Raw genomic sequence first — 72,089 nt, 5'->3', positions numbered from 1 at the left:
TAGATTATATTAACATATACAAATGCATCATTGATGTACCATATATTATTGTCACACTTATACAAACCACACATTTATTCAATGAATATTATTTAGAGAGACAAAGAAAAATATCTTATATTCATCAAGAAAAATACATTCAATATTTGATGATGATGATAAATACAAAGAGCCAATAGCCAACAAGAACTCTCATCCGTTCCTTGGTTTTTTCATTGGCAGAGAGGAGGAGCCAGCTTTTGATAAAAATAGAAATTCCTTCTTTGCTTCAAAAATGATATATTTCCTCTTTTGCTCTTCCTCCAGGAGAAGTAAATTTAACACTTTTCTGAGCTTGCCTAATATAACAAGCACATGTATTGCTCCACCACACACACTGAGTCAAACAAGTAAGAAGCTTTGATCACTTCACTAGCACCACCTTCTCCAAGCTAGATGTCAGAGGTATCGCTAAAAAAGGTCCAACTTGGGCCTGAATTTTCATGATTGCTTCCTCTCCTCATAGTGAGCACTTCTTGTGGAAGACCGCCAAGTTGATACCAAGACTGCCAATGTACTCCTTTTTAGAGATGAATCCATCCATCCATCCACATGTCAAGATCCTCCTTGCCTTAATGAAAACTCATCTATATAAAGTATATCCTGAATGACACTATCAAATCAAATAACATGATTAGAAATTGATCTAGAGTTATTGAAACACAACAAAACTTGACCATAGGGTGCATCAGGTCCCCAGAAGTCCATCAGTGCGATCTTGGTTAAAAATGATGCATGTAGCTACCTTTCTAAAGTTTCGCATCTAGGGCCACTTTCCTTGTCAGGAAAGTGGCTGTAGATGTAAACTTTTGATCAGACAACTGTAGAATCATTTTTTACTAAGATTTCATCGATGGACTAGGGGGGACCCAATATACCCTATGGTCAAGTTTTGTCACGTAAAAATGTATGATGGTTAGAAATCTCACTTTTTTAAGATCATATTGTATCTTCATTTCTTCATGTATCAATGAGACACCTCTATGGGAAAAGGAATCCACAAACCCTTTAGTGAAAAATTGGAGCCTTGGTTCGAACAGATCAAGTTATAGCACTTTAAACTCAACATTTGCACAAGGTAATCTTCCTCAACCAATGCAATCTACTCCTATGCTACTATGATGGCACTCATTATATCTAAGCTTGTGCTATCATACCATCCTCGACCATCATTGAATGCACATCCACATAATCATAATCGATGAGGTATTCCATCAAATCCCTAACTAGAATGGAGAACAACTCTTCTTTCTTAATTTCCAAGTATTGTAGCACATCCAATAGAAGCAAGCATTGCACACTATCTACTTCAATGGGTGTTAAGGAGGAGAGGTTGGGTTTGTCAACTTGTGGCCCTTCTTAAGAGGATAGTACCATGAGAGCATACCCTTGCTGCATCGCCACCTAACATTCCCCTTGAACATTTATTAGCTCTTCAATGTGCTTTTTTCTCCTGTATGTGATAGCAACAACTAGCGAAGTTCTATCTTCATTTCTCTCCTCTTGTACGGGTGTATCCAGTATAAGTAGGTAAATCACCAGTGCACAATCATGCTCCACGAGCTTCAAAGATGTTGTGCTTGGTGCAATGCCTATGGGAATAGTGTGGTGATCTCAAAGAGACCCGACCTATGTGGCGCCAACTTCCTTTCGATACTAACTGTTGTTTGGGGTATGGACTTAGTTGAAGCTAGCCAAGAGAACTCTCTGATCGATAAAATTCTCACTGAGGAGGAGCTATATGTTGTTGATGAGGAGGTTGCCACGAGTACTAGATGCACGTGCCACACTCCAATACAATCATGAGTTCTACAATTGGTTTTTATCCTCACAAAGTGACATGGATTCATAAATGTGTACATAAATAAACAATGAGTTTTGTGATTGTGTATAGATAATACCAAAAAAAAAAAGTCAGCACACACACAAGCAATGATAATCAAGCACAAGTGATATGCATTGAAGTCAACACCATGGGATTCAGATAAGTGATGTCACTTTGAGCTGCACCTGTTCATTATAGTTGAAGCATATGACTTGCATGTACTCTCACAAGTTGTCAAGTGGATACAGGACGACACATGTCTCTATACGAAAGCATTCAATGTCCAAGTTACCATAGGACCACCGACCCCACAAAGAGCCATTACAGAAAAAGAAAAAGAAATACCAAGAACAAAGAGCCATGACGGAAGCTCCACTGCTAGAAGAGAAAATCAGCCTTGCAAAAACCCACACTGCATTTGAGCATGGCCACAAGCATAGTCATTGGCTACTCTCTCTTTCTTAGCCAAACTCTACATTTGGCTCACTACAGTTACTACCTCAATTATACCAATATCTCACATGTTACAAAGAGGTTTGCAAAATCTTAAGTGTATCTCTCTATCTCAAGAATTGTTCCTCTAACATCAAGGCTAGTAACATAATCATCCTTGTAATATCCATTTTTCATAGCCTTTGGATCTCGACATTTCTCAGTCCAAATGAAAGGCTGATAGCCTCAATGTATTGCATTGGTTGTATTCATTTTATCCAAAAAATAAGAGGGAAAAAAAGAAGAGAAAACAAAAAGAAAAGAAAAGAAAAAACCCACAATCACAGCACAGCACCTAGGGGTCTTCAAATTAGCTATGTCCAGTGACCTTGGTCGACTGGTTCCATCCCTAATCCCCTAGCCCTTTTACACATCCCCCACAATTGTTCAAGGAACATCAAGGGTAGGACATACCTAGGGAGCTCTTCTCGCCTATGGTTTGACCTATCACCTTGAACCATTTGCACAATTCTTTTTCGCACTCCATCTCAGTGCCATTGCAATCAATAGTGGTAAGCAAGGCCCATACCATGGAAAGTACATTCTACTCCTCAACCACTACACATAGCCATCAGCTACCAAAGCTAAGGCATCAATGAGATCAATTATGCTACATCGTATTGTCAAAATCACGAATGATGTCTCAAGAAGCCTACAAGTGTACTTCTCCTCAATATCGACAATTTTTCCTACCCCATCCAACCCTTGCTTCATCCACCCATTGCTATGAGAAACCAGACCAGCAGTCTTCTCACTACATAATATCTAAGTATACACGTGTACTCATATAATATCTGCACCAAAATATATACACAGTTTGGGTCCTCAAGTGTAGGACAATACTCTCAGCTTGCTTAGAGTTCGCTTAGAGTTCGACCTGTCTCCCAAGCTAATCAAACTACGTCTTGTTCATAATAAGAAGACTAGCACTACCTCGGGGAGAGACTACATATGAGAGGTTTTCAATTGCAAGTATTGCAGAATCCAACGAAAGTACTGTCAGCTCTTCATCAACACTCAACTCTAAATTATTATCCTTTATCATCCTATAAGCCCACCAAATAATCGTTGCCCGCTGCAAAATCCCCAGAACATCAACACAACCTGTGCCAACCCATGAGTGCAACTCCCAACAAAAACCAGCTCTATCACCAACTTCAATAACCCTATCACCAACCAATCAGGCCAAAAAAGTGCCACCAACCACCTTCATCCACACCACCAAAACTCCAAGGCAAATCACAGCAGTCCCTTTCACCCCCATCTTCTGTGCTTGCTACCTATGACAGTGAGTGCCATGGGACTGGCACTCATCTAAGAGGGGGATAATGTTAACCCTCAGACGAACAAGGTGGAAAATCTAGAAAATCTAAAGCGGAAGACGAGGCCAAGGCAAAGTGAAACGAAAGATGAAGGCAACCAAGAAAAATATGGAAACACAAGAAGTGCTAAAAAGTCCTAAATCAAGGAGAAAGGCGCAGAAGAAAAAGTGCAATTCAATACTTTTATAAAAGAGCACAAGGTGCACCATGATTTATTTCGGGCTCTCACCTGTGCAAATTGTAAAAGTAGATGGGCGGTAGGAAGGAAGGTAGGAAGATAGGAGGACAATGGGAAAATGTGCCTAGGCCACGGCCATGTAAAAAAGGGGATAAGGGGATGACCACCCAAATGGGATTTAGGGCTTTGAATATAAAGTTGAAAAGGGAATGAGAAGCTCATTCTTATGTGTGGCCAAAAGTAGCTCTCCTCCTCCTCCTCCTCCTCTTCTTCTTCTTCTTCTTGCTTGCTTGCTTGAGCTTATGCTTGAAAGAGGGAGTGTGAGAGTGTGAGAGAGTGAGTGTGTGAGGGTGAGGGACAGTGGTGGAGAAGCTCTCCATCTTCTCGTCTCTTCTTCTCTTCTCTTCTCTTGCTTGCGGTAATGGATCTTGGAGTGTGGAGCTTGAGGGTGGAGCTCACTTGAAGCTTGCACTTGGATCGTGGAGTTACCCAAGTGCTCAAGAGAGGAGGCAACTCGATCAAGCATGGAGGTAAGCTCACTACGCTCGGCGATAGATAGCACGTTGGCTATATGAGAGGTAGCCATTAGTGCTCGGTTTGGAACGCATGAAACAATAAATGGTCCATGGATCTTGGCGGTTGAGCTTGAGCTTGCGTCTACACACCCGCTTTTGCTTAGAAAACTCCAATGACACTTCATTTTTGCTGTAAATGCTTCATTTTATGCTTCAATTTCGATGCCTAGTCACACTCTCACTAGGTTATCCTAACCTACCTATGAGTGATGCAAGAAGGTCTAGATATGCAAGCTAAGGATGACCTAAGATTACCTAGGGACCCCCAACTGGATGGCACAAAAATAGGGTTCCCTAAATGAAAGTGCTCATGCATACTAGAGTGCAAAAGGCTTACACTGAGAGGGGGTGCTAAGATGCTATCCTAGAATTAATGCAGGTCTACCTAAGGTTGAGTCCCTATGAGGTGAAACTAAGGGGTCTAGGGATGGTGTGTGGACTTAGAAAAGCTAAACTCGTAGCCCAAGTGCCTGTGGGGGGAGAGGGGAGGGGACTATAGAAAGCGAGGTGAGTGATTACTTGGAATTTCAAAAGCTCCCACTAAGGTTATTAGTTGAAGTGTCCTAGACTATGTTGTGAAGATCCTAAGATCTATAACTATAGAGAATATAAGGGACTATAAATACCTAAGGGTATGCCTTGTGACCATCCTAACAATATGCCCACCTAAGACTAGGGGATAAGCCTTATGACTAGGGCCACTTAAGGTTAAGGGTTGACATCCTAAATGAAAGGATTTCCTTATGGGCATGGATAAGACATTATCCCACAAGTGTGATCTATGAGCGAAGTACATGGGAGGTAAAGAATAATGTGCCTAGGGTATGAAGTTCTTAAGAGATGTGCAAGTAAGTGGTGCCCAATCTTAAAGTTATAGTTATGAATCTAATGGCCTAGAGTAGTGCTTATGTAGTCTACCAAAGTGCCTAGGAGGATGTATGAATGTGCCTAAAAATTATGTGTTTAAGCAATAGGGTACCTTCATGGAACATGTCTTATGATGGGGTATCAAAATGATCATGCAAGTTATGTGCTTAGTGTGAGGTACCTAGGTAAATTAAATGGCAAAAATGTGCTTAGTGTGAGGTACCTAGGTAAATTAAATGGCAAAAGCCAGGTACCTATATGAGTGTCATGGCTTTTGCTAGTACCTATGTATGGGATGTCTATGGTAAGGTACTTATGGGCATGTAGGCCCCCTAAGAAGGATTGTGGCTACAAGTGAGTGTAGGATAGTGGTGGTTCGCATGCTCGAGGTGGATGGTGTAGGCAAGCTCATGGTGAGTAAGATTAAACCAATTTAACTTACTAGAGAATGATTCAAACTTGCAAGCAACAATTTAAATGTTACTCCTATTTTTACCACATGCATGACAATAAAGGAAACACTAAGAATGCGGCAAGGGCATAGCCTTAGTTGAGGCAAAGGGTCCTTCCAAGTTATAGTAGGGAAGTTTAGTCTAAGCTAAGTGGTACTCAAAGTGAACACAACTTGTAAAGCACTTGACACAATTTACCATCAACAAATCAACACATGAAAAAACCCCAAAATTTAATACACCATAATGATGTAGCTATGACACATACCTTAAACTTCTAGTGTGCTAGTAGGTGAGGCACTTAAACTTGGTGGAACCTTGGACAGGGGTGCCCTAGTCACCATTGACTTGGAGACTTTCATCCTTAGGATCCTTTGTTTTGGTTATTAACTTGTGCACATATGTTTGCAAGTGTGTGTGGGTGTGAGTGTGTATGTGAGACATTACGTAATTGTGGTGTGTGCTTTTTGTGTTACGGTGGGAAGGCACAATCGAGCAAAAATCAAGGTGTTTTTCTAGAACTATTCATGTTGAGATTTGAGATGGAAAGTGCAATCACATAATGTTGAAAACAAAACATGTGAAAAAACCATTTGTATGAGTTGATTATCAACTCAAGGTGACTTGATGTTGAGCCTAATGTGGTGTGAGAGTGAGGTGGGTGTTAGTTAGTAGCACTCAGGATGGCAATTGTGTAATAGTGGGCCTTGAAGTGAGCTAGGAACCTAGTGTGCTCAAAGTGATTGACATGTAGCCTCAGGATGGCACATGTGGCTTGAGATGGTCGTGAGTCTTGGCCCTTTAACACATTTGACATTGGGTTACATATCTGAGCACGTCAATCTTCATGCTTAGTTAAAAATAGCTTCTTGTTATAGCATAAGAGCCTTGGCATATCTTAGGTTTCTAATGATAGGGCTATGATGCACTTCCTATAGGATCCTTTTCTTGAGATCCCAACTCTTAGGAATACATAACCTTTGGTAATATAGGTACTCTCCCTCAAAAAAATGGTATTAGCTTTTAATACGTCATTGGGAATTTTTGTCCATAATCAAGAAAATGAAAACTAAATAAAATTATTTCCACCCAAGCATACCAAATCTACTCGTCTCAACTATGATCGAGAGAAGAGGTTTTGGTTTGGAGCATAGCCACCACTTGAACCTTACTTCCCCTTAGTTTTTTCTCTCAACCTATGGTTGACCATGCCTTTTCCTTGTAAAATGGAATACATACCACTTATATCAATGTAGCTTGTTTGTAAAAATGGTGGAGCCTTATGACTCAACTTAGCAATGCTCATCTATATGGGTGGTTGCCTCAACCTTCAAATAACTTGTAACACGTCTCTCTTTTGTATTTCTATTATTTCTTTATGCTTTTCATGCATTTTTGGATTTTCGCTAACAATACCACCCCAAAAGCACCTAAGAACACTCATACTACATTCACCTCAAGAGCATTTTGAAGCATTAAAAACTGCATAAGCACTTAAAGAACATCCAAATAGCACCTCCAAAGGGTGCCTAAGAAAGCACTAGAAACCCACCTCAATTAGCGCTTAAACAACAATGCATAAATCCTAATCCACCCCCTAGAGGTTCATCCTCTTGCAACCCAAAAAAATCACTAAAGTACCTTATAAACTACAAATCACTTTATTGCTAACAAAACATGCTAAATGCACCAAAGAACCTCCAAAAATGCTCTTATTTTATATGTAAGCAAAAGCCACTACAAGTTTGCCACAAAAGCACCCAAAAGTGCCTAAAAACACTTAAAAGCACCTAAAAATCTCATCAGTCAACCCCCAAACATCGAGAAAGCAACCCTTTTACATTAATGACCTCTCTTCTAGATAGTGTTAAAACTAAAGTTGGATTGCAAGAAGCTTATTTGGGGATTTGGATTGTCCTTTAAAGGATTCTCTATAATTCCAATTTATAAGAGGGTTGGAATTTGGATTTATAGAAACCATACAATTAAAGGCTCAACTTTGGTGGTTGGGATATAATATAGGGATGATAGAAAATCTTGTCCAAGTGTTCTTGGAGAGGTTATTAGACTCTTTCATTTTGGTAGTCTAATGTGGATGCAACCCACCATCATTTTGGCAATTTCATTCTATATATAGACCATTGTTAAAAAAGCTTCAAGAAGGTCGCAACACAATTCTCATTAACTTTCATGCATATGCAAGATAGAAAGATGGATGTATTGATACATCCACAGAATAAACAAGTATGCAATAATGGCCTTTCTATTGTAGCTTTCTACATGCACATAACTTATTCTTGTTGCTAGTCCACAATATTTCCTCCATGTCGAAATAGTCTACTTTCTTTATCCCTTTCCAATACTTTACCAATGTATTCCTTCTATGATAAATAGAGTATCTTTTTGTCTCAATCTCTCATAATGCACATACCAAGAATGTGATGATAATTTTCCAAGTCCTTCATGTCAAAGATTTCATGCAACCTTTTCTTTAAAGTATCCACATCAATGAATGACTTCCTAGCAACAATCAGCATGTTTGTCACATAGAGTATCAAGATCATGAGGCTACCATCCTAAGCCTTCCTAGTGTATAGGTAGTAATTAGTCTCACTTTTTGTGTACCCCTCAGACCATATGAAGGCATCAAACTTACGATACCATTCCATGGGAGCGTCTTTAAAACCATATAAGCTCTTATATAGCTTATACACCAATTTCTCCTTGCCTTTCACAACAAACCCTTTAGGCTACTACAAGTAAATTATCCTCATGCAAGAAAGTGATCTTTAGATCCATCTGTACCAACTCCACAAAAGCAAGAACCATATGGACGGTGGCCATCTTGACTAGTGGTGAGAATATCTCATCAAAGTTAACCCCCTTCAATGTTTGCCCTTATTTAAAAGAACTAACTCCTAGGTAGCATTCTTTGCCAAAGAATCCATCTCTAATTACATAGCCTCGTTCCACTTATGTCTATCATCCCTAGTCATAGCATCTACATAATAAAGAAGACTCACCACAATCAATGAATATGAGATAGTCTAGAGATGGAGTATAAGTATATAGCAATCTAGAAAACTCGATAGACCTACATAAAACTAGCTCAAGAGGAGCCTCTAGTTGTCCCACATATCTATCCTGCAAGCTATCCACCATCCAATGGCCCTCCCACATTAGGATTAGCAAGTCGTCCAAGCCTATTCCACAAATCTGCTCATGTGCTAGCTTCCCATCCTCTTGAGACACTACTTTATGGATCTCAACCATTTTAATGGGCTACTTATGAATTTTATTCTAATTGAAAATGACATCATGGCTACATACTACCTTCTTTGATTCACGATCCCACAAGTGATAGTCCATTTCACCTAACTCTCCATTGCCAAGAAAGTTGCATTTCTTTGACTTAAGATCAAGCTTACTTTGTTCATCCCTAGGTATATGTATAAATGCCTCATAGCAAAAAATACACAAGTAATCATAACTAGGTCTCCTACCAAATCATAACTCCTATGGTGACTTTCCATCCAATGGCTTGCTAGGAGACCTATTGTCTTTACAACTTCAATCCAAAATCCATCGGTGAGACTAGCATTAGAGAGCATACTATGGACCTTGGCATGAATGGCCCTATTCATCTTCTCAACCACACCATTTTGAGCAGGACTCTCACAAGCTATCGATTCTCTCTTGATACCGTGGTTTGCAAAAAAGTTCATAAAGGTATGGGAGGTGTACTCTCCACCATTATGAGTCCTCAAGCACTTAGTGCCTAATTGATTCTTGTGAAGAGAATAAGCCTAAACCTTCCTTTTGGCATCATGTATGAAAGTAATAAATTACGATGCTCCACCTAATAAAACCATGCATATTGGTCCACACAAATACTATGAACCAAATCAAGACATGTTGATCTTTTACTCCCACTACTTCTCTTATACAACATTTCAATTTGCTTTTCAAATAGATAATGCTCACATAAACCAAGATCTAAAAAATTTAGACAAGTAAAATAGTTTAAACTGCACATTCTTTCATTCTAATGATTGACACGTGTCCCAAAAATGATAATGCCATTAAAAATAGATGGTTATTCAATGAAAATAATAACATGATCTTTAACACCATAAACTTGCAAAGAAAAGTACCAGATTTTAGCCCTTCAGCCACACTAGAGATTCATTACAAATCTTCCACACATGATCACCAAAAGATCACTCTATAACCACCATCATCAAGCTATCTTGTATTGATCAACCTTTTTGTTACATTTCCCAATACAAAAAAAGAATCATTTGGCAATGACAAATGTATATCCCCAATGCCAACAATGCTACATGCATAGTTATTTTTAAGACGAACATATCCTCTCTTTCCACCATCATAGGTAGTAACCACTTTCTACGTGAAGTGACATGAAATTATGCTTTAGAATCCAAAAGCCAGTTTGAAACATGCCACTATCCATGGCAACCAAGAATACATCACCCAAGGAAGATCCATACAAACCATTACCATCATCACTATTGCATGCATTTATCTCTTCTATCTTTGTCTTGCTTTTCTCTTCCTTTTTGCCATCATCCAACTCGACTAGCTTTATTTTTTCCATCAATTGAATACGAGTTAGGTTGATATCCAAATACACCAGCCTACTAGCATCAATAAATCAATATACCATGGTCTTGCTCCATCACCAATCAACAAAGTTAGATGGTGATTTAAAAATCCTTTCAAGAATTCTCATGAACATGCCACTCCAATCATAGTCCCATGACTAGAAGGTGGACATATACATGAATCAAAAGACAAAGAACTAGGACCAAGAACCATTGTGATTCTAAAGACGAATTCTTGTCACTTAGATCATGATTTCTATAAGTAAGAATTTCATTTATTCAACTTAAATACAAGAGAAGACAATTTGCACATTGGAATCAATAACAAGTACTATCAAGATAATCGATATGGCTTGGATGTTATAGCATCTTGTCAACAAAACTTGTAACCCAAGCCCAATTACCCTTTGGGTTGAGGCAAGACTAGCTACTCATCTATCCCATAGATTGAGAACACACCCTCACAATCTACACACTAGGATCCAATGTCAATTAGGTCCATAGTTCTAAGTGCATTGGGCAGAAGTGCATCCACCTTACAGCATAGAGGGTCATAGGTTTGGATTACACCTAGGAGCCCACATGTGTAAGAGAAGCTTAAAACAAACAAAAGAAGGTATAACTAACCCAAAGATCACTTTGCATTGATTGAAAAACTTTCTTAAATAGCACATATTGTTTTGAAAGGAGAAAGGCTAATTGTCCACAACCACACTTCCAAGTATTATGTTCGCTTCTTTGAGCACATGGATCACTTGTGTTGTTAAGGAAGCAGCTAACTGATCATAACAACTAAAGTAAGAACTAGCCATACGCTAAGGGAGAAATTAGAAGGAAAAAAAGACATCAACCAAGCCTATCCAAGTAAAACAAAGCCTAACCTAAAGTAATGAATAAACCTTGAGAATTGAACATATCACAAATTATTTAGCTTGCTAGGAGCCTAGAGACATACACGTGTATGCATTTGAGGAGTGAATTTGAGATCCCATCTCCCACTAAAAGCAAAAACGCTAGCCCTAGTCAAATGATAGATATACCTGATATAGGGAACACCACAATTTTGGAGCTCATTAACCAATTCATTGAACTAGTCAACCTAAAAGCCATGAGTACCTCACAAAGCAACATGGCTGAAGCTAGATCTCTGAGGGAGGCCTTAGATGGCTTCCAAGTGACCATAGATACCTTCCAAAATGTCATAGAGTTTGATACTTCCATCATGAAACTTGAGGCTATGGTACAAAAACTCCTAGATTTGAAGAACCAAGGAGTAGCCCTCTTAACAAACTATGACACATGGTAGTAGCTTGTAAATATGCATGCAAAAATTCATGGCAGTAGATTGATGCTACTAAATGCGAGAGATATAGGGTCCTCTCAAGATTTGCTATCAAACCTAGTACATGGACAACTCTCTGACCTTGTGGATATTCTCCAAGTCAGAACATGCGTACCTTAAACCCTATCAATAGGAATGGGGACCACATCACGAACAAGGGACCAATCAAAGATTCACCTTATGGCCAAGCATCTAGACAAATATAGAGCCATGAATGACCCACATGGCTTTGTTAAGCAATTCAAATAGGTTTGTGAAGCAAACAAGTTGACGATGATGCAATGCAAGTTCAAGCATCTAGACTATGCTTAGGAGAGAGGGGTAGAACTTGGTTCATGTCGTGTAATGCCACAAAGAAATCCTCTTTTGCATTGCTCAAAGTCCTCTTCATAAAGCAATTCACTAAAGCTAAATATGGATACAATCTCATCATTTGGATGATGGACATAGAATAACAAAAAGAGGAAATAGGCAAGAGTACATTTCCAAAGTCAAGAGCTTGTTTAAAATAATTCTCACTATAAAAAAGATCCACTACCATGGGGCTACCAAGGCTATCACAAAAGCTTTCATGAGGGAATCTGCAATGAAAAGATCTACAAAGCCATGGCACAAAACTCGTGTTTAAGTTGATCCAACATTAATGACGTGCTAGATGAAGCTATTAGAATTGCTAATCTCCTTAGGGAAAGAAGTACAGATAAGAAGAACATAGGAACCTAGTAGGATTTTCAACTAAGTTGAAAGTAGGTTGAGACCAACACAACATAATATCTCATGACCAATGTCAAGAGGCAGTAGTAGGAGCTTCTAAGACTGGTAGAAGCCTTGAAGCATTCTCTGTCATATCACTCAAATGTGCAATGCATCCACTATGGCAGAGATCATCTCTCTTCTAAATGCTCTAGGCTAGCACCAATTGTGGACACTTTAGGTATGACATTGCAAACTGTAGAGCACTACACAAAGTCCCAAGCCCTAACCCAAATTTTAATTATCAATAGCTCAATCATGGTATCCCATACCCAAGACAACTACAACAACCATTTCAACTTCCCCAAATTAAGAAATGCCTCAACCAATGAAGTCCTAAAAAGAAAAAACAAAACTTTGTGTCCATCTATGGAGAAAACATACCAAAAATATCCAAGGTGACCAAGAGTATGAGGCCAAGAGTCCAAAAAAACGTCAAGATCTTCCAAAGAGATTTGTGAAATTTAAGAAGGGAGATTAGATTATTGTTATGCTTGGTGCTACAAGAGAAGAGTGATACTTTACTGAGCTAGGGGAATCTCCAAAACAGGTTCATATCAGAAAGGACCTCATTGTTGAGAACAAAGAGCGCCTTATCAACCTATTGAAGGAATATAGTGAAGTGTTTGCTTGGAACTACACAAACCTTAAGGGCATACATCCTCAAGTATTGATGAATATAATATCTTTAAATCTTGATACCAAGCTGATCAGACATAAATCATACCCCATGAATCCTCACTACATCCATCATGTATGAGAGGAATTGGACAAAAGATAAGATTCATCTACAAATCGAGCATACGTATTCCATCATCGTGATTCTGAATAAGAACTCAAAAATAAGAGTATGCATTAATTATCAATAGATGTTGATGCATGTTATTTTTGATGCATCTAAAATCACAATAAGAGTAGTGCTATGCCAACTCAAAGAGCATAATATGGATTTCATTATGAGTTTGCTAGGAAACAACTTGCTGATGCAAAAATTAGTTATTGAATAATAGAGAGAGAAGGATTGCAGATGGTGTATACTATTTAAATATTCCAATGTTACTTACTTACACTACCATTCACTTTCTTTGTATGCCATTGAGCACTTTTGTATATGGTGAATAAACCTTGTTCCATAGGAAGGATATCTTGATGGCTCTATTTTTGTTGGAATTCAACTTCTTTATGGTTGTGCACAAGGGAAAGCAACACTTTATGGCCAATCACATGTCACACGTGACAAGTGGTAAAAATGCAACTGGAGTTGATGACAACCTTCCTAATACTACCCACTCATTCAAAAAATAGTAATAGGCTCAACTTTGTAAAGTTGGCCTTATTGGGCAGATGACATAGTACACATCCTAGAGAATGGGTTTCCCAAACAACATATTGAAAAAGCAAGGCTCACTTATCTCTCAATTTTGACTCAACCCTATCAAATGCTTATTGAGTAAGTATGTTAGTTGAGGCAAGTTGGTCTTCCTCAAAGATGTATATGTGAGCATGAGATTGAGGACCTGCTCTATAAGAGGCAATTGGAGGAATTGCAAGGGCTCCTTGTTGTGACACAAATGCTACTACAAGAAAAATATTACACTATTAGGTCTTGTGGCCAATGCTATTTAAATACATAGCAAGTTTTATCAAATATTATAATAAGAGCCAACGAAAAAAATTACAATCTAGAAGAACAAAATGGAACTCTCTCCAGTGATTATCCATCAACCCTTCAAAAAGTGGATAATAGATTTTGTAGGACCCTTAGCTATGTTTCTCAATACATTCAACAAGCATGCTACATCATTGTAGTATGGACTACATATGACAAAGTGGGTGTAGGCTAGGGCTACTCACAACAACAACAACAACAACACCCAACTGATGCCAGAGTTCTTATGGGAGCAATTCGTTTTTGAATTTGACCACCCCATCAATATTATCAATGAACAAGGAACTCATTTCGTAAGTACAATCATTGACCAACTCCTATCCACATTCTTGATCCTACATAGGAAATTTAGTCCTTAATATCCCAAGCCAATGTCCAAGTGGAATCAACTAAAACAAAGTCCTCATCAATGTACTAACCAAAAAAAAAAAGCGTTAAGATCATAATGGGACCATAATCCCTCATCCCACCAAATCTTCCCTTAGATAGTCTAATTGGCAAAAGCAAAATTGAGGAATGCTCGTGCAATGCTCTAATGGGTATCCAAAGTCCTTCTCAAGGTGCAAGGGTCCCATTAGGGTTGTTGCTACCTTTGGCTTTCAAAACAATCCACACCTAACCAACCAATCCCCCATGGCATCCAAAAATGGGAACCACAATAGCAACAATCCCATGCCATTGTTCAAACTATGAAATAACAAAGGAAGGTGCAAATGAAAAAGCAATGATCACCAAAGTCCACTGACCCAATAAAGCTAATCCAAAGGATCCCTCGAGCAAACCTCAAGACAGAAATCAAATCCCCAAGTCTATGATGATGTAGAAGCCAAAGAACCTCAATTTTTCCTCACCATATGTCCTTATTCAAGGTATTACCGCAATCCATAATGTGACACTATGTGTAATACTTTAATAAAGCCTAGTAGAACAAACTACCTAGTCTAACAAACCTATCACCACCTCAACTCCATTAACACCTAATTGGCAAACAAATCAAGTTGAGAGCAAAACTTTAACCCAAAATCCAAACACCTTGAATGTGCAAGAAGTCCCATCTACACCTCTCTTCCTAGTTAGCAAAACTAAACCCTTGTTAGCCTTAAAAGGAGGAAAATGAGTATCTATACAAAAAAAGAGAGGGTATAAGACCAACTTTCATGATAGTTTCCAAAGAAGAAATTGCAAACATGTCCTTACTCGCACACCCACCCCCAAGCTTAGGGATCAATCAAAGATCCAAGAACACATACAAAGATGCAACTCATCGATCCGCTTCTTTAAAAGATGATACCTTAGGGTTGAGATCACAAGTATAGGTAGTTACCTCATGACGATTGCTAAACAACATCATGCCATAACAATATGACCCTATAAACTATGAGATCATGTCTCTTAGGTCCATCATTTAATCATAGAAGCTTGACTCACCCCCCAATTCAAACATTCCCCATTGTTAAAACAAAATCCCAATCGAGGAAGAATTGCACGTCAAGATGGAGACAAAAATCTTGAAGTGGGGCCCACCAAATTTTGACTATTTTCAAATATTGAAAACCTCATCAACAAATACCAATCAACCAAGGAGTTGATACCAAGTTGTGCACCGATAGACTATGCTAGAGCTATAGGAATGCAATTACACCTCGTAACATGTTTAGATTTCATTAGCAACTACGACCTCAACACTAGAACTAGCATCCTAGTCTACATGTTGGGGGATGCCTAGCAGTTTGAGGAGAGATTAGAAAAATTGACGTCTTAGAAATGAGAGGATGGACCAGAGCTAACCAACAACAAAATATTGCCAAAATATATACCAAAGGAGGAGCTGAGAGTCTTAGTTCATGTCTTCCACCACCTATTCACATATGACTCAAGAAGGGTCCAAGATAGCATAAGTAGGGGAATAAGCAATGTAAGAGAAAGAGAAAGGCAAAGAGAAGGAATAGAATGCCCATCCCCAAGTGGATAACAAAATAGCACACATAAGAAACAAATAAAGAAAAAAGAGACACGATCATCTTCAAAAACCTTGAGTGAAGGGGAGACCAAATAGTGAGCAATTATCTATGCTACCAAGAAAAGGTCTAAAAGGAACTTGAAAAAACTAGAATCCAAAATCATGTAGAAAAAGGAGAACCTCAAAAGAGCTCCTTAGGAATCCTACAAAGAAGACATGCAAAAAAGGGATCAATCTCTTCCACAACAAATAAAGAAAATAATGGCCAATAGAGGGAAGGGTAGCTTTAGCAAAGGAAAAGAGAAGGTAGTTGAGAGCCCACCATCTATTAACCTAGCAACCTGGTTGCCATCACTTCCCAAGGAGAAAAACAACGTCATGTGGAGTCCACCAAGGGTCCATATAAGCACAACTTAGTGCTAGAAAACAAGGGGAGGGAATTAGAGGAGAGAAATAAGGAGATAGAGGAAAGAAATAAGGAGATAAAGGAGGTGAAGGCTCACTTGAATAATTTAAAGAGAGAGAAATAGAAAGAATAAGACACCTGAATTTAGTTAGCTATACTCAAGGCATGAGTAGAGCGATTTGTAGCATTGGATATTACATCTTGTAGCCCATCAACAAGCAAGGATAACATCCCTCCAATAAGAGCTAATAGAAAGCCAACAAGACAAAGCTCATCTTAACTTGGCATGGGCTACAAGCTACGAGTCTAATCTTAAAGAAGCTACAATTAGAATACAGAGTGTGGTGAAGAGAGTCCATACTAACATGGGCTTGGGCTCTTGACGTGGCTAATACACTTTTCAGAGAGAGTGGTTATGACACACATATTTATATGTAATCATGTCATCAATGGAAAGTTTCATAGACCTTACAGAAAGCATGAAAAATGAAAAATACTAGACATGGGACTAGGAAAATGGTAGGATGCCCAAGAAGGATGGAAACCCTATTATATAAAAAGGACGAAAAAGAATAGAGTAAGCTATTTATGTGCGTGCAAACTTTGAGTCTCTTGCTTTTTTGCTATCTTTTTGCATGCTTTTTGAGAGAGAAATAGAGAGAAAGAGAGTAAAAGTAAGAGGGAGTGAGAGACTTGGCAAGTGAAACCCCTTTTCTTTCTTCTTCCACCCATCCCATCATGTTGAGAGGTGAAGGAGAGTGTGTGAGTTGTGTGAGTGAGGCTCAAGTATGAAGCTTTCCTTGCCATCCACATTCCTTTTCTCTTCTTGTCTCTACATGCACAAGAGGAGGTAGCAAGATTGTGCTAAATGCTAGGAGCATCTCATGGCTCATGGAGCAAGCAATAAGCCTTGGTAAGTGACAATAACAAATGTAAGCTCTTATTCACTACAACTCAAGTCTTAGTTGCATCTATTATTTCATGCAAGGAAATGGTAGATAGTAGATTGATGTTGAGTAGAGCGCTTACCATGGTCATGTGAAAGATAGCCATATGATGGTAGTGAGTCGTAGCTCTTGAAATAATAAGAGTACATTCAAAGTCCCAAATGTTGCATGCATGAGGCACAACACCTATACACTAACTTAATTTTGGTTTGGATTCACACATTAGTTATGGCCAATGAGCTTGGGACTTTAGGGAGTTTTTATGACTTTAAGATTTTTAGTTGATCTACTAAACTAATATACCTAATCGAATTTGGGATTTCTTCTAGCTTTTTGGAATGGATTCACACATTAGCTATGGCCAATGAGCTTGGGACTTTACGGAGTTTTTATGATTTTAAGATTTTTAGTTTATCTACTAAACTAAAATACCTAATCAAATTTGGGATTTCTTCTAACTTTTTATCTCAAACTATTTCTTTAATTTGGTGTGGATATTCTCATCATATAGTTAGTCAAACCTCTAATTTCATTGGGTATGTTCTTTAGCACCTTAGATTGGGTTAATCTAGGTTTGCTAGTCTGGCCAATTCATATGATTATTGGGTTAACTTAATTAAAAGCTAAATCTAAGCTCAATCCCATGTGTTTCTTTCATATCTTATTAGCTCATTCTAATGTTGATTCATAACTCTGTATCTCCACATCATACTTAAAATGATTCTAGCTTAAGATTAAGGGAATGTTACTCTAATCACTCTTCATCTCTTCTAAGCATTCTAACAATCAAAATTGATAAACTGAGAATTAATGATGTGCCTAATTTTCCTCATCAGTAATTTGATGATTTGAGGGTGTACATTGGGTATTGAACTTGAAATAGCAATGCTGAGACGTCTCCTTAGAGCCATCATAGATGTAAGAGCTTTGTCAAGCATCCTTTTTGTGTTTTTGGGTGGACTTGAGCTTCAACCCTCAATCATGCACTCGTGAGTATAGAATCCAACCTTGTTTTGGAGAGCGTATGGATGAATGAGGATGGAGATAGCCTTGATAGTCTAGCTTGATTATGAATCTCTTAATGCTTTCTCTCCCTCACATCACACACACACACACACACACACTCTCTCTCTCTCTCTCTCTCTCTCTCTCTCTCTCATGTAAATTGGTGTGGTAATGATGTTATGGTGACCTTGAGGGTATCACCTCATGATAGGCATGCACCCCTCCAACTTGTTTTGTTGATCCTATGGTGAAAAGAATGGTTTAGATCAATTCATGGCATTGATTTTGGTACATTGGAGATGTGCATCTTAATTCAAAGGATCCCAAGGTAAAAGGAGACCTAATTTTGAAGGCCTCTTGATTTTGGGAATCACAAGAGGGATGGAATGTGTGGCTTTGGAGGCCTTGAGTCACATATGCGAGGTACAAAAGAGACCTAAAGTGGTTGCTTTTATAAAAGAGAGGGACTCTTTCCTAGAACATGAAGATTCTAGCTCAAAGTTAGCTTGCGTGATGGGGTATTTCTAAGGTGGAGAGAGAGAGAGAAAGATAGATTTTGCATGCATTTTGAGATCCTACATGCTAAGAAATGTAGGATGGCTTGTTAATGGACTGAAACTACATTTTGATCAAATTGTTTAGGCAGTTTGCTTTCTGGAAGAATTAGATGGGTGGAAGAGCTATGTGAATATCACAAGAAGATGTTTGGTAAAGTAGGGAGTCAAGTTGGATAATGAAGCTGAAGATGATAACAATAGTGACAATAAGAAGTTTAGTAAAAGTAGGGAGACAAAATTAAGTTGGATAATGAACCGGAAGATGATAACAATAGTGACGATGAGGAGCATGAGGAGGAAGTTGTAAGGAATCCTCAAAAGTCCCAAAAAAAGAGCAAGGTTCATTGTCCCTTGGAGGATGCTCAAAAATCACCTACAACAATTTCTTGGTGCTCTAAGATGGCAACTCATAAGGGTCTTCATGGCCATCAAGGTGACATTCGAATCATTGAATCAAGCATGGTGGCCTCTTATGATTCCCTTTTTGGTTCGAAACTTTGTGCCTTAGCTAGTTGAGTTAATCAATATTTCACAAGGGGATATTTCGGAGATGTCAACTGCAAACTTTTGAGTCAATGCTTTGAATTTTGAAAATTAGTTACATTATATAGGGTCAAGTACATTACACCTTTATAATGTGAACATGTGGCTGAGATGATGAATGATCATATGAGTTTACCAAATTATGAGTAATATTTATGAAGATCAAGGTATATTTTTAAATGAATTGTAAAATTTTGGAAAGAATTGTTACATGATGAAGAAGAGAGTTCTAAACTTCAAAAGCTACATACCTAATAATATTAGTTATAAAAATGATAAACGAATGGAATTTGGCTTAAGAATCCCTCCTAAGTTTAAGGTATTTGTATTTGTTATGAAAAATGCTTTTGATGAACACTCCGAAATACCAACACTCAAAGCGGTAGTGAGATGGTGTGTTCAACCCAAGGTCAAGGGTTCCATTCTTAAGGGCGTTGGTGAAGGCACATTGTACATTGTAAAAGATAATTATGACTCCACTTGGCTCGTCACAAGGATAGATGTTGTGAAGGGATTGCATGTTGAGTTTGTAGTTAAGGATTTGGGCATCCTTTGATTACAAGTATAGATGTAAGCCATGATATTCAATTGATAAACCTTCCACATCTAAAAATATTAAGGTTAGGTCCTTAGTATTTAACAAAAGGTCTCAACAAGATTTTGTCCAATAATATTTTAAATTTATCCACTAATATTTTAACGATAGGTTTTGAGGTGCCAAGGCAAAACTCAACTGGAGACCAGAAGGGAAGCCTATTATTTAATTTTGTGTTAAAACAAACATGAAATAAAATTCAATAATAGGCTTCCCTTCGAGTTTTTGAAGCTGGGTGACTCGACGCGGCTATGGAAGCGTCGTGTGGATACCAATCAAGTGTACCGCACATCAGACATTTGAATTCCTTTCAAGTAATACAGGTCTGACTGTGCTTCTCCCATCTTCTGTTGACAATTTCCACCGTTCCTGATAAAACTCGAATGGTACATTTGATATGGCATGGCTCCTTGTTTCTTGCTCTCATTTTTGTTCAATGGACAGTGTCAGATACAAATCTTCTGAAACATCTGAATCATTTAACAGTATCTTTCCTTAGAAAGACTCATCCTTCCAGAGGCAGCTTCCACTTGTATAAGTTCTTCAAGCTCTACTGGCTCTTATCCGTATCCTACACGAGGCCCATGGCCAACAAGCCATGATGGGGGGAATTGGAATTGAACATTCTGTACATACCTCTGGTGGGTGACCCCTTCATATTTAATGTGTGGCGGGAAGGCAATTAACTAACAAGTGCCTAGGCATCTTCAAACAATCAAAAGCAAGCCTTTGGAAGAAAGGAGAACTCCTAAGAATCCTAGGTTGCCTTTTTGCTATGAGCATGTGACCTGAGTTCCTCTCAGAGCCTCCATACAAATCATGTGCATATCAATGCAATCCAATGTTTATGGTGTTGATGGAAATCAAATATCAAAATTTCCAAAAGTTTCAAGGTTCTAAACTATAGAAGTCTTAGCACCTGCACAACGCTTGCTTTACTAAACATTTTTCCTTGCTTGATGCCCCATGAAAATATCAAAACACATGAGTTCCAAACGTATGCCTATATGTTACAATCGGTTGAGATCTTCCTTGCATTGTTTGCCATAGAAAACTCAGCAAAGAGGAAGAAGAGAAAAAATTACTATATCTCAACTCAATATAGCCAGATGTGGCGAGGATTAGCAAAGTAGTGAGTCAATCCTTCAAGGGTAGTGTAAGGGGCTGGCTGAGGGGCTTGTGCCACACAACCTACCAGGTTGTGTTGACCACCAGAAGAAGTAGGTTTATAATTCCCTCAAGTCCTCTAGGGAGGGGTAGCATTACCACAAGGGTTGAGGTTTGAGGAGTAGATACATGGGATTGGGAACTTAGAGATTGTCTAGCCTTGCATTCATTATCAATATGGCTAGGATTCTTACAAAACCTAAAACATCCACACACAACTATAGCTAGAGTGCTCCTATGCTACACATGATACTTGTTGGCCTTGAAGCTTGGCGTCCCTTTCAATATTTTTTTAGATTACTGATATATACTTGAAGTTAGTTATACATGGCTGTATTTTTAGCAATTTCTTGCAGTAGAATTGATCCATGTGTGCACAATGACCTTGTCACCTTCAATGTTAGCCCCCAAATAGTTACAGAGTGTCCAAATTTGCATACAAATACTTCAGTTTTCCAAACCCTAAAATGACAGCCAGCATTTGAACCCAATTTCATGAAGCATTTACCTTGACAATTGTCTTGCATAGTTTCCATGCAATCTCATGTTGTTTCACTCATAAATAGAGGAATTTCTCGCGATGAAATTGTGAAGACGTTACTTTCTTTGCAACAAAGTCATCAAGAAAGTACACAATGCTTAAGATCTCAGAGGAGAAGAGAGGATTCAGCCTGTTGTGCTATAACGAGCAGTTTTGATAAAATTTAGATAAAAAGAACAACAAACCTTACTGTAATGGAGTCATAGAATTGCCCAACGGATTCCTCATGCCAAGAGGATTAGAGTGGCTGCCTTATCCATAGCTTGTCCACTTGCAACTTTTCTTTTGCCTTGCCCTTGTACCACATAGCTTATACACTTGTCCACTATTTGCTCATTGTCAAATCCTTCAATGTTGGTGCAATGATCACCATGCAAGAGCTAGGGATAGATAAAATTAAAGGTTATTTTAATTAAAAATCTTGGGGATGTTTAATTAAATCATTAAGTTCATTTCTCATTTTGGTGGCATATCCCCCTCTTGAAATATCACAAGTGACCTTGATTGTGTGAAGTTAAGATCCAATACAGCATGTGAACTTAGCAATATATGTTTTTGAATAACCAAGTATACTATCATTACTACATGCATTGTTAACATGTACAGTTTTTCTTGTTGGATTTAGGGTTGTAGAAATACACACACACACAGCTTGAGTAAGCGTATTGAGTGGTATCAATAGAGAAGATTTACAAGAGTAAGTATGCCCTAGAGTGAAAATAGACATATATAAAATTGGGGGAAAAAAACCTCCTAGAGAGAGAAAAGAGTGCGATAATGATTTGAAGTGTGTTCACACACATCAGTACTGAAATATGGTAAGTTGTAACATATCCCCCCAGGGAGTGATGTGTGGTGAACAAATTTGACGCTCATGTATAGGGAAGTGTCAAGCTTAGTGGATTATGATCAATCCACAAAGGGGAGTAAGCCTAAAGCTTTGCAAAAATTTTTTAACTTCTCACAAGCCTAAGCCTTTGCAAAAAGATTTGCAAGTTGTCCTATATTGGCACATAGGCCAAGCTGATCTCTCCTATAGAGAGTCTCTTCCTGACATACTGATAATGCATATCAATGTGCTTACTATGAGCATGGAACATTGGGTTCTGTGTATAGCAAGAAATAAATTCAAAGAAAATGAAATAAACACTTTATCACTTAATAATGGACAAACGACACCCAATTGGCCCCAAAACTGGTGCCTCTTGTGGTATTTCTTTAGATTGTATCCCTCAAATCTTGTACTACATTGAAATTGTGCTTCACTGCTTGAGAAAAGTCAAGCCTTGCCTTATATTTGAGAGGGATTGCTCTCCAACAATCCCCTCTTTCCCAACTGAATAGTCAATTTGAAACCAGCCTTCCTTCTCAGACAGGATGGTAAATAACTTGATTTAACATTAATTACAGCAAGCATACAATTCACATAAACAGAAAATGTAAATGTTACCACTTAATCTTGGACAATGGATAGCCTATTGGCCCCAAAGTTGGTGTCCCTTGTGGTATTTCTTTATCTTCAATTGCAATCAGAATGGAATATAATGATATTCCTTGAATCTCCTTTGCTCTCCAATTGTCTCTTGTTGTCATGAATGACCGGCAAGCCTTCAAATCAATTTGTCCCTTGTTTTGCTTGGGGATTGGCCTTTAGTTTGCTCCTTGGATGACAAATTCTGCCCCGAACAAATGTTAGCTGGTTGGTTTGGTCTCTTGAATCTCCCGAAAATTCTTCAATATCAGTTACTAGAATTCAAGTCTTAGGCCTTCAATTCTTAGTACGCATCTTGAGGTGACTGTCAAAACCCTAATTTCTGCTGTAAATTAGGGGTTACAGTAGACATTGATTGAAATCAAGGTAGAAAGAGACCAAAACTTGTAGACTCCATTCTCCTCATAACAAGAATTCGGAAAGAGTATGTATCAAACTCAACCAACAGGCCAAGGGCACAAATCTTGTGCACGGAAAGCAAATGATAACCCAAACCTGACACATAAAGCACCTTGGAAGTATGAGTACCACCTCGTCCATTTGGAATCTACTGCATATCACCCCTACCTTGTATGGAAACATAAGAGCTATCTCCTATGAGAATTTGCGTATGCGAAGGCCATAAATGGGCAACACTTGTAGAAGAAGGGGTCATGTGCCAAGAGGCACCATTGTCAACAATCCATTCACAGGGTTGTGGGGCAGTCAATGCAGGATCAAAAGCCTTCAGGGTCTGCTTGAACCACCTCCAAATGGAGGAAAGCAGCTGATGAGGGAGCAACCATTGCCCCAGAATCCTTTGAAACCTTCTCCTTCTTGGTATCCTTCTTATCCTTGTCGGGGCAATTCTTCTTCCAATGACCTATCTTGCCACAAATGTGACAAGTAGAGTTCTTCTCTTTGTCCTTAGGTTGGTTGTCCTTTTTCTTCTTGTTGTCCTTCCCCTTCTTTTGAGAGGATTGACTTGTCAATGCCTCCGACTCAGAAGCATTTTGTCTTTTATTTCCTCTCAGTCCAAGACCATAGGAATCAACTCTTGCCACCGAAGAGTCGACTCCCGCCTTGAAGCAATCAAGGCAGAGTAAAAAAGTACCAAACCTAGGTGGTAACTATGACAGTAGAGTTATTGCCATGTCTTTGGATGTGATTCCCTGTATTACGAACTTGCATTTGAAGTTGCTGTAGCTTGTTCACATGCTCTTGCATAGAAGATGACTTGTTAGGATTCAATGTCTGCATCTGCACCTCCAAAGACACCCATTTCATAACTGTCATTCGGTTGTATAACTGATCGAGCTCTAGCCATATGTCCCTAGCTACCATCAAGTGTTCAATATGGACAGTCATGGATGGACTACAAGAAAGAAAGAGAAAAGAGTGGATGCATGCATTTAGTTTGTTCCAATGTGCCTGAATCTTTGCCAACTCTGCACGATCACTCGTAGAAAGTTTGGACTTGTCTCTTGATGTAGGATAGTCAATGGCCTCCATAACAAGCTCCACCAAACCATAGGACTCCAAGATGGCAAGCATCATAACATGCCAGATGCGGTAGTTCTCACCATCGATCTTCTGATCTGATGGAAGAATCGGTAGGATGGGCAACTTTTGAGATCCATAATCACTTGAAACTCCATATCAGCCTCAGAAGACATCTTCACTTGAAATGCTTGCAAAAACACAAAAGCAGCCCCTTCTAATTGTGAAAACGCAGCCGGTTAGGGCTCTTCTTTGCTCATCTCGCACCTTCTTCACCCACACCGGAGGTGATGAAAAGGTAAAATCTGCAATTGAAGGCTCAAAACATAGCCTTCCTCCTTCCTGCATAGCAAAAAATCATAGTAGAATCAACAACTTTGCTCCTTTCTTGCACGCCCACGCTTGCCTCAGCCTTGTTTTGATGAGTAGCTCTCCCGCTCGCCCTCGAATGCTGAAAATGCAGCATTGCATTGCGCTGAAAACTCCTCATCAAGTCTACCCACGGTCAATCAGTCTTTGCGTTGCTTTGATACCATGTTAGAGTGTAGCGGTGCAGAAGCGTATGACCAAGAATACTGAATAAGGAATACAGATATGTACATGGGCGCAGTTCGTATGTTTGTGTATCTCCACCTCGATGATGTCACCCTGTTGTACACCTCGAAGTTTGCAGCAGGCAGCACGATCTCTGCCCCAAACTGAGCCTGGAATCTGCGATCACAATGTGTCAAAGTGTGCTGGAAATCTGCTTTATAGAGCAGAAAATAGAGACCAGCAAAAATAGCAGTTGGCTTGCTAAATCTGGCTGACCTGCACATGCTTGTCCAAGGGATGACCAGATGACCATATCTCTAACACTGATGTCCCAAACTGCGGGAAAATGCTAAGGGGAGCTGACAAGTGGTTGGAGAATGAGAGAGAATGCTGTAGAGAGAGAAACTTCTGATTTTCTTCGTAAAAACCACCTCCAATTCGCTGCTGCCCTGGTCAATAGAGCCCAACTTGTAGCTGCCTTCAGTTTGGGAGCCAAAAATGGCTGTTGCCAGCCTCCAACTGCTATCGCTTTGTTTGTTTTGGCCGTTCTGGGGCTGTTGCCTGTTGCTGTAGGTCTTCAAACAGCTGTTTCCAGCTTTTGGGCAGGTCTCCATGCGAAGAAATGCTCTAAATACAAAAAATACAAAACCAATCTTACGACAAAGCACAGACTGATAAACATAGAACACAGTTAGGGTTAGGGTTAGGGTAACTCAGAGATAGTGAATACAATGAATAATAAAGTGAATGAATAATGAATATACAGTGCTTATGCAACAAACACACTATGTACTGATTACTGAACCTCTCATATCTTTGGGATCAAGGCAAATGTGATGAGTTGTAGAGTGTATCCTACTCCATCTGGAATCACAACAAAGGTAGCTTTCAAGTGTCAAACGCCAGCAAACGCAGCCATGGAAGGTTGGATTTGATACAAACAGCAGTGTAGGAGAGAGAAAGACTAAAAACGTAGGTATTTGAGGAGAGAGAAAAACTGGCAACAATTGTTGGATGCAAATGCAGCCTGTGGAGGAGAAGGAAGATCAGGGCGATAGCTTCAGATTGTTGGCAACAACACTAGATGTTGATATCAACATCAAACGCAACAGACAAATTGCAGGCAATAGCTCCAGGGTACTAGGTGGTAGTGCAAGTAGGTGGCGGAGACTGAAATTAGGTGTCAGATGGTAGTAGATGACTGGGGGAAGCTCTAACCGTGATGTCCTCCGTGAATGGGGTGTGGGCAGCAGAGATACGGCTCTTGAAACCTGCCAAAACGAGATCAAGGGATAGTGGTGCCTGCATGCTTATTTATAGAAAGTTTGGGATACCCAAATTAGGGTTTTGCATGTGGGACATAGTAACTCTTTAGGATCGTGTTTCTTTTTAAAATAAGAAGGTTTCTTTAGTAATTAAGTGTGTTTTGGGGTTGTTTAAGTCAAGCTAATGAATTTTTAACTGAACACTCCAATGTTGTAGAATAGTTCAACAACCTCTCCTCCCTGTTCAATAGCATTCTCCTCTCTCACAATGGCTAGAGGAGACTTCAGCTAGGCCTCAAAAACGTTTTTTCCACTTGCACGGGCAAGTTTTGCCAAGTGACAGCCTTCTAATCTCATTTTCTAGCATTATTCAACTTATTAAATGATTTTTAAAATATTAATTTTAAAAATTAATTTAATAATTATTCTAGTGCTCAAAAAATAAAATTTACCGGCCAATAATTAAATGGGCCAAGCCAATTTGTCCCCTAAGTATCCTTGAGTAGTTATTGACTCTTAGATTAACATTACTTAATTAGTTAATGCATAGTTTGTAATGTCATCAGTGAGATTAGTGGCAAAAAAATTAGTCTAGGTCCAGATTTGACACAGGGTACCACCTAGTACTTGTTAGGCATAACTTATCACAACTTTTGCCTTTGGTGTACCAATTGATATTTTGGGGTCTTAGGTCCCATGTTGTGAAATAACTAACCTACACCTTGTGTGTGTAAGTCACATTTGCACATTTGATTAACTTTTAATTAAATGCTAAATGACGCATCACAATTTTACATCCTCGTGACAGACCACCCTTTAAAATCCTTGCAAATTTCTCGATTGCACTGCAATTTGTCAAAAGCATCTTTTGATACGATTGGAAATACATGTTGGCATCATAGTTAAACATGCGTACTTGCTTAATCACGCTCATGCTCTTTGCATGTTTGAAATTCTAGTCACTTAAACTAGTTACGATCCACACACATGAATCATAACCACTATCAGAACCATAAGAGTTGTATCCACATGCCAGAACCCAACACTAATTTGACCACCAAGGCAAAGTAATGTATGAACTAAGGGCAAACAATACCTCATAGCAATGATGTACCTCATGATAGCGTATAGTAATTGCAAACCGCATGTAACTTATGCAATTATACTTCTCTTGCATCACTTGCAAATGTACATCGCATACCATCCATGTATCCCATACATGCCTTGAAAATGTACATTACATCCAAATGTACATTTCATATATTCCATACATGCTAGCAACCTTGCAAATATATAGTTTTAGAGCCTAAGTGTAAACCATATACATTTGTATACCAGCTCATAGTGACTAGTATACTAGATAGTGATCCCAATTGCAGAAATACTGTCAGCATATAGTACCTTCTATGCAAACCAAGTGCATCCGATATCCACTACATAACCAAGCTATCCATCACCAGGGGAGTGTAGGTGCAACCTCCCTCTTGAGCATCGGGCAATACTTTGGACCTTCTATACTTTGTTAAACCTGAATGAGCCCAATCCAAAGTCGGCTCTAACTAAAAGACATCAGGCAATCCTTTGGACCTTCTGTACTCTGCTGAACTTGAATGAGCCCAATCCAAAGTTAGCTCCCACTAAGACACATCAAGGTAAAGTGCAACATCAAGGACAATCTGCCAAGCCACACTCCTCAAACCATTCTATCCATCATAGGTGACTAAAACTTCACCAAGAAACACATGGAAACTTTACGCATGGAGATCATTTGTATTTTCACATTGCTGTAATTCTATCTTAACCAGCATGAAACCTTGCATCCAGTTGACTAGGCCTGTATGTATGTATACTTGACATGCTAGAAGCACGAGATGCATTAGGAAACATTCCTATTCGCATAATTTGAACTCTTGCAATGTGCTTGTGCATACCAACCATACCAAGATACATTTTTCCATACATTGCATGCCTTAATAGTTGCATTTCCCTCATGACCAACACTACGCGGAGCATTTGCATGACCAACATTAATACCATGAGTCCCAAACATAGTAGCTTGCATATATGCATTGCCAAACTTGCTACTTTGTAGCCAAGGTGTCATGCCAACATTACTATATATAGGGTTTTGCACTCCACTTGCCATACATGGATACATCGGGCCTTGTATACCATGCATAGGTGGCTACATACCAAATACATTGGTCCTTACATTCCCATGGTTGAAGCATTATCAAGCATTGCTTGGAAAACCAAACCACCACCAAAGTATCCTTGGTGACCCACATTAGCACACATGCCTTGCTGTCCATAACCGGATGGATTAGCATTTTCAAATTGGCCTTGCATATGCATCAATTGCCCCATCGGCATCATTTGCTTATGCGCATTACCCACATTTGGAACACCATGTTGCTACATGGGCTCTTCCTTTAGTGCATCTTGGTGACTTGAAGCTCTTGAAGACTATTTTCTCTTTTTTCTTTCGTTGCCTTGTTTTAAGGGGTATAAAAAGTGCATAAACCGAGGATCTTTTGCTAATCGCACAAGCATTTGAGTTGCTATCTTGAGTTGATCTTTAAATTGGTCATAAAATTCCCTTCCCTCTTGCAAGTCATCAGCTTCTAAAAGCCTAGAAGGACCCACATTTTAGTCTAAACCAATATTATCAGCTTGCTGCCCATGCTGCGTGCCTTATCCAAGATTAGGCAATGCATTTCTCCCAACACTTGTGTGAAATTTTTAGATTGAGAGACATTATCCTTGCTTGATCCCATCTCACTATTTGAAGACATTCTTATTGTCGTACTCAATTGAATACAATTTCAGCACTAGAGCAAAGCTTCTAACCTTGAATCCTTGTTGTCCATGTTGCGTGCCTTGTCCAAGATCAGGCATTGTATTTCTCCTAACACTTAGTGAATTTTTCAGATTGCGAGGCATCATCCCTGCTCGATCCCATCTCACTATTTGAAGACATTCTTATTGTCATGCTCAGTTGAATACAATTTCAGCACTAGAGCAAAGTTTCTAACCTTGAATCAAGTGTCTCAGGCCCACCAAGCTAAGGGAATTGATGGCATCTTGGCAATGGAATCATGAAATCAGCATTCCTTCTTGGATAGCGTAGTAAAAAACCTGATTTAACACTAATTACAGCAAGCATAAAATTCACATTAATCTTGGACAACGGACAGCTTGTTGGCCCCAAAATTAGTGCCTCTTGCGGTATTTCTTTATCTTGAATTGCGATTTGGATGGAATGCAATGAGATTTCCAGAATCTCTGTCTCTATCTCCTTCTTTCTTCAATTGTCTCTTGCTGTCATAAATAACCAGCAAGCCTTCAAACCGATTTGCCCCTTGTTCTGCTTGGGGATTGGCCTTCAATTTGCTCCTCGAATGACAAATTTTGCCCCAAACTACTTAATCTTGGATAATAGACAGCCTGTTGATCCCAAAATTACAGCAAGTAAATAATCATATAAAATTTAAGTGCACAATTTACCACTTAATCTTGGATAATAGATAGCCTGTTGCCCCCAAAATTAGCACCCCTAGTGGTATTTCTTTATCATCAATTGTATATGGATGAAGTACAATTGAGATTCCCTAATTTCATCCACTAATCCAAGTGCTACTTGTTGTCATAGATGATCATCAAGCCTTTAAACCAATTCGCCCCTTGGTTTGCTCCGGGATTGGCCTTCACTTTGCTCCTTATAAGATAAATTTAGGTCCAAATCTTGTATTGGCTAGCTGGTCTTTTGAATCTTCCTCAAAATTCTTCAATTTCAGCTGTTGGGATTCAAGTCCTAGGTCCTTAATTTTGAGTATGGACCATGAGGAAGCTATCAAATCCTTATTTGTGCTGTAAATTAGAGTTTACAGCAGGGATTAACCAAAATCTTCACCTTTGATGACTCAAATGGCTAGATTTTGCTGAGATAACTCGAGAGATGGTTGGAGGATGAGAGAGAATGCTAAAGAGAGAGAAAATTCTAACTTCTATTGCAAGAACCATCTCCAATTTCTTGTTGCCTTGATTAAGAGAGCCCAACTTGCAGTCGTCATCATGCACAGCATTTAGAAACGTGTCTGGGACACTTTGGATGCAAATTTCTTGGGCACATTCATAAAAAGTTTTGGGGCTTTTATGTTTTTTGAGGACATTGGCTATGTACTGCAACTACAGTCACAGAAAGACTGTTTTGAATACATTTGAGGCAAGAAAATTTGGGGATTTTGCTGGTACAGTGTTGGTGAACACTGATTGCACGTTGGACTGCGTGCATTACAGATATTTTTGACAGAGTGCACCTTGTTAAAGATGACTCCTTGGCATCCGATAATGAGACACACTCATACTCATCCTCATTGATGAGGTTACCATCATCATCAAATGATGGCTCCCTAGGTGGCGGCTGTGTAGGCAAGAGGGGGATGCCATCATGAGGCACAGGATGTGAGCTACTAGAGTCCTGCCTTACATATGTGGGCAAGCCACTTGAACCACCCCTCCTCAATGATGGAGAGCGTCGAATAACCGTTCCCCTGCTACCACCTACTCGAACTCCTCGCCCACGAGCACGCTGACTGCGAGTGTCATGAGTATCTGTTGCTATAAGCTCTCTATAGAGCTTTGCAAAAATCATCTCCTCCTCGTCCACCTCTTTATATGTACTCGGAAGAGTGTCGCCCGTCAACTTGAATGTATCAATATTTACCTACACAATGCAATGATGCACGTAAGATTGATCATTGTAAATGCGCTAAAGTCCAAATTGTAAAGTATAAAGTTTAAACTTCAAAGCTCAAAGTTTAAAAGTTAAAACAACAAATTTTAAATGTTATGGTTAAGTGTTTAAACTTTACCTGCTTCGAACTACCCATGCTCATCATAGCCCTCATCATGCGTAAGTTAGTGCGGCAATAGACTAGCCGCTCTAACTGTCGTGTGCTAAGCCAATTGCGAATCTTTGTGTGAATGAGAGAATAGGCACTCCAGTTTCTCTCACATGTACTCGAAGAGCAATCCTGGACAAGGACCCTTATGGCTAAGGGATGAAGGGTCTCTAGTGCGTATCCAAAGTTTTGCCAGCAAAATAAAGGCTTCATAAGTGACTCTCTCCTTCAACAAGTGGGAGAAGCAAAAGTCACATGCCCTCTTTGATCTGCATAGCATCCTAGCTCCTCTAACACTGTATTGTGATCATCCACAGGAACCACACGAGTCAAATAAGCAAGCTGGTCTGAACGGGACTCTCTATCATTCATAACCACCGGTGACTTGTAGGCCGGATGTACCAATGTGGCAAAACCATGGATGGGCTTATGCATCCACTCCCATCTTCTCTGTGCTATCTCGAAAACATGTGCACGCTATGTCTCTGTGATCACTGTACAAGCATGTGTCTCCAACAATGCCACTCTAAATAAGTAAACAAGAAGGTCCATGGTGGATCCCTCGCAATCACTCATACGTAACACCGTATAAAAGGAAGTTACGACAATGATGACGACACTGACTTTTTGCCAAAACTGCTCATTAAGGCACAAGCGCTAGTGGCTTTGGTCTCCTCTGTCTCATGCTCATCCCACTCATTCCATAGAGTGGACACCACTATTTGGGCACAAGTCGGACCGCACCTCATAAAGGTGCTCCAACAATAACCACATGTAAGCAAAGCGAGTTGAAGAAGGCTTCTTCAACTCCAGTGTGCTATGCTCACGATACATCGCAAGCACAATGTCCTCTATGAGCAAGTGCAAACAATGACTTGTACATGGAGTCTACACAATCATAGGGAACTCGGCCTCAAGCAAACGGCCCATGCACCAACAATTCGATGCATTGTCGGTAACAACTTGCACCACATTCGAGGGGCCCATCTACAACCACAATTTACAAATTTCAAGTTATGTATAAATCAAATTTCAATTATGAATCATTCTTCAACTCCAATGTGCTACGCTCACGATACATCGCAAGCACAATGTCCTCTATGAGCAAGTGCAAACAATGACTTGTACATGGAGTCCACACAATCATAGGGAACTCGGCCTCAAGCAAACGGCCCATGCACCAACAATTCGATGCATTGTCGGTAACAACTTGCACCACATTTGAGGGGCCCATCTACAATCACAATTTATAAATTTCAAGTTATGTATAAATCAAATTTCAATTATGAATCATGATATTATCATAATGAAAGAAAGTGAAACAAATTTAAAACGCAATGTATACCTCAATGATAGCTTATCGAATGTGGCGGTAGATGAATGCGCCTGTCGTTTTTCTCCCCCTTTTGTTGGTATCTATGGTATGCAAAAAGTAAGTTCCGAGTTGACATGAGATGAGTATGTTGATGATGACCCGTTTCTTACGATCACTCCATCCGTCAGTGAGAATGGAGCAACCATATTTTATCCATGCGGCCCGAATAGGATCAAGGGCTCTATCGATACTCTCCTTTTCATCAATCTTTCTCATCCTCATGTCATTGTATGTGACACCGGTCCATCCTTTACATGGATCCACATTGGCAATGGCTTTTACTATCTTCCATTGCTCTTGCTTTAGGACATTGAATGCAAGATTGCACTCAATCATCGTGCGTGTAATTTCAATGTCCGCAAGTCGTTGCCTTTCTCTAAGAAAGGCAACCGATCCATGCACATGATTGGGAGCTTAAGAGAGACGATTGTCTCTCCGGCACCGCATGGGCCTTCACTCTTTGTCTTTTATCGGAGCCGGATGTGGATGTGGAGCCCCCATCACCAATGGTAGAGGTCTCTCTGGCATCGGTTGAAGATACGCCCACATTGGATGCTTCCTCATTAGTAGGCATAGGAGATGGTGCCGATAAGCCACTTCCTCCTCCTCTTGTGGATCCCCCTCTCATCTTGGCGAGAATCTCCTCCGCAATGTTTTGAGGGATCTCCTTGCATGGAGCAACTTGCCCCCCCATCTTGGAAAGATGTTGGAGAAGTCGAGTTACACCACTTGTATAGCGCTTTCCGCAATACTTGCATGTCCAATGATAGAAGTTGGACTTCTTTGTGTCCCTCTCGACATGGATCGCATGCAAATTGAAGGCGTCGTGCTTCTCACGAGTTATGGTGCCGATGACGAATAAAGAGGCCCGAGAGAGCCCTAGCCAATGTTTGGTCGCGTATTTTTTTGTCAGACAGAGAGAGTCTTGACTCTTGAAAGTTGAGTCTTGAAAGTTGAAAGGGAGGGAGACTCGAGAGGCCCGAGGGTTGGGGTAAAGTTGAAAGAGCAAGAGTGAGAGAGAGGGGATGGGAGATGAGAATGGCAAATGCTTTGATAGGGTGCGGGATAGAGGGGATGGGAGATGAGATTTGAGAATGGCAAATGCTTCGATAGGGTGCGGGAAAGAGGGGATGGGAGGTGAGATTCAAGAATGACAAATCACAAGTCCATTCAAGAATCAAGATCCAAGAGAGGAAGATGAGGATGATAAGTCACAAGTGCTTGCTGAATTGGTGTGGAAGCATGGAGGAGAGGAGCACCTTTTGTTGATGAGAGAAGGGTCAAAGTTCAAATAGTCAAAGAGGGGTCAATGGTCAAAGAGAGGGCTGCCAGCTAGAAGGAATCCAAAGAGGGTTGGGGAGGGGAGTGCATGGCTGGAAAAGGGGGTGGGATGAGGTATCCAAGGCTTCCCACCCCCCAAAAAGTGCCACGCAGACAGGCGGAGTAAAAACGGGGGCGCAAGAAACGTGTGACGCGGGATGTAGGACGCGCAGGCGACATGGCCTAAACAGGTGCAAAAAATGTATGAATTCGTACGGATACGTACTGTATGAATCTATCCGTACGACGAACGAAGGTAACTATGGTTGCACCATATGCGCATGAATAGTAGGGTATTGATGATGGTTTGCCACATGTAGTCGAAGATGCAATACTACATGAAAGGGATGCTGTAAATGTAGCAAAAATAGTCTTGAGATGGCTGTTACAAACTCTCCAAAGAGAGTAAAATGGATGCTCCTTTAGCTCAATGCACTAGAAGGGCTGCTAGACATGTAGCCCATGATGCAGGGGGAGCCTATTTGGCTGATTTTATGGAAGTAGATAATTGTGATGAGTATGTATTTATGAGCTCAGTATTGGATGATGATGAGCCTACTTTCTTGGACGAAGCTTAGCAAGATGTACATTGGATGTAGGCCATCCAGGATGAGTTAGATTCTATTGCCATTAACTCTACATGAGATCTTGTGGATTTATCACGTGGTAAAAAGGCCATTGGCACAAAATGGGTTTTTAAACTTAAACGCAAGGCTGATGGTACCATTGATAGGTACAAAGTACGGTTTGTAGCAAAAGGCTATGCACAGAAGAAGGGCATAGATTATGAAGACTTTTGCTCCTACATCCCATATGAGTACAGTGAGATGTGTAATAACTATGGCTGTAAATTATGGTTGGAAGGTACATCAGTTGGACATTAAGACAATATTCTTGAATGGGGATTTACATGCGGATATTTATGTGTCACAACCTCCAGGGTTATGGTTAAGGGGAAAGAGCACATGGTGTGCAAGCTAAACAAAGCTCTTTATGGTCTCAAATAGGCTCCTCGTGTATGTTGCTCTAAACTTGATATATATTTGGCTAGCAAAGGGTTCAAAAACAGTCCAATTGCTCCCACTCTACACATTAAAAATGAAAGGGAGGACTTGTTGATTATCATTCTTTATGTAGATGACATGTTGCTCACTGGACCTTCAGAAGCAAAAATTGTAGATTTCAAGACTGAATTAAAATATGCATTTGCTATCTCAGATATAATGTGTCTATACTATTATTTGGAGATTGAGTTCACCCAAAATCAGCATGGTATCATCATGTCATAGTCACAATATGTGGATAAGTTGTTACATAGGTTTATTATTCAAGATTGCAAATCTATATGTGCTCCTATAGAGGCAAGCTTAAAGTTGTCTATGCATGATGGTGGAGAGATATTTGATGTTGCAATTTACAGCCAGGTTGTTGGTTGTCTTATTTATGTTTGCAACACATGCCTTGACATTCAGTATGCAGTATCTCAGGTGAGCAAGTATATGCATAGCCCATGGACTATACATTGGCGAGTTGTTAAGCGGATCTTCAGATATTTGCAAGGTACTCAGTCACATGCATTATTATTTCCAACGGGGGGAGACTTGCAATTACAGGCTTACAATGATTCAGATTGGTCTGGTGATGCAGACACTAGGTAGTCTACTAGTGGGCATTGTTTCTTTCTGGGCTGTTCATGCATTTTACGGCTAAGCAAGAAATAGCCTATAGTGGCTACCTCGTCCTATGAGATTCAATACAAGGTAGCCTTCATGGCCACAGTGGAATGTGTATGGTTGCGCAGATTGTTGACTGATCTATATTTACCATTGGAGGGTCCTACACCCATTCTTTCAGACAGTCAGAGTGCTATTGTAGTGGCACAGAATCCTGTGTTTTATGCTCACATGAGACATATTGAGGTGCATTACCATTATGTTAGAGAGAGATACTATGCAGGAGAGATCTGCTTGATGTATGTTCCTACACAGGAAAGTGTTGCTGACATTTTCACCAAGGCACTACCTCGTGAGAAGTTTGAGGCTTTTCGCAAGTCCTTAAATTTGCTACCCTTTGGTGATTGATCATTCTTGTACTTAACCACATTGGCATTGCAGAGGGGTGTTAAAATTTGCCAATTCTATGGCAGTGCCCAATGTTTTAGTCGTTAGTTCTTTTTCAGTTCTTAGTGTGAATACAACTAAAGTAATAAGTTGTGTCACCACTCTTAAGAGTTAGAGTTAGAGTCAGCTAACTCTAGTTGAGTTAGAGGTAGGTCTATCTTAGACCTATCTTGTACATTTCATTCTCATTTTTTCGGTGCAGCAAGTACACTCTACTCTTTTTGCTTTAGTACACCCTCATTCTCTCTCTTTTCTCTCCTCCATAGTTGGCTGTCATTTTCCAACACAATTTGGTGCTCTTTGCTTAGAAAATGGACTAACAGGTCCTCTCTCTCTCTCTCTCTCTCTTAGGCTGAAAATTCATTGAATGGCTAAAACTAGGCCTAAAAAATGTTTTCTCAATTTGCATGGGCATTTTTTCCAAGTGGCAACCTTCTAAACCCATTTTTCAACATTATCCAACCATTAAATTGATTTTCAAAATTGAATAATTTTGAAAATTAATTTCGATCCTTCTAACCTTGCCCAAAATTAAATGTGCCTATCCATAATTAAATTGGTTGGGCTATTTGCAACCTGGAGTGATCCCCAACCTTGTTGACCCTTAGAATGACATTAATTAATTAATTAATACTAGTCCCTAGAATCATTAGTGACACTTATTGGCCAAACAATTGTCCTAGGGTCAAAACAGACACCAATTGACCACCAGAACCCAACTGGCATAACTTATCACAATGTTTGCCTTTGATACCCCCTACATCCTTGGGGTCCTTGGCTTGCTACCATGAAATAAGTGCCATGTGTATCACATGCTCAAAAACCTTGCATATATTATTAATAACATAATCAAATGTTATCGGGAAGATTAAAGCATCTCAAAATTTCACATCCCTGTGATAGACAGTCTCATAAAGATCACCTTGGATATAGTCCCAGTAGGGCAGCTCACTCCATGTGAACTATGCTTTTATGTATTGGATTTTGTAGGATCATGAGCCTACCACTATTGATGAGGCTCTTGCATAAGAGATATGGCGTTGTGCTATGCAAGAGGAGATGTATTCCATTGAGCGTAATCAAAATTGGAAGTTGGTTTTGTGACCAGGGAAGTAGAAGATGATAGATGTGAAGTGGATATATAAGACCAAATACCTAGTTGATGTTACCTTGGACAAGCACAAAGCTAGGCTTGTTGCCAAGGGTTTTGTAGAGAGAGTAGGCTTGGATTATTTCGAGACATTTGCATCTACAACCTGTATGTCTACTTGGTAGGGATTGGTTTTTCATAGACAGGACCCATACAATTGCGCGTGGATAACCAAAGTGCCTTAGCTTTGGCGAAGAACCCTGTGTTTCATGCTGGCACAAAGCACGGCGAGGTTCAATATCATTTTGTATCAGAGCGGATTGTGGATTCCGAGTTAGCGGTGGCCTATTGCCCCACGGAGGACAATGCAACGGACCTCTTCACGAAGCCCTTAGCACAAGCTTCTATGCTTTATCACATGAGGTCATTAGGTCTTCACACACTCCTAGGATTTGAGAGGGGGTGTTAGCTTGCCATTATCGGCCTTTTATCTAATAAATGCGTCCCTTCCAGAAGTTGGGAGTTGGTGCACGTATTAGCTCTAGAATTACTACGGTTATCCGAGTAGCAAGGTACCATCAAAGAAACTATAACTGATTTAATGAGCCATTCGCAGTTTCACAGTACAAGAGAGTTTATACTTACACATGCATGGCTTAATCTTTGAGACAAGCATATGACTACTGGCAAGATCAACCAGGTAGCTATCTTTCGTCAGTTTGTCATCTCCTGATTGTGAGGTCCATCAAAGTCTGATGAAGACATTGGAGCTTTGACTAGTTTTGCCCATTCAGTTTGTCTACATTTCTTTTTCAGCAAGTGTCAAGCGTGTTCACATAGTGCAGTGGACAGTTTTCCAGCTTTCGCAGTGGACAAGCAGCTTGGATATTTGCGATCAGGTCAGATCAGCCTGTTTTCATGCTTGTGTCGGCATTTTCCTCCATTGGGCAGCCTGGTCAGTCAGTATTTTGCTGGCCAACTGCATCATTTTTCTCACCAGATTCAGGTTGGCCAGATTTGGCGGTTTTCTGCTATTTATAGCAGCCAGTTTGGGGCAGATCGTCATCTCATTTTCTGCAGGTTGCACACTCTCCAACATCAGCCTCCTCCATCTCCGGTGCTTCCATCATCATCAGCCTGATCCGGGGTCCTCATTGACTCTTTGGGCTGCACGCAGGGACTGATCAGTCTGCCATTGTATTCAGCATTCATTTCAGATTCAGTGCAGATTATCACTTCATTCTCTTCTCTTCCTACTATCTCTCTCTTCTCTTTCCTCTTTGTGTTCGTGTTTCTCTTCCGTCTTGCGCACTCTCACAGAAGTGATACATCAATTGCAATTCTTACTAGATATGTAAGCCTGATTTGTAACTGTAGATATTGATGAAAGTATTTGAGTCGGTGAGCATTTGAACTACAATTGACACATGCTTTATATTCTGCTTCTAAGATACTTGGTCTAGTATGATGTTAGAGAGAGATTCTTGGACAAAAGACTGCTGTCAATATAACAGCAGCACTTGTGCACATTTGGTTGTATGAGTACCTTGCATGGCACCTCCTACCCTCTACATTGGCAGAAACTCAAAGTTCTGTACAATTTATATGGTCTCTATCCGCTATTAACATTTGATATTTTTGGCAGAGTAAAAGGTCAAATCATAGGTTCAGGTCACATTCAACGTTTTCCTATTATGGTTTTCAAGTCATGTCAACCTGTGCAATTCAGCACCAAAATCGCTTCTTTGAAGGTAGTGAAAATGAAGCTAATAACTTACTGAGTTCTTGTGTATGGTACTAGTCTTCATGTGAAGGTGGACTAACTATGTTTCAAGTTCATGTGCATGATAGTAGTCTTCATATGAGCAGGCATTCCAGTCGGGCTTGGCACTAGCACAAAGGGTTTTCCTTTTTCCAATGCACATGGACATAGGATTCCAGAATGCCACGCTGTAAATGGTTCTGACATGAAAGTAGAAAAGTCCGAATCAAAGTCAGAAAAGTGGTTAGAAATGGTTGGTTCAGATGAGATTTCTGCAAATCTGATGTCGGATTTTACTCAGAAAAACATTGGACAGAGTGGAATGATGTCTTTTTACTATGTTGGGGGAACAAGGGCAGAAGCCCAAAAAGTTAATGTTGAGACACTGAGGGACAATGATATTCGACCTTCTTTTTGGGTCCTTGGGCCATTTGCTCTAGTATTTTCTATAGTGCTACCACCAATCCTCCTCAGAGCCATATTTGAATTTCTACTGAAGGACTCTTTGTTGACAGCAGGTATGCTTGTCACCCTCCCTGCTGTATCATGTTGAATTCTCACACAAGACATTAGAGCATCTTTTTAAGTCCTTAAACTTTGATTGTCCTTGACTTGAAGGATTTCTTTGTGTCCACAGATTTCCTTACCTTATTCTTCACAGAAATATTCTTCTATGCTGGTTTAGTCGTTTTCGTTGTGAATGCTAACAAAGTTCAAGAGCTGCAAGGAGTGATTTATGGGGACCTGGAGAGCTATATGAGCTTTACATATAAAGTTTTTTCTGTCACTGCCCTTGTTCTTTCAACCATACTACCTATTGGCACCTTTGCTCTTGTTTGGCAATGGACTGGTCCGGTAGCTGCAGCAGCACTTGTGCCATATATGGCTGGCATTGCTGTCCAATATGGCATTGAAAAATTTGTACAAGAGCGAAGATCTTCTGTGAGGGCGTTAATTCCTATTGTTTTCCAGGTATGCTTCAATTTTATGAAACTTGTACCTACTAACGGTTGCTGTTCACATGAAGGGAATGTCCTACCATGCCAGAACTCACATGTTGAGTTCTATGGTAGCTTAATGTTTGTTCAAGTTTCTTTAATTTCAGTATATTCTGTGCTTCTACATTCATTACTATAAGTCATATTAATAATTTCCCAGAAATATGCAAGTGATTCTCCTGGCCCTTCTGTGGTACTATGTCCTTATTGTCCCTCTTTTTCCGCCACTTATCATTTGTTGAGTATCAAGATCAATCCTTCACTATTCTTTAGTTGTTTTGAAAACTTAGGGAGGAATTGAATGTTATTTCTTTTCCCGATCCCACCAGTGGATCTTGGAGATCAGCCTGTCTTTAGCAATGTCAGTAGGATTAGGGGCATTCATTGGTGTGACCCATGCCCTCACGACTAGGATTATGGAGGATAAAGAGCCTACCACCATTCAAGAGGCTCTCTTGGACGAGACTTGGTGTTGTGCTATACAGGAGGAACTTGATTCCATTGAGAGGAATCATCCATGACAGTTGGTTCCATGTCCTCCCAAGCGGAAGATCATTAGCATCAAGTAGGTCTGTAAGACCAAGTATTTGGCTGATCAGTCCTTGACAAACTTAAAGCAAGGCTTGTTGCCAAGAATTTTGCCTAGAAGCCTGGCTTGGATTGTGTGGAGATGTCTGCTTTGATTGCTTTGATGTCTTTCATCCTTATCTGTAGCAGCCTATCATTTTGGCCGCTGGTGTATCAAATGTACATCAAATCAGCCTTTCCCAATGACGTCTTTGAGCAGGAGACTATGTGGATCAGCCACCCACTTTCAATGCGAGGGCAAGGAGGATCATGTTTACCATTTGCCAAAGGTCCTCTATGGGGAGTATCGTGCAGTGTGCTCTTGTGCTTAGGAGGCCTTCTGTCTTCAATGGATGCTTGCCAGAATTCCATTTCCACAGGTTGGACCTTCTCTACTTAGGGTCGACAACCAAAGTGCTCGTCATTGTGAAGAGCCCCATGTTTCATGCCCACACAGAACACATTGAAGTACAATACCATTATATTTGAGAGTTTGTTTTGGATGGAGAGCTAGAGCTGATCTATTGTTCTATGAAGGACAATGTATACCTTCATGAAGGCCCTTCCCTTGCCTTCTATGCTTCATCACATGTGTCGTCGTGGCCTTACCACTCTTACATTTTGAGAGGGGTGTTAGTAGTCCATGTATTTTTTTTGTCATCTCTTGGTTGTGATGATGGAGGAGAGGTACCAATCCATTAGGCATTTATTCCATCTGTTTCAATCCTATACCTCAGTCAAGTGTGGTGAAGATGTAATAGTTGTGCAAGTTTCACCCCTAAACCAAGCACCCTTGGGAAATTACAATGTACATGCAAGGGTATCCAACGCTTGGGTCTGAAGCTCCCCCAATAACTAAACTTGCTAATATGCCAATGCCTAGTGGGAAATCTTGCATCTTGATTAAAGCAGGCTTGGCAGAACGTCCCCAAGGAAAATAGGTATTGGTAGGATCACTAAAAGGCTGGTCATTTTGATGATGACTGTTATTCAAAGCCAGGGCAACCCAAACCTCTGCTCCACATTGAATCTCAAGTACCAAGAGAGTGCCATGCTGCCCCTCCAGAGTCGAGGGGGGCCATGTTTTAGCACATATGGCTTATCCACCACACCCCAAGGTACTCACATCGATCAGTAGAGATCCATTGGTCATATGGTCACAAGATCACCCCCTTAGCCTCTCCCCATATGATACCAAATGGGTTCTTTGACTGGTGTGGCACCCCCTTGATGGACTTTAGTTCTCAGGCACCCTTTGTCTCCCTTGAGGATAGGAAGGATGTGCCCTTGACCTCTCTTTTTGAGTTGCCATCTACCTCTAGTGTGCAGCCAAAAGCGATCGAAGCCACTTTTCTAGGATATCCTTCAGGTTAGCAATTCCTTGCATTCCTTGGTTCAGATACCCATGGTACTAACCGGATATTACCCCTCTTCCTAATTGTGTATCGTTAGATTATAGCATGGATTGCTCAAGCTTGTATTCACTTTCTAGTTGTAGATTCTTACTCTTATTATCTTACATCTTTAGCTTGCGTATCCTTTGGTAGTGGGAACTACTAATCTGTCATTAAAGCACCTAGTAGTCTTGATTAGGGTGGAGGCTTGGATGAATTCCCATACTAGTTTTTCCTTTTTGGTTGAGCTTTACCTTCTTGGACTAGCATGGAGGCTTTCCCTCTAGATGCTAAGTTACAACCTTCCTTGGGACTACCGTAGAAGGCCATTCGTTTCATTGATTTTGTGCCAGCCAAGTACTTCATTCTTCTACATTAGATGCCTCTCCTTTGTCAAAAGAAGATGTACCAGCGAGACAATAGGGTTGGCGGGGAGGAACACAAAGTGAACTTTGCAAACATGGAGAAGAGAAGAGAAGAGAGAAGAAACTCTGATGAATGGAATGATGAAGTTCTGAATCATGGAGTGAATGTGGTACAAGGGAATAAGGGTGCCGTAGCACAAGGAAGATGATGAAGACAGCCACAGACCACGAACCGCAATGTCCTCCTGAAGGGGTGTGAGGGTAGTGGAGAGGCTGGAGAGAAGAGGTGACAGACTCAATGAATCAGCCGTAAGGAATGAATGAGAGAGTGGCCTATAAATAGGCATAGTGAGTCTAGGATGGTGCCCCTTTTTGGGGCTGCAAACCCTAAAAGCAAAACGTAGAAACGCAAAAATGCAAACTGCGGGTGAAGGGTGAAGGGTTTCTCAACACCCCCTCTCAGGCCCAAAAAGGGGAACAAGAGAAGAGAGAGGTGGAGATGCAATGCTACATGCTGAAGAATGCTCATGCAGCAGGTGCCACTTGGACAGTGTCCCTTGTGGAAAAATTATTCACTTGCCCAAGCGCCATAGTACAAAGATGATGAAAACATGCAATGCATAGGAGGAATGTCGGACTTTGTGTGGTGCCGAAGAGGAGGAAGAAGATATAGAGGATCCCTAAGATCCAAGATTTCCACCGGAAAGGGAACCTGAAGGGTAAAGACTAGTAGACAGAGTAAACTGGAGAACCCGAAACATAACCTCAGGAGAGAAGCCACTAGCTCCGTGCATCCATGGTGGAAGGAATACAAAGGCCTCGTCACTAAGTCGTGGTTGAACCTTCGAGGTCCTGATCTAGGTGGTACCTGAAGATCCTAGATATTAATAGAAGAGATGATTGGTCGAAGATAGCCACCCTAAGAAAGCAGAGGATGGGTGAAGAACTTCATGTGGAGTAGGTTCCCCCTTTGAGGAGGGAGCTGGAGGGGCCCCTGTTGAAGTCAAAGAAGTAGAGCCCGGCAAAGAAATAACATCCCCCTCTGAATCCCCCTCTAAAGTAGAGAGGGAATCCAAAAACTCATGGATCACGGACTCCGAAATGTCTGATGACGAAGAAAGTGCCGCCAGTCGTGTTGAAGAAGGTATCTGGGGTGCCGAAGAGCTCCTAGAGGTGGCCTCTCGAACCTGAGTAGTCAAGGGTGGGGAAGGGTGGGGCTCAGAATGAGCAAGAGGTGGGCAACAGTTGCTGTCTCTCAGTGGAGTAGACTGGGTAGCCGAAGAAGAGGAAGGAGTCGAGCAACCAGTGTCTCTTGAAGGAGCAGACTGACGAGAAGACGGTATCAAACAATCACTATCTCTCGATGGAGCGGGACTGTAGATCCGTAGGTCGTGGAAGCCACTGTACCTGAAAATAAGTGGGAGAAGACTGCTGCTAGCATGGCGACGATCTTTAGGAGGTTGTAGCGCCAATCGATCCTTCATGTGCTCGAAAGGACTTAGTGCGCATCGGATGCGTCTTATTGCCTTGAGCATAGTACTCTGATAGCTGATGCAGAATGATTTTTATGGCCCAGAAAGGAGAGGTGGCACAAGGAGTGCCTGGTGGAAGACGCATATACTCCGGGGGGTGGAGAGCAAGGGTCGAAGTCGGCAAGCATTGGCGGTGTGTCTGGTGATGCCACAGTAGAAGCACCCAGTAGTCTGGTCATCTATTGGTAAAGAAGCCATGGATACGAGTGTGCCTTGCTGAAGAAGGAAAAGGTCAGCCACCATGAACCATGAACCGCAATGTTCGCCTCAAGGGGTGTGAGGGGAGTATGAAGCACGAAGTGCAATGTCCGCCTTAAGGGATGGGAGGGTAATGGAAGGGCTGGAAGTGAGTTGCCAGTGGAAGGAGGATGTGACCAGCAGTAAGAGATTGCAACCAGTAGAAAAACGCAAGTGAGGAGAGAGAAAGACTAAAAACGTAGGCAGCAAGTGAGAGAAAGACTAAAAACGTAGGCAAGACAGCCTGCAAGAGAGAGAAAGACTAAAAACATAGGCAATAGGTGAGAGAGAGACTAAAAACGCAGGTAGGATAGCTTGCAGGAGAGAGAAAGACTAAAAACGTAGACAGCAAGTCTATGATGACGTGGCAGGCTGTACGGCAGCAGGTCTGCATAGGAACATCAATCACTTGGCTGGAATCAGCTCCAAAATGCGTGAAGAGGGCTGGAAATCAGGCGCTAACTGATGGAGACAGCAATAGATAGCTTCGGTTGAGATATCCTCCGCGAATAGGGTATGGGTAGTAAGCTGAAACACCTGAAATCTGCAAAAACGAGATTTTGATGCAGCGGAAGAAGAAGAGAAGTGGAAGCCGAACCCGCCACCGGTCTTTGCCTTTACTGGAGTGGAGGATCTTTGCCGCTGTTTGAGCAGGTCCAGCTCTGATACCATGTCAAAAGATGATGTACCAGCGAGATAGTAGGGTTGGCGGGGAGGAACACGGAGTGAACTCGGCAACAAGGGAACAAGGGTGCCGTAGCACAAGGAAGATGATGAAGACAACCATGGACCACGAACCGCAATGTCCTCTTGAAGGGGTGTGAGGGAAATGGAGAGGCTGGAGAGAAGAGGTGACGGACTGAATGAATCAGCCGTAAGGAATGAATGAGAGAGTGGCCTATAAATAGGCATAGTCAGTCTAGGATGGCTCTCCTTTTTGGGACTGCAAACCCTAAACGCAAACCCTAAAAGCAAAATGCAGAAACGCAAAAATGCAAACTGCGGGTGAAGGATTTCTCAACATCCTCTCCCCTTCAACATTGACTTGATGGAGTGAGAGGAGATGCTCATTTGTCCTTTCCACCTTTCGGCAATGAGAGGGGGAGTTCTCATTGTCACAGGATCTGATAATTGTATTCATATACTCATGCATTTGCATGGTTATTTATTTGCATCTTTATGATCATTGTTGTGAAAGGCCACTTGGACAAGTGAACAATTTCCCTATGAGGGCACCGCTTAATTGACACTACTAACTGCATTTTGCATTTCATCTTGTTTTGCATGACACTATACATTACACCTTGTCAAGAACAGTGATGGGATGGTATGCACTCATACCATATTAGAGAGACAATAGGGTTTGTGGGAAAAACTGAAACCAACCTTTCTCCTTGAATAGGGTGGTACTAACTTGATTTAACACTAATTATAGCAAGTAATTAATTCACATAAACTGAAAATGCAAAGGTTACCACTAAGTATTGGAAATGGACAGCTTGTTGGCCCCAAAACTGGTGCCCCTTGCGGTATTTCTTTCTATTGCCCCCTCTTGCATGCTGTTACATGCATGAGAAGGACCTTGGGGTGTTGTCACCTACTCTCGGAGGGCTCCAAATTGCTGTCATTTGTTGTAGGAATGGTCCTTGGTGGCTGCAAATCACATTAGTAGCATCTCCTTGCTTTCTAACAACCTATTTTTCTCTCATAGTGGTTGGAATAGACTTTCACTAGTCCCCAAAAACATTTTTCCCACTTGCATGGGCAAGTTTTGCCAAGTGGCAGCTTTCCAAGCCCATTTTCTAGTATTATCTAGCTTATTAGCTTAATTTTCAGAATATAAATCCTGAAAATTAATTTAAAAATTATTATAGTACTCAAAATTAATTCCACCGGCTAATAATTTAATTGGCCAGGCCAATTTGTCTTCCAAGTATCCCTAAGCAGTTATTGACCCTTAGATTGGCATTCATCAAATAATTAATACCTTAATTACTTAATTAATACCTATTCTCTAATGTCACCACTGACTTAGTGGCTTTGTTGCTAGAAACCCATTGGATGCATCCATAAATCATGTTTCTTAATTGTTATGATTATCAACTATAGAAAAGTATTAATTCAGCATGAATTGTGGCTGAAATTGTCAATGGCATTTACTAACATGCTGCTATCTATGGAATTAGCTATAGACTATTGAAAACTGAGTATAAACTGATTACCTGCTGATCTGAGAATTGATCACAAACTGGCTGCAAAAATTGATCAATGACTAATGTAAAAACTGAAGCAAAACTGATCCCAAAAGTGACCATAAAGGGTTCTCAAACTAATTAGAGACTGAGCTGAAACTAATCAGAATTTTTGTCTCGGTTCGAGAGAGTTCAGTGGAAACCCTAAAACGGGGAGCGATTCGAGAAAGTTTAGTGGAAACCCTAATTTTTGGGACGCCCTTCCACATCTATAAATAGACAGGTTGCCCCCAATTCAGCTATCATCCTTGTTTGCAGGTTACACCAACCCACATACCCTTTGCTGCTGTTGGCGCCCAGTTTCCAGCCTATAGCCCACCTCCATCTGCTGTCCAGCCATCATCGACTGCAGCCACATCATCTTCAGCCTGTCCATTGCTGTAGGCGACAGCTCTTAGCTGCTGGCGACTGCTCCAAACTGTCCCAGATTGCTGTTCAGCTGTTGTCCATCATCTCCAAGGTCAGCCAGCCTGCGTTTTCAGCATTGCAGGCCCTGACACTCTCAAACACTATTTCAGCCTGCTGTTTACAGCAGACTGTGCACAGTTTCCAGCCCCCAATCGGTGGTACACTGCTGCGTTTACCAGTTTCCAGCCTCCAGACTGCTGCGTTTTGGTGACCAGCCTGCTGCCATTCACTATTCAGCACTCCTACACTCCGACTGGTGGTCACAGACTTGGGATCCGTCTTCGGTGGACGTCACACTCTGATATTGCTCTGCCCTTGAGCACATTGTACACTCTTACATTCTTTTTACAGCATTCATTGACTTCAGAGTTGTGTTCTCTCTCTGCCTTCTTCTGTTTGTATTTGAGTTTTTGTGTTTCAGTTTTGAGTTTTGCGTTTAGGGTTGAGTTTTGAGTTTTGCGTTTAGGGTTTGAGTTTTGTCCTCTGTGTCTGTGTCTTTGTGTTTTTGTCATGGTCGTACACTCTGTGTGTCCTCAGTGCAAACCCTAGCAGTTTTCTTAAAAGGATGCATGCCAAATGCATCCGAGATCCACTACATATAAGAGTTATCCACAATTGGCGGAGTGGAAGTGCTACCTCCCCCTTGAGCATCTAGCAATGCTCCAAACCCTTGTTTTGTTGAACCTGACTAAGCTCGAACCAAATTCGGCTTTAATTGAAAGGCACCTCGGTAAAGTTACAACAATTGAGAATGGTCTGTCAAGTCATCCTCTTCCATTCACTTTGCATCTATTGGTGAAAGAATGTTGAAGCTTCACCAAGAAGCATATGAAACTTTACCTCTAACTTTACTTGCCTCAAAACCTCCACTAGGTTGTAGGCCTTTCTTCCCATTGAGCATTGCGATACTTTATGCTTTCACATTGCTGTAATTCCAACTTAATTAATATGTAACATTACATCCAGTTGACTAGCCCTCATGTGTACATGATGCTAGGAGCATCATATGCATTAGGAAACATTCTTGTTTGCATACTTTGGACCATTGCAATGTGACAGTGCATGGGAATTTGCATACTACCAACCATACCAAGATACATTTTGGGATTATGCATCCAACCATACTCGGATATATCGGGCCTTGGACACTGCACATTGGTTGTTGCATACCATAAGGAGTTGTATCGTACATCATCGTATGCGGTCCTTGATCCACCATAGCATGGAAACTAGTGCCACCACCAAAATACCTTGGCTGCCCCATCATTGCATGCATGCCCTATTGTCCAAAAAGCATTGGATTGGCACTTCCAAGGTGGCCTTGCATGTGCATCAATTGCCATGCTAGCATAATTTTCTTATACTCACTACCCATGTTTGGAACATCATGCTGCTTTATTTGCTCTTTCTTCGATGCATCTTGTTGTTTCGAAGCTTTCAAAGACGATTTCCTCTTCTTGCCTTTGCTATCCTCTTTTAAGGGTTACAAAAAGTGCATGAACTAAGGATCATTTGCCAATTGCATAAACATTTCAGCTGCTATCCTCAACTGATCTTTAAATTGGTCATCAAATTCCTCTTCCTCTTGTTGGTCATCTCAGCTTCAAGAGACCTAGAATGACCCACCTCTTGTCCAATTCCCTCATTCTCAGCTTGTTGCCCATGCTGCGTGCCTTGCCCAAGATGAGGCATTGCATTTTTCTCAACAGTTTGTGAATTTTCAGATTGAGAGGCATCATCCCTGCTTGATTCCATCTCATTATCTGAAAACATTGTGATACTTAGCTGAATACAATTTCAGCACTACAGCAAAGCTTCTAACCTTCAATTAGGTGCCTCGAGTCCATCAATTCGAGGGAATTGATGGTATCTCGACAATGGAACCCTGAAGCCAACCTTTCTCCTGGATAGGGTGGTACTAACTTAATTTAACACTAATTACAGCAAGTAATTAATTCACATAAACTGAAAATGTAAAGGTTACTAAATGTTGGACAATGGATAGCCTGTTGGCCCCAAAATTGGTGCTCGTTACGGTATTTCTTTAACTTTTATTGCAAATGGATGGAGTACAACTAAGATCCTTTGACCTCCTTTGCTAATCCAAGTGCTATTTGCTATCAAAACTGACCAGCAAGCCTCCAAACCAATTTGCCCCTTGCTTCACTTGGGGATTGACCTTTACCTTGCTCCTTGATAGACAAATTCAGCTCCTAATTTGATATTTGGTTGGCTGGCCTCTTGAATCTTCTCGAATCTCCTCAATTTTAGTTGTTGGAATTCAAGTCCTAGGCTCTCAATTCCGAGCATGCATATCGAGGTGGTTGTCAAACTCTAATTTTTTGCTGTAAATTAGGGTTTACAGTAGAGATTTTTCAATATCTCCACCTTTGATTACTCAAATGGCTGGATTTTGTTGAGATAACTTGAGAGATGGTTGGGGGATGAGAGAGAATGCTGTAGAGAGAAATATTAGAGTTTCACTATAAGAAATGCTGAAAAACTAGTGTTGTACTACTCAAACAGCCATGGAAGCTATCACCTACAGCTTTGGACCACCAAAAAGACTACTGCCTCCTCTTGTATGTTGTCACATGAAACACAATGTGTATGACCACAATAGAAACACAAAGACATAGGCAGTGACGTGTAAAAGAAGGGGTATATGGACTGATGGCAGCATTCGTGAAGGTTGGACTATCACGTGGTGGGAGACTAATGGTCGAAATCTGCACGCATGGGTGAGAAACCTGCACAAAGAGATGGGTTGAATGGTGGGCAGCCTATCTTTTTATAGATGTGGATGGACTCTCCCAAGTTAGACTTTACACAGAAACTCTCTCAAAACACATCTTGTTTTATGTTTTTCATTAATTTAGCATGATTTAGGGCTATTTAAGAAGGCTAATCAGCATGTAATGTATTTTTTAGCTCAACGCCCCCTCTTAGGCCCAAAACAAGGCGAGAAAGGAAGGCCAACCTAGTTTATCTCAAGGCATCCCACCCAAAGCAGCTAGGGCATTGGACAAAAGGTGCACGGTGGTTGCCTAGTGGCCTACTAAGATTATAGAGGCGATGGTTATCTTATCAAGAGAGTCCAAGTAGTCACCTTAGAGAGGCCAAGGTATCGGACAAAGGGTACACATCGATTGCCGAGTGGGTTATCAAGTCCTATAAAGGTGGATGGAAAAACATATATATATATATATATATATATATATATATATATATATATATATTGGACAGTGCTTGTGAAAGATGTGATTTGATTAGAGATGGTTTGTAGTTAATTAAGTAACTGTGCTTATATGAGAGAATGAAAAGGGATGGTTAGATTCAACATACCTTAAAACAAACAAGAATACCCAACTAGTCAGGGGTGTTGATGATAAGGAAAAAGGTAATGAAGGAGTGGTGGTGTAAGAATGTCCAATGGAGATAGCTTAGGATCCGCCTAGGTGTGCTTTGCACAATGAGATACATAATATGCTGCATGTTGAGAATGCTCATGCAACAGATGCTACTTGCATAGTGTTCCTCCTGGGAAAATTGTTCACTTGCCCAAGCACCCTTTACAAAGATGAAGAAATCATGCAATGCAAAGAAGAATGTACAATAGGGAAGGGAGGATGATGTTGAAGACAAGTGTCAAAACCTATAGAATTCCATGAAAGAGTAGGAATCCCCTCTCAACCTTGGATGTTGATATCGAAGTACGAAGAGGAGCCTAATGTCGGTCTTTGTGTGGTGCCAAGAATCACGATGATAGATGAAGATGAGGATGAAGCTGAAGATGAAGCATCCCGACTAGAAGAGAAAGATAGAAGTCATTGCCATGATAGCATTAAGAGAGATGTTGTACGATCTGCCTTGGGAGGGGAAGCCTCGGTGTTGGGAGAAGAGCAAGTTTCCAAAGAAGATGAAAACACGAAAGAAATGGTGTGCAGCCCATGTCTCCAACCCAAGAAGGATTGGTGCAAACCTGCATGTTAGCCTTACAGTAAAATACAAAACCTTGCAAGAGACATCATAATTTGCAAAACAGAGGTCAGTATTGAGATGCTCTAAAGCAAAAGCAAACATAAAATGAAAGCTAAATGGAAAAATAGTGTAATGAGTGTGTATATGTGAGTGAATGTAGTGGAAGACTAAGAAGGAAAAACTAAAGATGGGGCCACCATCATGTATGTACATCAGCAGGTGGTTGCCAATGAAACATTTGACAAGATGGAGAAGTGGTTCTAAATGAAGGTGTAGAGGATGACCTAGGAATGGATGCAAAGAGTGCAATGGATGTGGAACTAGTAGACCAATTAGCTAATCCTTCAGGAGTAGTAAAAGATATAGGTTGTTGAGGCTGTCTGTGTGCCACATGTCTAGTAGCCATTGGGACAGATGGAGCAGATGGGGCAACAGCGGGAGACATTGTCCCACTGGATTGTCCAGTAGGAGTGGAGGCAGTCTCAAGGGTTTGTTGAGGTTTCTTAGGAAGGCGGTCTTGAGTCTTATTATGACACTCCTTATCCATATGGCCCGATCTTTGGCGGTGTTTACGAAACCTATTTTTCTTAGGAAGTTGTTGCTAGATGGGTTTTGTTTCTTTGGTTTTATTAGAGGAAGGGGTGTCACCTTGTTCTGGCTTGCCTTCGGATCTCATGGATTCTTGCTACTATTGGTTTTCCCTTTCAAAGAAGAGGCAACTAGACCCCTCTATGAATAAGAGTATGTGGAGAACTTCTTGTGGATTTGATCATGCAGCCTCGCGCAACGCAAGAAGTGACACTTGAATTCATGGAAAGTCGGCACTTGGGGCAACAAGATAATGTGCTGAATGAAATGGAAGTATTTTTCAGGCAGCTTATTAAAAAAGAACGTAACTTGATTGTTGTTTGACTTCTGAGAGTTGATAGTGGCAAACTTAGCAAGTAACTGTTGATATTCGGCCAACTTGACTTTTAAATCATCCCCTTAATGGAAAACTCTTGACGCTCAAAGTCGAGATTGATACATTGAGTGCGATCTCGAGCCGCATAGTGATCAATGAGATGACTCCAATGTTTAGATGTGAGAGGAAAATGTTGTGACTAAGAGTGGAACTCAAGAAGCAATCCCTATATTAACTCAACATTTGCTATAGCGTTGTGGGCTCTCCATTGATGGAGATCCGTTAGGGTGAGCTAATCAAGGGTGAGCTAATCAAGGGTCCAACATAGGCTCTAGACGAATGACAAGGTCCCAAAGTCCTTGAGTTTCAAGCACTTGTTGCATAAAGTTTGACCAAGTAGTAAAATTTGACTTGTAAAACAAGTCTTATCTGTGAAGCATCCTTGGCCATTGCAATAGGAGCGATAGTGCTAGGAAATAGATAAGGTGTGCAATGGGGGTAGGGTGGATAGGTGGGGATGTGGATTGCACTTGGGAAGTAATCTTAGAGTGCCCACCATGCATGTGAGAAGTGTGCACAATGGATTCAACAGTGGGGATGGGCTGACTAGGCATAGGCATGGTAATCGCATGAGGAGCCATGGACGAGGGATAGAGACACGTGGGGCAGAGGATGGAAATCCTTGCATATGAGTGGCCCAACGAATGTGTGACAACACACCATAAGCAGAGGATGGAAATTTGTGCATCTAAAAGGTCCATGAATGGGGATGTGAGTGTCCGAAGGAAGTGAGGGGAATACCCATCACCGCCGTCCCAGGGTGAAAAGAAGTGCACACCAAAAGGAGAGGGTTTTGATTCATACAACTCAAAGGGGTCGTTATGAACCTGACATTGGGCTTGGTTGAAATGAAGAAGATGTTGGATTTGACTCATGCCTATGCTCATAGAGGAGTGTCGATGATCTGCAGCAGTAGGACACTGGGGCACTTTTTACTCTTTGTAAGAGGTTTAATCCCCCGGTCACATTATTCTCTATTTGTATATTTATGTTACACAGTTCAGTCACTTACCACACTTTACACACTTTTGGGTGTGAACGCACATTAAGGAACTTACACAACCCTAAGGTCTAACGGTTGTACTTTATACTTTTACTTACACACATTGGGCATTGCATCTTGTGTCGAGTTATGTCTACACTCTCACTCTCCTTCTACTATCTACTTCATTTTGAGCTTGGAGCTGCCATCCCCACTTCTAACATTTGGTATCAGAGCTCAACATGGTCTAGCTCAGCCTCTCGGAGCTCATAGCCAGCCAACAAGCCAGCCACCCTGCTGCTGCCTCAACTAGTAGCGTCTTAGCTGCCTTCCGCCCTGTCTAATCCTGTGCCAATAGTTGTTGCTTACAACACCGCCAGCACCACCATCTAGTCGCCTTGGTCCAGTTGCACCACCGCGCCTTGGTCCAACCTCACCACCCTGTAGAATTGCGGCCTGCAGAGGGCACTGCATATAGTGCTACCCCTGGTCCAATCATTGTCTTCTCCTGGTTTGTCTAGCGCCACGTGCAGGCAGCTCTACCAGGTCCTCCAGCGCCAGACCCGCTGCCACCAGTTTGTGCACCACCAGCACCAGCACCACTGCTTTGGGTAGTTTGGGCATCCATGCGGCTCGACTTTGGCTCGCATTTCAAAGGTGATAGGCAAATTTAATTATTTTATTGGGAAATTAGAGCTACAGTAGGGGCTTTTGTCAAAAAGGTGTGTTTCTGCTCCAAAAAGTGCTTTTGGGCACACATTGCAGAAATTTCTTGGAATTCGAGTTAGGAACTTTGGGGCTTTCACATGTTTGGCAAACATTGGCACATGCATTGAAGATTCAGTCTGAAATTGACTGAAGTTGTGCACTTTGGATAGCTAAATTTTGGGCTTTTGCATTTTTCGTGCTGTTGAGCATTGTTTGTGCATTGCATAGCGTGCTAGTCGCAGAAATCTGTGGGAATTTCAGCACATTGGATAGTTGTGATCAAGTGTGACACAGTCTTGTTAATTACAGCTTGGTGTATGCTGTAATTTCTAGAAATTTGCAGATTTCCAGGTTATTTCAGCTTTAGTTCTTACTCTTGTGCTTTTTGGAAGAGTGACATTTATCATGGCCAATCAAGGACAAAGTGATGTATTCACTTATGTATCTAAAGAGGATAGATTGGATGGCAATAACTATTCTTTATGGTCCTTCATGATGAAGAATGCGCTCATTGCTAAAAATCTTTGGGAGTATGTTGGTGGTGAAGAAGTCCATCTTGGAGTTGTGGCTCCTACAACTCCTGTCCAAGGTGGATGTGGTCAATGGCCAGCTCCAACTTAGCCACTTCCCCAAAGAATAGCTACACGGAAGACGTAGGACACTCGGGACGTCCAAGCTTTGTTGCTGATTGCATTGGCAGTTCAATGGTCCATACTTCTTCACAAGTAGCATGGCTCACACTTGAGCAAACATTTGCTGGAAAAAATGAGATGCATTTCTTTCTTGAAAAGGGAGCTTGAAAATATGAAGACGGATGAAGGTGATGCTATACAGGATCATCTCAACAAAATTCAGGACTTGCATGAGCAGTTAATGAATATATATATATTTTTTGCAAATGAAATGTGGCTGATTATATTACTTAGAAAAATTGATTACGACAGAGTGCTCATGCTCAACAGACTAGTTGGAGCTGATGGAAGTCATAAGTCCATCATGTATACAAGCCTCTCAAGGCGGTTTGGGGGGGAAGGGAGCAAGAAGCCATGGAGCGGGGTGTATCGCCATCTGGGGCTGCCTGCCTACATCACGAAAAATAGGTCCTGGCCGCCCGAAGTGTGCATGAAATGACCTTGGAGCTCCTGATGAGCTCTGGATTTGCCTTGCACATGATCCCATCGGCCGTGGAGGGAGTGGATGATGGAGATCCAGAGTTCTGCTAAAGTCGCATGTACTAAAAGTCTCTCTTTGTTGAAAACCTCTTGACACCACGCCTTCTAGATATGCCAACCGGTAAGACTTCCTATGATCTCCCATACCTCAGAGCGGTCTGCTGTGGGCTCTAGTACTTGGCGGATGGGTAGAGCCTCCAAACCGACCATTGCGCATGACCTTGCCTTGATAATGAATATCGTGTCCTGCATCCCAGCCTCATACAGAAGGTGGCGGCCCTAGTTGACTACCTGCCAACAGAAAGCTCCCCATTTCTCAAAGAGGACAACACGCAAGGTGTTTGATTGGGGGGCACTTGTAGAATGCACCAACGTTTGACCAGAGGTTTTCATTGTGCTTCCCTACTGAGAACCTACTAAACACACTGCTATACTGCCGGAGGGGGGAGTGTTGCTGCAAATGGAGGGAGCAATTGTTGGGGGGGGGGGGGGGGAGCGATGGCGAGGAGAAAGGGGGGGGATTCTGTTTTTTGATGCTGATAGGGGCGCTGGGCACCACGGATGACGGCGTGGGAGGCTTGTAGGTAGGTGGCCGCAGGGTGGAGGAGATAGGAGAGAACGCAAGTGAGGTACTAGGCGGGGGGGGGGGAGGGGGGGATCCACGCGTGGTTCAGGTACCGCGGCGTGGGGGTGACTAGGGCGGGGGGGAGGTGCCAGAGCGGGGGGGAGATACTAGGCGGGGGAGAGGTGTTATTAGGTGGGGGTAGCGTGATGCCGGGAGCCACAGAGCGGGGGGGCGCATAGGGAGGGGTGGGGGGGGGGGGGGGGGCGCATAGTGTGATGGGTGGGAGCCACAGGGCAGGGGGTGCATAGAGGGGGGGCAGTGTGATGGCCAGGAGGGAGGGGGGCAGTGCGATGGCAAGGAGGCATGCGAGAGGGACAGGGGGGATGCAATGGCTAGTCAACGAGGGTGCAGTTCGACGGGGATACGGGGGCGAGGGCAGTGACATTTCTAAAAGCAATTGATTATTGCCTTGCGAAGGCTTGGTAAGTTTCTAGGGACGAGTCCGATGCCTTGTCTTCCTAGGGGTAGCAACTAGCCGAAAAGAAAAGAAAGGAAGGTTGGAGCGAAAATAAAAGTGAGCGTTAGAAAATGATTAAGTGTCGCCTCGTGAGAGCTTGGTAAGTGCTTGGGTACTGAGTCAGGACTTGAGACCGTGCCTTGTAAGTGTGACGATAATGTGTGATACGTGAATGACACATTCATATACATTAACATAATTCAATGCGTAGTACTGCACTTGCAATTGTGCATAAGCAATAACATAACTCGTATCCATATTACTACTTTCGATGCATTCGTACGTTAAACAAAAATTAAGAGTCGTGTATTTCAAGAAACAAAACAAAGCAACTTTACTAAATTATTTGAATTCAGTACACATCGCATGAGATATTATGTATATATAAATAAATATTCAAATGTGGCAGAGTATACAAAATTTTTTGGCCTCCCAAGATGCTATGGTGCTATAACACTCTATTTTAAACTAGATGCCAGGAAAATTCGAAGTCGAGCTGAGGATACTGTTACCAGCGGAAAGTGTGTGGCTCCACATATTTTAGAAATTGTAGAGTTTCCCTAAAAATTCCAATACCACAAGTTGTAATATCCAACACCTATAAATTTTTGGAATTTTTTGGCCAATAGAATATTGTCGCTTGCAAACTTGCAATATTTAAAAATTATGGCATTTATGCAAAATCATACTCTTGTTATACACTTTCCACATCAACACATTTACATATGCATGTAAACTTTATAAAGACGTAAGTAAAGCCATAACTAAATATCGTATGCGAACAGCCCCTTAATGGTTTAAAATTTAAGGTTTTTAAAGACAAGCCAAGAAGGGCAAGTGCTATTATTGTAAAAAGCCAGTTCACTACATCACAGAATGTAAGAAAATCATTGCCAAGGAGCAGTCTGAGATGTCTGTTTCTAGTGTACCTACTACTGCTACTATTGCTACTATAGAGACCGCGTCGTTTGTTGTTGACCGTGACTACTGTTTTACACTTGCAATTATGATTCTTTCTAGGGAAATAGAGCATTTAGCTTTATAGAGGATGCTAGCTCTTGGTTCTTTGACGGTGGTGCTTCTAAGCACATTACATCCCGCAGGGATTTGTTTATCTCTGTTGTTGCAGCTCCTATTGGCAAATCTATGCAATGTGCCAACAATGCATCTTATCCTATTGTTAGGGGTGTTGGAGAGATTGTCTTGAAAGCCATTGATGGCTCTACTCTCCGTTTGCAAGATGCATTATATGTGTTAGGGATAAAGAAAAATTTGTTGTCTATTTCTTCCTTAGCAAAGTGTGGAATGCAAATCACATTTGATGATGACAATGTATGGTCAGGGATAAGGAATTCTTGACTTTGGTATTGATTGGCACATTATGTCATGGACTTTATGAGTTAGATGCTCATTCGATTGATTAGAGAGGCTATTTGGCATTTACCATTACCCCTGCTATATCCTAGGTAGAGTTATGGCATGCTCGCATGGGGCATGTTTACTATGGCAATTTGATGCTTATGCAGCGCACTCAGATGCTAGATGGTTTACCTCTCTGGCATGTGATAGGGCCTTGCATGATAGATATATTGGGTTCTCCACTTGTTAATCTCACAAGCTCTTCTTTGTCTGTCCATCCTACTTTGAAGTATGAGCCATTCTTCCTCTATCCTGGAAGTTGTGTTTCTTGACTTTTTAAATGAACTTGAGGGAAGACTTCTATTAATTTTCCATTTTAAAATGAGGTATGCCCTCTATTCATTTATTGCTTAGTGGAATTCCTGTTGACTAGATTCAACTGAAGATTGAGTGACCTGTTGGTGTTTTCAAAGATTCTAGTCAATCTGCAAATTTGACTTACTGGTCTGTAATCAAGCTTGTATATTCACAGATTTGTTTATGCAGCTTCATGTGATTCTGAAACTTTGGCTGCAAATTGTTGCACAGAATTTTCGAAAAAAATTATGTTTTTTGTTTGCTTACATTCCAAATGTTTTCATTTCAAGTCTCTTCTTGAAGAACCAAGGATTTTACATGGTCCTCTCTTGAACAAGGACATGAAGAAACTTGCAAAGTTTGGTAGCTATGAGTTAGCTGGCAACCATTAGCTTTAGAGACATGATTGTAATGCTAAGAGTTAGGCTTCAGTGAACAGTTTGCACAATAGGAACTATTCCATCTTGTAAAATTGTGATGGATTCTATTATGAAGTCTGAACATCACAGAGGTATTTTAATTTTAAGCCTATGTATATGTGTTTGGGTCGTCTTAGCATGCAGTTAGTTCAGCGCATGAAATAAACTTGCTGCTGTAAGTGAAGGTGCGGTTCTGCTTTGAAAAATGTTACAGGTGTACAGATTGTATCAACTGAATGCAGCAACCCAGTTAATTGCTGGACTAATGTATGCTTTGCGAGGAGCGGAAGCCACAGCAGAAACTATAGCATACAATGGATCCCTGCAGACACTTACATTTGTACTACAGCTTCTGGTTTTGATCTGTGTATGGTCATTGGCAAGCTTCTTGATACACATTTTTTCTTTCAATCCTAAAATCCAAGAGCACAAATTGTCCTGCACTGTACAGGAGGCTTGAAAATTGCAGTTATGACGGTTGTATCATCGTTTGAGTAGGGAAAAACATATCATACAACAGCCTTAGTCTAACATGTAAAGAGCCATATAACAGCCCCTAGTCTAACATGTAAAGAGCCATATAACTGGGTGAATTGCATGTTTAGTGAACACACTAAGAATGTAGCCTGTCAGCAAGTCAATGACTTTAAGGCAACCTATTTTAACTGGAACTGGTATAGCCACACAATGACTATCTAATGAGAGCAGATTATTGTTAGCAGTCAAACTTCTTTCATTCACATGAAGACATGGTGAAATTGTTTCTCATACTGATTGTTGTATAATCTTCAGAGAGAGAGAGAGAGAGAGAGAGAGAGAGAGAGAGAGGGGTACCTCTTACGAAAAAAAGAGAGGAATATTTTTATTCTAGCAGCCGTGTCTCCTTTTTGATTCTCATTTTAGCTGTGCATATGGGATTCTGCATGCTTGCCATCCAACCTCTTGTACATTCATCCAACAACTTTTGCAGACCTTTTTTCTTGCTGAAACAACAGTATTATATTACATCAATATACAAAGGGGATACTTAGTGTGGACATAGCTTGAGAGAGAGTTGTTAGCAGTCATTTGTGTCACACACAAGTCATCTTCTACCTTTGAGCCTTAGTCTGGGTCGGATAGGGGCATTAGAAGCTTTGACATTCTGCGGTTTGTCGTTTCATGTGTTTTGACAGAGGAGGCAAGAGCTTAAAGTGTTTCCTTTTAGTGGGGTGTCAAGTTTGATCATGGCAATCAGCATTTTCCCTGTTTATTTGGTACTTGTTGCTGGTCAGCCAACATTTTTCTGGCTATTTATAGCAGCTCTGGTTATTGGCAGCACATATCATTTTTGCAGATTTCAGCACACTCTGACTTCCAATGGCATTCCTGCATCCTTTGGTGCCCTCACTGACCCTTTGGGCTGTGTGCAAGGACTGATCAATACACATTGTACTTGATATTTTCTTGGTGTTTAGTGTAGATTTCTTCTTCCATTCTCTTCTCTCATTGCAGTCTCTCTTTTCCCTTCTCTCTCCATGTTCGCGCTCTTCTTCTGCTACGCACTCTCACATGGTATCATTGGCAAAAGAGAGGACTCCGAGGTTCTCTAAAGAGGAGACCACCACACTTTGGTGTAGATTTGTCAAGAAAACTGTAACCAGACTTCCTTCAGTGGATGGATGGTAATTCCCTGATTTCAACTTAAATACAGCACTAAGCATTTATTGCAAAACTGAAAATATAAATTTACCTACTAATCTTTGGACAATGGACACTTGGTTGGCTCCAAAATAGACGCCTCTTTTAGTATTCATTTAGCTTTATTGAAATGGAAGTTGATTTACAATGGGATTCTCCCAATCCCCTTCGCAATCCAAACTCCCCTTGATGTCAAAAGTGACCAACAAGTCTTCAATCTAATTTGCCCCTTGATTCGGGCAATCAATTTGCTTTCACCCACTTGAAGAAGAGTGAAAATGCTACAAATTTGATGGTTGGCTAGTCCTTCACCTAATTTCAATTGAAAATCACCTTCAGCCTTGAATAATCCAAGTCTTGAAGTCGTCGATGTTTACAATAGAGAAAACTGAAATTCCTTAGCCTCCAAGGATCCAAATACTGAGATCTTCGAAGCAAGGCCATGAAATAGCTGGAGAATGTTGAGGAGAGAAAATTCAGAGTCTTGTCTTGCGAAAAATGATTGAAAATTAGTCAAATGTAGTTCTTGCTTTGTCCTTGTAGCAATATTGGCTAGGCCATTTCATCCTTCGAGTGTCTCTATGTCATTTTTGACTATGAGATTAATGTCAAATACCATTAAATGTCACATCTCTAGTATCACCAATTGATACTTTTGGCTAAATAAATGACTAAGGCTAATAATTAGCATTAGATACCACCTAGTATCTATGCAACATAACAAACAATAACTTTTATCTTTTATATCCATTGATTCCCTCGGGTTTCAAGCTCATTAATTTACACTAAACTCAATTGTATTTCACATGTGCAACATTTACTTAAACATGTAATTAAAAATTAATCCACTTTCTAAGTGAAGCTTGCAACAATACATGTTTTCATGACAATTGTCACGGGGACGTAAAATTTCAAAATGTTTTAATCTTGGTGATAACATTTGATTAAGTTATTAATTGTTGGGTGTAAACTTCCATTCGGGTGTAAACTCAAACTTATAGGTGTGAACACACCCTTTATTTGTACCCTAACATATAAATATATTATTATTCTTTGTGTGCCTTGGAACACACTAGTATACTCCCATTCGATTCCCTCACTCTCTGCTCTTAGCTCTCACATCTATACCTGCTCATTCTTGTCTCGCACTCTATAGCACTCGATCACAACAAACTGGAATCAGAGCCATTGGTTACAGTGTTCACGTTTCCCAAGAGTGTGTTAGGTGGCGGGACCGGCAGTAGTTGAAAGGCAGCAGTCGATGAGTGAGTCAGGGCAGTCCCAACGTGCAGCCGACGGAGATGACCAGTACAGGTCGCGTGCAGCAAACGGACCAGGTTGACGGTAGCTGGCCAGCGGGCGGCTAGATCCAGACGGACGGGCCCGACGACTGACGCAGGTCACGTGTGACAGACGAGCCAGGGCGACGGGGCTGAACAGCGGGCGACCGGGCCAGGCGGGTGACGAGCAACGGGCCAAGTAGACTGCGGGAGACGGGCTCGGCAGATGGGATTGGCCAACGATTTGAAAATCCTATTTTTTTAGATCTGCAAATTTTCTCTTCTTTCTTATCGGGTGTTCGTGTGCACAAGCACACAACACCATTTCGACTGAAAATTTTGGGGGTTTTTTTGGATTCGGCAACTGTGACCCAAAATGGGACAATTTGACCAAGAAATTGCAAAAATCGTGCACATTGGCTCTGAAAAATTTGGGGCTTTTTTCATATCAGTGAAACTTTGCTTAGCTAAGTAAAAATTGTTGACATTGGTGTACATTTGGACCTGAGAAATTTAGGGCTTTTGTAAGATTTTGGCAAATTTTATTAAATTTTTACGTTTTATACTCTCAGGATCATGTATTAATGCAATCGAGGCAGATTAGCTAGTTAAATTTTGGGGCTTTTGCTAAAATTTAAGAATCTTGGTGAAAATGATGTTTGAGATGTACATTCGAAACATTGCTAAAACTATCTTGGTACTGTAAGTAGTGAGATTTTGAAGAATTTGCAGAGAATCTTAGTGTTTCTTGTGTATCGGAAGTTGACTTGGTCACATATGTATGCAGTACACGTGTTGGGCACCTCCCATTGAGTTGATGTATTTCTGAATAGTCATGTTGCAATAGTCTTAGTGATTATTTGCAGATTTTGGATTGTTGTAGATGTACTTTCGATGATATTGCTGAAGTGGGAGTCACCTAGCAATGATGTATGCTTGGATTATATACTGAAATTTCAATTATACTGTTGAAAGTTATCCGTTCTACTGTTGTACATGTACTTGGAATGAACCTTGGTTTTATTGATTGAAAATTTGGGCTAATATCAGCTGAATATTGAGCTCATTGTTCGCTGTTATAAATTACAGTATTGATATTTGGATGTATTATTGAAAAATGGTTGCAAATGCTTCAAGCAGTAGTGACACCAAATCCCTTCTTGAAATCAAAAGGTTTGATGGCACTGGTTTTGAGTTGTGGAAGGACAAGATGCAAGGCATTTTGTTTCTTAAGGATTGATGATGCTCTTTTGAAAGTCAAGTCTACAGCTACGACATATGAGAATTGGACTAGACTTAACAAGAAGGCAATTGCATACATTAAAATGGTTGTATCTGATGATGTACTTACAGACATTAACGTCTTGATATAGCTTATGTCATATGAAAAAAGTTGATGGACACCTATGAAAATACAACTCTACTAAATCAAATATATCTCATGCGCAAGCTTGTAAACATGGAGCTGGATGAGTCTAATCCAACATTGGAGCATTTAAGTGCTTTCATAGGGATTTTGAGCTAGTTGCAAGACTTTGGTTTGCAGTCCTTCAATGATATATTGAAGGCTATTTTCTTGTTGATGACTTTGCTTGATAGCTGGGAGTCTTTGGTTGTTTCATTAAGCAACAACCTTGCTTTAACCTTCAATGGTGTTAGGGGCTCTATTCTCAATGAGGAGATTAGAATAAAGTTCAATGGAGAAAATAATGGTTCTGCCTATCATCTTAGAGGTAGGTCAGAAATGAGGGGCGATGTAAGAAATAAATGCAAAAGTAGGAGTAAAAACAAGAGCAAACAATATGATGTTACTTGCTATCAATGTGGACGTAAATGGCATAAAAAGCCCGATTGTTGCTATTACAAAAAAGAGCAAGAAAGAAAGAATAACAAGGAAAGAAAAAGAAGGATGATAAGAAAGATGATGATAGCTCTCTCTTAAAAGAAGTTGCAAAGGCAAATGTTGCATCTAGTGTGGTCATTGAAAAGCTCTCTGACATTGGAGAGATACTTATTGCAACCTCATGTAATGATGTAGATGTGATAGCAACAACATGTGATATGCACATCACTAAAAAGGAGATAATTGATGCCTTACTTTCAGCTCATGATGGGCTGTCTCAATCATGGATAGTGGACAACGGCGCCTCTTTTCATGTCACTTTCTCTTTGGAGCCTTTTTTTGGATACATTGTAAGTTGCCTAGGCAAGTTTTACTTGAACAACAATTATGCATGTGAAATAGAGGGTGTAGGTACCATTCACTTGGTCCTTGAAAATGTCAAAGAGCTAATTTTGCAAGATGTTGGATATGTACCTAGCATAATGAAAAGTCTACTATCAGTTGGGCAGCTTGATGTAAGAGGGTAATTTATTGTTAAGATTTAGGCAATCACACCTAGTATAGCCTCTTTGAGAAGCAGTCTAGGTAAAGGATATGCAGGCAATCCAAAATCCCATATGCACAACAAAACATGAAAATACTACATATCCTCAAGCTATAAAGCATTGTACTTGCCTCTCATTTTCAATGTAATATGATGGTACTTTTGTTCTTTCAATCAAGAATCTGAGTCATTATTCAACCATATAAGATTGTGTTTATGAGTCCAAGTCTCAATCTTGAAACCTAATTTACTTGTGTGACATTTTACCTTTAACTCTTTGTCTTCATGAGTTCACTCTATATTTTCAAGCCATCATAGCCATGCTCAGATCCATGCATTTCAATATTTACTACATTTGGTGGTGGATCTTGGAAGGTCCACAAGGGCTCCATGCTAAAGGTAGCAAAAGGGGACTTTGTATTATTTGCATTATAAAGAATTACCTGGCAAGTTTTTGGTTGCGATTGAAGTTCATTCACTGATGGAACTTTGGCACAAAAGACTTGGCCATATGAGCTAGAAAGGCCTTGAGGTTCTCTCCTCTTTAGGGAGATTTGATGCAAAACACTTTGGTCTCAACTTTTGTAATGATTGTATATATGAAAAACATGTGAAGTTTTCTTATTACTTTGGTGCCATTAAGAAGTCCAATGCTCTTGACTTAGTGCATTCTGATGTGTGCACTATGTTTGTAAATTCATATGGGGGTGCACGATACTTTGTTACTTTTATTGATGATCTCAATAGAAAGTCATGGGTATATGTACTAATGAGCAAAAATGAAGTGTTGGATATTTTAAAAGGTTTCGTGCTTTTGTTACCACACAAAAAAGACTTAAGTTAAAAGCTATAAGATTGGGTAATGGGGGTGAGTATGTTTCAAATGAATTCAAAAAAATTTGTGAGATTCATGGCATTAAGAGGGAGTTGATAGTCCCTTACAATCTTGGATCAAATGGTGTGGTTGAAAAATATAATCGCACACTTTGTGAGAGAGTCAGATGCATGCTATCCACAACTAATCTCCCGCAGTAGTTCTAGGGAGAGGCTCTTAAAATTGTAGTTTATGTGTGCAATCGTTTTCCTAATCGTACATTGGAAAATGACATTCCTGAAGAGGTTTGGTCTAGCATACTTGCTTCATATGATTATTTGTGTCTTTGGTTGTGATGCCTTTGTGCACATTTTTGTAAATTAGAGGATTAAACTAGACATGAAATCCATCAAGGATATCTTCATGAGAGGTATAGAGTTTGGCTTTCTCAAGGTAGGAAGATAATACATAGCCGAGACGTAGTATTTAATGAGGTAAAGTTGCTGAAAAATGCTACACTTGGTGGCCTTGATAAAAAGAAGGTCAAATTTTAGCATGAATAGCCAACCGTTCAACAACCATTAGCTGAAGATTTTGTCCCTTTTGATGTTGAGAATGAGTAGCAACCTATTGTGCTACAATGTGTTGGGGGTAAATGCACCTCTACCTAGCTACCCGTGTATTACTACACTGACAGTACACGAGCACTTGCACACTATAGGTGGCGAATGCCCATCACTATCACTTCATTCTTAAATTTTTCAATGACATTTGAATAAAGGGAAGGCCAGTCATACATTGTGACTATTGGAGTTCCCACACTGTGTGTCACTCTCCCTTACTCTTGCTCCTTCTCCCATAGCTCTTGCTCTCTTGCTCATGCTTCCACTTTAGGGCTCACCTCCCTTCAATTGGTATCAAAGCCTTGTTCTTCGTGAGCTCGAGCTGGCACATTCTCATCTTTTATTCGAATACCTACAACAATCATCTCTTTGTTGGCAGCCATAGCCACTTTGTTCGAGCTTCCTATCGGTTGCATTTTTCTTGGGCACTCTTTGAGCCTTCTCGAGCAAGTTGGAGCAGCCCCCATAGCCCTCACCCTACTACTACAGCATCACGTTGTGCGGAATATACCCTTTTTTTAGCATTAGCTCACGTTTTCATCTCCTATAGCATATCTTTTTCATTGGGCAGCTATATAAGCACTTATGCACTTGGTTTTGATGCTTGGCATTGATTTTTCCACTCTTGGCATTCGACTTGAGTGCAAGCTTCAGTTTTGGACTGTTATAATAGTCCACGAACCGTCATAAAAAAAGGCAGCACCTATCTTTGATATTTACACTCATTGCCATTGGTTGGATGATGCCTGATTATGACCGGTTGATTCTTATACATTCGGGGATGCTATGTCATTGCTTGGAGTTGATTTTGGACTGATTTAACCACTTCATTTATTCTATTTTGGCTGAGCTTTGCTGGTTGGAAATATAGGGCAGCACTCTATTTGATGCTTCTATGGTTAGCTTTGTTGGTCTTATGATGCTTGGTTATGCTGGGGTGATGTTTACATATATGGGAATGCTATGCTCGTGTTATGGTTTGGATTTGGAGCTGATTTTGATACTAAAATAGCTTGGTTTGACAATGTATTCACTACTATATAACCAAGGATGAAGCTTATTTGGTAAGTGTATGCTCTACCTATTGGTCACGGGTGCTTCTCGGGTGACTCATATGACTACACGAATGTATACGGGGGTTGGAACATGTCTTGTATTGCTCTGGAATGCTTTTTGAGCTTCGATCGAGCTTCGTCTTGGTTGGCATTTGATTGACATTGGTTTATTATGACATGCTTTGTGACAATTATTATGCCTATGGTCTATGCTTGACCCTTCAGTACATTCTTTGATATATATGTTAGAAATACATGTTCCTTACATTGTCTATGTTTGATTGCCACTTGGAGCTTAAGTTAGGTTTTTATTTGTATACTTTGGAGCTCTTGGATGCTTATTTGGGTTGTTAGAGATTTGACATTGACTGTTACATGATGTACTGGGTGTCATATGTGATGCTAGACCGACCCCTTGCTCTGGATGCTTTGTCGATATATGGTCTTGGCTCCATGATGCCTTATGTTTTCACATGCTATCTTTGAGCTTGGTTGCTCGATTGACATCAATCTTTTTGCCAGTGGAAGCTTTATGCTATCTCTGGATATTGTAGAGCTTGTGGTTTATGCAGTTGAGCTTCTTGAGTAGATGAGATTGGGATCTCTTACATGTCTATGCTCTTGATAGATACTTGTCTGCATTGGATACTTTTGGGTTGATTTGATCCGTCTTCTCTTTAAGCATATACCAACCTTTGTCAAGTCCTATTAGTTAGGCATACACCTAGCTTGGCATACTCTCTGAGTTCTTTATGCCAAGGCTTGCATCCTTCTACATGACATTGATGAGCATTTGGCTCATGGTTCTTGGCTGCTAAAATGTTTGTTACATGCCCGCTTCATGCAAGATCTGACTTGACAATCATACTTAACTTTGGATCACTGTTAGCTCATTGTTTGCTCTTTTTTTCTCATTGATATGATTTATTACAGCAAGTTGTTTTATGCAGATTGTGATGCATTTAGTGAGCTTAATCATGTCATTTTAATGTACTTTTGGTACTATTTGGTGGACAACTAGTCATTTTAGCAGTTTCTCTTGTTTTCAACTTGTTTTGGCAGTGGTTTTGACCTTTTATTACTAATTACAAGAGGTTGTTTTCTACATAGTTTGCATCTGTTTGACCCATTATGGCTTGTCATCTCAAAGATACTGCTTTGTTTGACATTGCCAAGTTGGATGATACCAACTATGACTACTGGAAGTCTCAAATATGGCAGGTTTCGGTACAAAAATTGTAGATTAAGCCACTAAGAAACAAGGGTATTAAACCCAAGAACATGTACGATGATGATTGGGTTGATTTAGATGTAGTATGTAAGTCTACTATCACTTTATCACTCTCTAAAGAGGACAATAATAACTTTGTTGAAGATGAAGATTAGAGTGCATGGAATCTATGGGAAAAGATTCAGGAACTTTATGCAAAGCAAAGCCTTGCTTTGCAAATGTATTGGCTTAAACAATTGATGGATCTCCGCATGGAGGGGACCCCATTGTCTGCTCACTTTAGCTAGTTTCATTCTATCATGAAAAATTTGCTTGAACAAGGTGTTAAGTTTTAGGATAATCTGCATTCTTTGTTTCTGCTTGGCACTTTACTTGAGTCATGGGATGTATTTTGCACTGTGATCTGTACCAATAAACTTGATAGGTTGAAATTGAAAGATGTAGAGAGTGCTCTTTTGACTAAAGAAATTAACAGGAAAAACAATGATGCTTCTTGCAGTTTATGTGCTTTATTCATTAGAGGTGGTAGAAGTGGCAAGAAAGATAATGATCGTCATGGGAAGGACTCTCAGAAGTCCCAGTCTAAGTCACGTGGACGCGGCAAGTCCTGTGGATGTAAGTCTAATCTTACATGCCATTATTGTGGGAAAGTAGTACACATACGGTCGCAGTGCCATAAGATGCGCAATGACAAGCACAAAGAAAAGGGGAAAGAAAAAGTGCAGGAGAAATCCAACGATCGCAACATTATATGTGCAAAGTCCAATGTAAAGTTTGAGGAGATAAATGTCATGCAGCCTAAGGAGTCTGATGGTGACTACATCTTAGCAGCCTCTTCATGCGATGCTTCTCAGCCGATCGAGGCTCATCAACCTATGCATGCACAGTGTTGGCTCTTGGATTCGAGTGCATCTTTTCATGTGACTCCCTATCGTGAGTGGTTTCATACCTATATCGCAGTGTATTTGGTATTGTGCACTTAGGTGATGATCACTTCTTCCTATTGTTGCCATTGGTGATGTCACTCTACAGTTTCCCTCTAGTAGCACTTTTGTTCTGCATAATGTACGTCATGTACTTGCACTGACTAAAAGCCTTATGTTTGTTGGGCAGCTTGATGATGTAGGTTATCATTTATGCTTTGGTGATTCTGCATGGAAGATAACTTGTGGTAGGCTTGTTCTTGCAAGAGGTGCCAAGTTTGCCAGCCTATATCCCTTGGTTGTATCTAGTACTAGTGACCATGTTTTGTCAGTGGGTTCTATCCCACATGTATCTCTCTGATATGCTTGGCTTGGGCATATGTCGCTCAAGGGAATGAAAATGCTTAGTGCTTTGTAGTATCTTCCACCTTTTGACCACTTGCATTTTGAGTCGTGTGATCATTGTTTATATGGTAGATAGACTAGGAATTCACATAAAAAGTCTAGTATTCCATGTATAGGTGAGCCTTTTGTTGTTGTGTATTCAAATATATGTGGGACAAATATGCCATCCTGTAAGACTTCCTATGATCTCCCATACCTCTGAGCGCTCTGCTGTGGACTCCATGCCCTGTCAATCATTAGGGGATGCGAAGTACTTTGTCACATTATTGACAATTATTCACGTAAGGTTTGAGCTTATCCCATAAAGTAGAAATATGATGTCTTGACTGTCTTTCAACATTGGCTTGCTTTCACTGAGAATGAGTTTGGACATAGGTTGAAATTCCTAAGGACCGATAATAGGGGTGAGTACGTCTCACGTGCCTTTGAGCAGTTTTGTGATGAGTGGGGTATTAAGTGTCGATTGATCGCCCCTTACACCCCTCCTTAGAATGGTATGGCTGAGCGTATGAATAGGACTATCCAGGAGAGAGTCCGCAATATGCTTAGCTAAGTAGGCTTACCATAGCATTTTTGGTTGAGGCAGTCTATACTGTCGTGTATCTCATTAACAGGTCGCATTTGCAGTTGTATTGACTTCCAGGTTGTAGAGGAGGTATGGACGTGAAAGCCTCCCTCATATGCTCATTTGTGTGTCTTTGGATGTGAGGCCTTCTGCCATGTGCCCAAGGATAAACACAATAAGCTGGATCCTAAAAGTGTGAAATGCATTTTCCTTGGCTATGGAGATGTAGGTGAGATGGGATATCATCTTTGGGTTCCGCAGGTGCGGAAAGTGATCCACAACCATGATGTTGTGTTCCATGAGGAAAAAATGCATATGCAGCTTGAGAAAGTATTTGAGATACGCAGGGTTATCTTTCAGGAGGAGCCCCTTGCTCCCGCACAGCCAGTTAGACAACCTGCACCAGTAGTCGATCCTCATGGCCAGGATGTTAGACAAGATGTTAGACAGTATGTTAGATAAGATCTTGGACATGTAGCATAGTTTACATTGAGGCGTTCTACTAGAGATAGACGACCTTCTGACCGTTATGAGCCCTCCATAAATTATATCTTGGTTACATATGCAGGAGAGTCTCTCACCTATGATGAGGCTATGCGCATGGGTGATAGTTACTCTTGGGAGAGGACTTTGCAGTCTGAGATTGACTCATTGCATAAGAATTGTACATGGGATTCGGTTTCCTTGCCTAGTGGCAAGAGGGCTTTGCCTTGCAAGTAGGTGTACAAGTTGAAAAGTACCCATGGACACCCCAGGCCGACATACAAGACCAGATTCGTAGCAAAGGGTTTTAAGCAGGAGCATGGTGTTGACTTTGATGAGATCTTCTCTCCAGTGGTTAAGATGACCATCCTACGCTTAGTCTTGGCTTTGGCTATCCAACTTGACTTGGACTTGTATCAATTGGATGTTAAGACGACTTTCTTACATGGGGACTTGCATGATGAGATATATATGGAGCAATCTAAGGGCTTTGCAGAGCCTGGCAGGGAACACCTAGTATGCAGATTGAGCAAAAGTCTTTAGGGCTTGAAGTAGGTACCTAGGGAATGGTACCACAAATTTGATGCATCCATGCAATCATAGGGTTATAGCTATAATGCTATGGATCCGTGCTTGTATATGAAGAAAGCCCGTAATGGTTCATTATTGAGTTTGGTACTTTATGTGGATGACATGCTTTTAGCAGGGAAAGCTCATGATGAGCTAGATGCTCTTAAGGCTCAACTCAATAAGAGCTTTGAGATGAAAGATCTGGCATGCCTCTCATATACTTGGTATGCGCATTACACGTGACAGGTCTCAGGGACTACTCTATCTATCATAGAAAGAGTATATCCATAAAGTCCTTGAGTGCTTCCGTATACATGATGTGAAGCTTATTGGCTATCCATTTCCTTCTCATGTGAAGGTATCACAGGATGATTGTTCACAGATAGATGAGCAGAGGGCGGAGATGGCCAAGATTTTCTATGTATCCGTAGTGGGCAGTCTTATGTATGCCATGATAGCCACCTGTCCAGATATTGCATTTGCAGTTGGTATTGTGGTATGTTATATGGCTACACTTGGCAAGAGGCATTGGGATGTCGTGAAGGGTATCATGAGGTACTTGAAGGGCATTATTGATATGTGCATATGTTATGGTAGCCAGGATACATGAGTCGTGGGATACAATGACTCTGACTATGCAACAGGACATGCAAATAGTAGGAAGTCCACTTCTGGCTATGTGTTCACTTTTGCTGGAGGTGGTGTTTCATGGATGTCCAGGGTGTAGAAATGCACGACCCACCCTTTCTACTACATAGGTCGAGTATATTGCACACTGAGGCTTGCAAGGAGGCCATTTGGTTGGGTCATTTGTTTGCTAACCTTGGTATTGCAGATGCTATCCCTACACTACATTCGGATTCTATGAGTGCTATTCAGCTAGCCAAGAATCCGATCTTCCATGCAAAGACGAAACATATTGAGGTGAGGTATCACTTCATTCATGAGGTCATTGAGGACACGTCTGTTGACCTTGTCAAGATCTCAGTTGACTAGAATCTTGTAGACTTGCTCATGAAAAGCATCTCTGTGGAGAGCGCTTTGCCTTTCTTAGGAGGTTGATGGGCGTTGGATGAGATGACATCTTTCCTTATCTTGTTCTATCTATGTATATGTTGTACTGTCTTTTTTTTCTTTCTTTTCACTCCTCACTAAGACAGGTTCACCTTTAAGTGGGAGGTTGGGGGTAAAGGCACCTATGCCTTAGCCGCCCGTGTATTACTACACCCACACCTGCACACTCCAGGTGGTGGGCACCCATCATTGTCACTTTATTCTTTAATCTTTTAATTATATTTGAATAAAGAGAAGGCCGGTCACACATTGTTACTGTTGGAGTTCACACATTGTGTGTGTCTCTCTCTCTTGCTCTTTCTTCTTCCACCATAGCTCTTGCTCTCCTACTCATGCTTCGACTTCAGGGGGCTCACCTCCCTTCACAGCCAAAAGATAATGGACACCAAATCGATGCATATGATGGAATAAGACAACAAGAATAACATGCTGAAAATAGGTTACAATGGTAAGAAAATGTTGAAAATCAGCCACCAGGTGATGGTGTATATATACTTGAGGATGTAGATCCATTGCCTATCAATATAGATCATTGGGTAAGAAGGTCTACACGTATCAGAAGGAAACAAGAGAAAGTGGAAGCTTGCTATGCAAGAAGAGATGAAGTTATTGCATGCGAATGACACATGGGAGCTTGTATCTTTGCGCAAGGATAACAAAGCTATTTCTAATAAATGGGTTTATAAGGTGAAATGAATTGATGAGAAGCCTAAATACAAGGCATGTTTGGTTGCTAAGGGCTATACATAGAAGGAATGCATAGACCTTGAAGAGGTTTTTTCATCGGTGGTGAAGATAACTATGCTCCATGTTTTGTTTTCTCTCATTGCATCCTTGGATTTAGAGTTGGATCAAATGGATGTAAAGATTGTTTTTTTTCACGGTGATTTGGATGAGGAGTTGTATGTGAAACAACCTGAAGGTTTTGCTATTCCAAGGAAAGAGCATTTAGTTTGAAAGTTGAAATGAAGCTCATATGGGATGAAGCAAGCCCCCAGATAGTGGTATAAAAAGTTTGATA

At 40.8% G+C, this 72,089-nt stretch overlaps 1 protein-coding gene across 1 annotated transcript; it reads left to right on the top strand.

Annotated features, from left to right (window-relative positions):
• Positions 1–20,337: 20,337 nt before the first annotated feature.
• Positions 20,338–58,721, top strand: LOC148040382 (uncharacterized). Its single transcript, XM_087699035.1, has 5 exons — positions 20,338–20,475; positions 39,085–39,190; positions 39,309–39,719; positions 39,839–40,173; positions 58,193–58,721. Exons 1-5 carry the CDS (start codon positions 20,404–20,406, stop codon positions 58,436–58,438), a joined length of 1,170 nt encoding a protein of 389 aa, XP_087555161.1. The 5' UTR covers positions 20,338–20,403; the 3' UTR covers positions 58,439–58,721.
• The last annotated feature ends 13,368 nt before the right edge of the window (positions 58,722–72,089 follow it).

Source organism: Lygodium microphyllum, chromosome 2, assembly GCF_053477565.2.
Source record: "Lygodium microphyllum isolate KBCC chromosome 2, Lygodium_microphyllum_v1.1.10, whole genome shotgun sequence".
NCBI lineage: Eukaryota > Viridiplantae > Streptophyta > Polypodiopsida > Schizaeales > Lygodiaceae > Lygodium > Lygodium microphyllum.
Note: the sequence above shows the minus strand (reverse complement) of the source record. Positions and strands in the feature narration are given on the sequence as shown.

Excerpts from the sequence above, each read along its gene's own strand:
- LOC148040382 (XM_087699035.1), top strand. The coding sequence starts at position 20,404 with ATGGAAGCGTCGTGTGGATACCAATCAAGTGTACCGCACATCAGACAT. Across the intron at positions 39,191-39,308 it reads CCAAAATCGCTTCTTTGAAG|GCATTCCAGTCGGGCTTGGC; the intron begins GTAGTGAAAATG and ends TCATATGAGCAG. Across the intron at positions 39,720-39,838 it reads GGACTCTTTGTTGACAGCAG|ATTTCCTTACCTTATTCTTC; the intron begins GTATGCTTGTCA and ends TTGTGTCCACAG.